The 72,089-nt window shown below is 40.8% G+C and overlaps 1 protein-coding gene and 1 long non-coding RNA gene across 2 annotated transcripts in view; both read right to left on the bottom strand.

Moving 5' to 3' along the window:
* Window positions 1-16,640: 16,640 nt before the first annotated feature.
* Window positions 16,641-49,273, bottom strand: LOC134163400 (uncharacterized). The gene is made up of 3 exons (XR_009964724.1): window positions 49,189-49,273; window positions 42,639-42,687; window positions 16,641-16,699 (listed from the first exon to the last, which is right to left on the bottom strand). It is a non-coding gene; the product is annotated as an uncharacterized LOC134163400 (long non-coding RNA).
* Window positions 49,274-71,862: 22,589 nt separating this feature from the next.
* Window positions 71,863-72,089, bottom strand: part of LOC134163487 (uncharacterized) — an 11,340-nt gene continuing 11,113 nt past the window's right edge. Inside the window, exon 11 of the mRNA XM_062618352.1 lies at window positions 71,863-72,089. This exon is cut by the window's right edge and continues 246 nt beyond it. The gene's annotated coding sequence lies outside the window, so the exon portion shown is untranslated.

Below are 72,089 nucleotides of genomic sequence, written 5' to 3'. Positions count from 1 at the left end.
TTTTGGGGGTACTGTCAGGTGAGGTGAGCTGGCATGGGGTAGGAGCACTACAACCACTGAAGAGAGGTGATAGGTCTACAAACTGCCCATGGCTGTCCTCCAGTGTTTTGGGTTTTGAGACACTGGCCTGAGCTGAGTTTCAGCCTCTGGAAACTGGTATCTGACTGAGCTCAGTCAACAGACCCAAGTTCCCAGATCTGCAAGGAAAAGTTGGCTGGATTCAAGCATGTTTAGGCCTGTATTCCATGTATTCCCATTGAAAATAACAACGGCACATTTGTGAAAAGCTGCCATAGTTATGTATAGCAATGCTGATGCCAGTGCAGTGACACCAGTGGGAAACCTGTGTGAGAGAGCCTTCCACAGGGATATTCCACTGACAAGCAGAGCTCACTCACAGCCTCTTGTTGGCTCTGTGAAGGATGATAAATGAGAGAAAATAAAAATAAGAAAACATTTAGCACTTACGTTACAGCCAATGAGATCATTTTCCCTAAGTCCAAGTTTTGTAGGTTCAAAACCAATGAGAGGAGTGGGACTTCCCTTCACTTAGACCCCTAATAAAGCAAAGTCCTGCAAACATATCCAGCTGATCCTGCTTCTGAACTGCTTTGGACTTTTCTTAAAGAAGGAGGGGGGCATCATTTTTTGCAGGCAATGTAAAAGCTCTTCACATTAGAAAGTCTGAGGGAAGCTTTGGCTTCAGTCTAAAAGCTTCGGTGCTTTATTCCAGAGATGACAACACCCAAATACAATGTGTTTGCAATAGCAACACTGCTGGTTAACGGGACAACTAAATTCTCTCTCTGGAGCTGACCTTTCTTCATTGATTTCACTGAGCTAAGAACATGGAACAACAAACGGATCTTTCTGAATGTCTCTTTCTTTAAAATGTACTTCTGAATAGGAAAAGCCTGGACTTGATCCAAAAACCTTGTAGATGTTTTTTAATGTGCCTTATGACTTTATGATCATTCAAATAAATTTCACCTGTAACCACTCACTGCCTGAGGCTGTGTTGGATGCTCCATTGTACACAGGGTTACGCTTTGTCTACTAAAGCGTCTAACTTGATCGGATGCTGAAATGTAACCTAGACACCACTAGTTTTCACAAAAGCATGGGTGCACTCATCTGATTTGATTTCTGCGTTTGTTATCATGCAGTGTGAATAATTATAGCTTTGACCTTTTGGGTAGGGGCCAAGCTATAAGTGTAAGAGGTGAACACAATAAATAAATACATGTAAAATACAATCCCCCTGCTCTGAAAACAGTAAGCGTTTTCTGCTTTTCCAAACTAGTTGTGAGAGAGTTAGCTAAACACTCATGCACTTCATAGAGGCACTGGTTTTAGTTACTAGAATAATAATGCAGGGACTGTAAATAGGGTTTATGACTTTTTATGAGAAAGCCATGTGATGCTTTTACAACTCTCACAAGTAATAAATGTCTACATCAATTTGATTGTTTTATGTGGGTTTTCTTCTTGCTTTACACCATGGAATGGGTTGAACTTCACTGGAAGTCCATTTGAAATTCTGACATTTTAAAATTTGATTTAGAGCCAAATCAGAAAAAAAAACCCAACCTTTTGAAAACCATATTTTCTTTTCAACCACATTAAAAAAAATATTTGGGATGAATTAAAATAGCCTATTCTGAAAAAACTAAATCAGAACAAAATTTCTTCTTTTTCAACATATATTATTCAAAGCATAAAATTAAACCACTTTTGTTATGAAAAGGCACTTAGGACAAAAAACTCAAGTAATTTCTCTCCAACAAGGTCCAAAGACAATACTTAAACCTAGTCAAAACAATATTTTTTTAAAAACTGGAACAACACTTCATTGACAACAACCTATTCTGATCGGAAGTCTTGATTTCAACTGGATGGCATTTTCCATTGAGAAATTGCCAGGGAAAGGTTTTTTTCCTGCTAGCTCTAATCTGATATTATCATGTAAACACCACTTGGAGTTAAATATTACAGCACACTTTGAGGTCTCCCAGAACATATTTTCTTCGGCTCCAGCAGCACTGCTGGGCTTTGCCAGCTGTGAGGTAGAGCACTAAGCAATGGAAACTATCTGTCAGCAGCCAAGGTGCTCTGACAGATGGCTAATTAATTGGTAAGCATCACAGAGCAGTGACATGAGGGTAGAAAGAAGCTTTCCAAGAGAGTCCATGCTTTGTTCCACAGGAGATAATCTGTGGATGCTCTCTTGAAACGCCCCTAATACGCAGCTCGCACTCCTTGCTGTCTTTTCCTGTGCTATGCCCCAGCAAACTCCCTGTAAATAAGTGGGAAATGGGAACACAGCCTCTGGAAAAACAGGGACACAGCTTCTCTCTTCCCTCCCACTTGGTGAAACCCACTGGATTTGCTAGCAATATGGCATTACGTGCACGGGATGATGACAGATCCTAGAAAAGGTTTACTATTCATTGCTAGAAACCATGCAATGGGCTTGCATCAGTGCTCTGCAGTTCTGAATAGGCTGACCATAAAGGGACTTCATCTTTAAATAGCAACTCATTAAAATTGGTGGGGAACATACAGTTATGCAGATAGGGACATGTACAGAAAAGTTACCAGGGTCTGTATAAAGAGATTTCATTATGGTTATATCAGGGCAAATGATATCAAAGTAGGGATTATATAGTGGACCAAGACCAGTAAGGTATTTGGTGGTCCTTAGCTCCTACAGACTTATAACACCATATCACTCATCACTAGATATATCTGTCTCTGTCTGGAAGGAAGGCACAGCTGTTTTTATAAGCAAACTGTTGTAATGCTGAAGACAAGTCCAGGAGTTTGCAATCCTCTGCATAACTCTGAGTACTTGCAGCAAGCACTCTTGGCAGCATTGCTGCAGAGGCAGGTCTCGTTTCGCACATTAGTCTGAGTCCACACGATGCCAGGTTTGAGACAGGAGTTTACTATCACAACTTTAAGCCTTTTTGTATAGAAATTAAACTCATTCATGCACACAAGGAGCTGGAGTCGTTCTCTGCCTTTTGAGATCAGTTTTCTGTGCTAAGGGTGCTAGATGAGGTGACCTGGCTGTGTGCTGGCATAGCTCCCCTGGTCTCATGGTGAATGATGCTCCATAACGTCCTTCAGACTGCTCAAAGGCACAAGGGTACTTGGAGACACCACAACTGCTCCAGGTCACTTGATGGAATAGCTATCCAGAAAACATCCTTGGAAGAATGTGGTAGCCCCAGGTGACCTGTAGGATCACATACTTTCATTAATATCCCAGCTACTGCTCAAATCAGAACTTTAAAGAAGGTATGAAAGGCAGCAAAGGATCACAGGGAAAGATGAGCATTGTAAGAGAGAAATAATCCCAACAAATGATAAAACCTGCCAAAACATTTGATGATAATTCAGCCAGGGTGGGAAGGATCAATTTACAGATAGTGTCTCTTTCTCTCCTCACTTTTCCTTACAAGAAAATAAACGATGAACTGAAAAGGCGAACAAGCAAGAGAGTAAGTTTTAGAGAGAGTAGCCAAGAGTTTTATTACAAGCCTGTTCCTCATTAAGGCCTTAGCAGCCTCACACACAAAAGCTAATTACTGTTTTTATGTCATGTTATTTTGATTCATATTTCCTGTCTGGAAAACAGACGGGAGTTTCAGGCAGCCAGCCAAGGCAAGGGCCACAGTATAGTGCAAGCGGGAACCTGCCCCGGCCGTGGAACAGAGGAGACAAGAGCCTTTTTTTTTGTTTTGTTTGATTTTTTTTTTTTTTTTTTGTTGTTTTGAGGAGGAAATGGGAACTTTCCGTGTAGGCGTCGTTTGCTCCCAAAAAACTGTTGTTCTCCAGGGGTAGTGGAAAGAAAGAGATGTCCCACCATTCGTTTCTGGTCAGGAAGTGCCCCTGCAGGCAGGGACGTGTGGCTTTTCAGTCCTGGTTACCAATGCTTGCATAAAAGGGAAAGTGATAGCTTCACAACCAGTGCAGGTTTTAGGAAATAAATAATTCTCTGAGGACTGAAATGCTATTCTTGTCCCTCTTATCGACACACAGATACCACGCGGTGCTCTCCACCAGCTCGCGCCTAAGTGCCGCGGCGGGGAAAAAACAAAACCAAATCAACACTGCTGATGCCCTGGGCTTCCATGAGGTGGCAGCAAGGAAAATAGAAAAGGCCCAGTGAATTACTTGCCCACAAGAAATTAATCCCAGGGAATTTTCTGCCTACATAAATAATTCACCCTTATTTATGCCATCATTTCAATCGCATCGAAGCAATTCAAAAGCAGACCCGAAGCCAACCTCTTTCTCTCTCTTCAGGGAGCAGAGTGGAGTTGATTTACAATCTGGGAGAGAAAGAACAGTTGAAGTGAATTGTCCAAGGCCACATAATTTTGTTTTCCACTTGATCAATAAAAAGATAATCTTGCTTCAGCATCAGTGCAGCTCTTCTTCTTCAATAAAGTATTCCAGACTCTCTGTAAATGCAAAGATATTGTGTGCATTTTTAGAGCTCCAAATTTTAGTTGAGAAATAGTGATGGCTAGGAAATTACGAGTCAGAGCTATTACAGGTATCTGCTATAAAAAGGTAATCATAAAAAAATCTTCTATGAAAAATTAAAAGACAATCTATAACCCATAATTAATCATTCAGTTTCTGAGTGTCACCTCCATTTCTGTTTGCTTATTTTCTGCATGCTTCTTGCTTATGCTAAATATTTAATTATTCTTTCTAAGTTAAAAAACAACAAAACAGTTTAAACATATTATTCAAAATTCATGGGGTTTTAACAGGACAAACAGATCACAGGACAGCTTTGATTTTTTCTGATGTGAGAAACAGAATTCTAATTCTATAACTTCTAGATTAAACTTTGCCTGTATGTATTCATCACTACCTATTGCCTTGCAAGATATATAGCCTGGAAAATCATCCCTTGAGCTGGTGGTGAAAACCAGGTGTATGATCAATTTCTAAGAGGATTCTCCTTTTAAAATGTAGTTATTATGGGAGTTTTTCACTGTTTTCTTTTTTTTTTTTTTTTGTCCCAGAAATAGTGGCTCATGGCATCCAGTCAGTTGTGTTGATGTCTTATTCTCATTGCATGGGTCAGTGGTGCTGCCACACTTCTGACCAACACATGCCAACAGGAAAAAAAAAGCATCTAGGAGGACTTTTTCTGTAATCTGTCTGATTTCTAGAGGAATTTACCCTTATTTTTTTGCATCCTTCACTGAAATGCTTCAGCTCTAGGGTGGAACACACCAGCTTTTTGAGCAATATTGGAAGAAGTGTCCAGCACAAACCAAGAGGCAAATATTTGATGGGCAAAATATCCTATTACCTATGCTGGCACATAGTCAAACATCAGGTGCCATATCCTCACTGTTGTCTTAAAACACATGGGGATATTGGTGCTTTGCAAGGAGACAGGATACGAGCTTTATTTCTGACTTGAGAAAAGGAGATGCAATCAGTGTGTCACCTCACCATGCTCACTTATTGGGAGTGAAATGTTATGACTCTGAAGCTCATCCTTCCTCTTGGACACTTACATTTCTGCCTGCTCCCTACCAGGCTCCTGCCAGCAGGGAGAGGTAACTGCCATGTGCAGAGGAGGCATCCCAATAAGATGCTGTGGACATCTTGGGGGTAAAAAGGAAGAAACAAAAGAAATATTACAAATATTAATGTTGCAAAGGTTACATTGCAAGGATTAATGTTTGACCCTTGTAGCTGTTTTCTGGAGTCTGAACCCTCACCCCCTTTGGAGACACCACACTCTCTTCCAGACCCCATCTCTGTGAAAGCCATGGGGATGCCATGAAGCTTAATATGAAAATTGGAATGGTTTACACCAGAGTACGAAAACAGCTTCTTTTTTCCCTTCTTTCTTTTTCTTCTCCATCTATTTCTATTGCTCATTCCTCCTTTCTGTTCTTGCTGTCTTCCATCCTGGTGATCCAGGTATGCTGCCTCACCTTTTCTAGCCTGAGCACGGCTGCTGCACTGGTTAAACAAGTGCTTTATGAGTGAACTCCAACACAGTGAAACATGGTCCTGCACAAAGAGAAAACTCTGGTTAACTTTAATTAAGTTTGCATTACTTTTCCCAGTAGGACCTCAAATTTAATGGTATTACGGTTTAAGCTGTTTGGCAAGTCTTGAGAAAACAGTTTAGTATATTTCGCTAATAAAAACAAAAGCTGTGTAATAAACCAGGCCTCTGCTGAACCAAAATAAGAAGACATTGATCCTTTTGAGAGTGCAGAAATTTCTTTTGAAAGATGACACTGTTGACTGTGTGCTGGGACTGAGGCTTCCTTCTCAGTTTGTCCTTATTTTGTCCTGACTCAAGCAAAATTGTCATCTGCTTCTCTGTGGACTTGACTTGAGAAACTGGGCAGGAATTTCATCAGCACCTTCCAGAGACTGTTTCTCCTAAAACTTTGTTTCCTTATTTGCAGCCTGCAAATTATTCCCTGCGTGGGATCATAAGAAGGGGACGAGTAAGGAAAGGTGTGTTTCTTGCAGCCTGCTCCCCTCCCTCCTGCTTACTGGGTCATGAAGCACAGAGCCCCGCATATACTGACTGGGATGAAGGAGCTCATTTAGAGGTCAGAAACACCAAATGCAACCACTGGATGACACCCCAGCTATCATCACTTGCCCTATACTGGGAACAGGAAATAGCTGGAGGCCTCAGATATCACTTCTGGTAAATGCTGACTTGTTAATGGTGAGTAAGAACCTGGTCCAAAGCCCACTGAAGTCAATAGAAAAGGTGTCTCCTGACTCCAGTGACCTTTGGATGAGTCTCTAGCACTCCTGTGTTGTGATTCTTACAACTCTGCTGGAAAGAGACGGGAGATACTCATTGGCAAGAACAGACTGCATCTCTGGCAGAGGTTAGGTGCAGAGATTTAATGACCTCATTAGCAGGTCGGAATGGCCTCAGCTGTTGAAAAGGATGGAAAATGAGATCTCAGAGCCTCAGTAATTATTCGAAACCAAGGCAGAGTAAGGTAAGATGAATAAAGATGGCTTAGCTTTTGCTCTTTGATGGCTTGTCCATGCTATGCAAATGCTTTCATGGTCCATGGGATGTAAGACCTCAGATAACACTGGGCTAAGGTTTTCTCCTGCAATGACCTTGGGTCCATCCTGTGAAATGAGATACGCAAAGCCATGCAGGGCCTGATCCAAAGCTCACTGAAATGAACAGGAATGTTTCCATTGGCTAGCCTGGGCACTCGATCTCTAAATATTTGGTAACTCAAGTCTAAAATGAAAGCTTTTTTTGAAGATTTAATTAAATTCCTGTGCTAATTCAGAAAAAGGATCATTTTGAGGTCAAGGACACTGCAATTATTTTGTCAAAATCTTGCTATGACTGTTTGTGGGGTTGACTCTTCTTTAAAAAAAAAAAAATATTGCAAAGATCCTTATTTAAACTATAAATTGAATTAAAACCTCACATTTAATATTTAGTTATGATGTGGTTAAAAATGTTATGTGCCAGGCAGTTGCTCTTTTATTTGCTTACAATGTTGTCTTTAATGAATGCCAAAACCATGCAGCTCAAATGAGGAAGTAGATGCCAAGTTATTAACAATTATTACCTTTTACAGTAATTTTTGGCAGCCTTTCACTTTTTTGGTGGTCTAATAATTTCAGAATAGGGGACTTTGAAATATTACACCAAAACCAAACAGCACCGTGGATTGGTTGACTTCCTCTTTTCTGACTTATTCCAACTTGTTTCCTATTGTGAAATATTTTTCCACCCAACATTTGCCCAGCATGGAGTGAGGTTTACCCCTGCAGCTAAAAGCCATCTTCCTGATGAAAAATAACAACTACAGAGGTCTACAAACCATGTCCAACTACTGTGTGTAGCATACAGAAAGGGCAGTCAAACGCACAGTACGGGACTCAAAGGGAGTCCTGATCTCACTCTCAAAGTAAACAAAGGTGCGTGAAATTAATGAATCCTCCCAAATCAGGATTAACTATGCTATGTCAAAGGCCAGATTCAGATAGCCCTGGGTGAGGCCCCTTTATTCTGCTAAAGCAAAGCAGAAAGTCCAAAGGGCAGCACCAGGGGTGTTGCTGAAATCCTGCGTGCTTTTCAGGAGAGATATATGGTTTAGAGCTAGGTTTAAGCTAATCAATGCTTACACATTGAGTATAGGAACACTAACATGTAGTACTCTGTCATCTGCAGAGGCTCGGAGGATGGCTTTTCCATTGTAGGTCTTCTAATGCTCTTTAAATGGTCTTCAGACCCACGTTTTGACCATATATTGGAGTGATGGCTGAAAGCAGAAGGCTAAGCCATGCTGCACTCACCTGTGACATGCATCTCATTTTCTACTGTGGACTTAAGTTGGTGTTACTTCCCCCCTCTGGTTCTCAGTTCCTCACTAGTAGCAATGTCTCCTGTTTTCTTGTCTTTTCAAGGGTTTTTCTTGGTTTGTTTGTGGTTCTTGGATTTTATTATGGAAACAACCATGAGTAACCTTAACACGTCTTCTGTTTACTTTCAAGTGTTGCATCTCCCTAAAGTAAACCTTTCACTCTTCATTTCTTCTTGGGGAAAAAAACCCAAACATGTTTAACTGTATTTATTAAATTACAGTCAAAACCCATTGGTAATTACACCATTTTATGAATAATATTATTGATAATATTCAAAACCTATGAAAAAGGTGGAAAAACCCTGGAAGGCTGTGCCAGTGCCAGGCTCACTGTGCGGCAGCTCACACATATGTATTTGTGTGGGCAGTGGTATTTAAACAACTGGCTTTTCCTTCCTTCCTCCCTCCAGTCCTAAATAGCAATTAGCATCCCCTTGTCTAGGGACCCATGCCCAGAAACCTTTCCTGTGAAGCTGCAACAGAATGGAAAGCAGGATCAAGTGCAACACTGAAAGTCACTCGTGAATGGGTGAGGAGCTTGTGCTTGCTTCTGAAGTACTCAAGAATCATTCAGGCTTGGTCTTAATGGGGGCACCTCCTGCTTTTCTTACATTTGAATTTGATCTGTACTGTTTACGAATCATGGGTATAAATCTACTTTGGATTTGCCAATCTTTTTGTTGTGATTTTCATTCCTATCAGTGCTGTGCCTTGGTTTCCACAGGGTGGTCAGTTTTCCATCAGCCTCAGGAGTCAGCACAAGTGCTTTTTTCTTCATGGTGAAGACCAAGGCTTTCCAGTAGCAAAGCCATTACTAGGAACACTTGTGGCAGCAGTCCTGGAAAGCAAAATGGGCTCCTCCAGAGCCCCAGAATTTATCAACTTATTGGCAGAAGTAGCTGTTCAATTTCTGAGCAATAGTCACCTGCTATGGGACGAACAGCAGACCACAGAAGATGACCACAGGAGAGTAATCACTGGGCTTTAAAGATTTCTATTTCTCCTCATCTTCAGGTCCTGGGCACTGATATTTACTGAAAGTCTCTTTCTGGGTGGGAGTCTTGTGTCACTGTTGAAATAACTTGATTTCTTTTTCTTCTTAATTCTTGGACTAGAAGAAGACTTCAAGGCAAAACAACTTTTGCAGCACTTCACTTTTTTAAGTTAATTTGTCAGTGTCATAGATACCAGATTTTTAGGACAAAAACCAGCTGCTGAATAAAATGAAAGTGAAATACTGACCCTTATTATCAGCTATCAAAGCTGCTTGTCTCCCTTTTGTGTGTATCGTATTTCATTTTGAAGAGAGGGTACATTTTATTTATTTATTACACTTTAACTTGAGTGGATTAAATTCTATTCCTCTAACCTAAACATTTGAAGGATGTTTCCTATTGCAAGATAATGTTGCATAACCAAAGCAAGATTTAAAAAGTCACTGGGGTAAAGTCTGTAAAATTTATGGTGTAATTTATTAAAGGGACACAGTCTGCCACTTTTTATTGTGGTGTGAGTATGTGCTGTGTGCAGGAGTAGCAGTACCCTGGTGAGCAGGTCTGGGTGGGTATTGAGAGTCAGTGAACAGTTAGCATTTACATATGGTAGCAGTTTATTAGGAAAGCAGTTTATTAGGGAAAGAGATTCAACTATTTAAAGTTCCACTGGGGGAACACCCCTTTCTCCTATTCAGAAGAGAATCAGGGCAGGAGCTCAGTCCCTGAGCTTTCCCATCCTACCTGGACCAGGTGTTTTCCATGCAAATCTTTTCTAACAGCATTCTTGCAGGCATCAGGACAAGCAGCCATGGCAGATTTGTTTTCTTCAAAACAAGCTGTGACCAGTGCGAAACTTTTAAGTGAAATCCCAGAAGAAAAGCAGAACTGGCAGCCACCACATTCATGATGCAGTGCTGGATATTCATGCTTTTTTGGTGCCTGTAACAGAAGCTGCACGACCCGAATTCCTGAGAAACTCCTTTCAAAGTGAAGCTCTTCTACTTAATAAACCCTAACTAACACTGTTATTTTGACTATATTCATCAATAATAATGCTTCCACACGTGATGCAATTAGTTTCTGTGTTACAGTATCACCTACTTAATCCAAGATTAAGGCCTTGTTGTGCAAAGTGTTGCACATACAAATAACAAAGAGGTCCCTTGTAACAATTCCATTGAAAACGTTTCCTGTTTCTATGCTGAACAGAAATGAGACCACACAAGATTTACAATGAGGGAAGAACTGATTACAGAGCTTAGCAGCCATTTTAATTTTTAGGTTTATTTTTATTGTTATTGTTATTATTAGTTCTAGGCTAAATCATTTGGGAAGAACATACTTCTCACCCAGACTTTCTAGCTCACAAAGAGCTTTTCATAGTACTGATACTTTGCAGAAGTTTAAGAACAAGCTACACACAATAAAATACCTACACTTCTTTCACAGTTGGTGTTTGCTCCCTACCCTGTGCCCACTGGAGGCTTACAAGAGGCCAGATTTGGTCTTGGGTAAATTCTTTAACTTTCATAATCATTTACAGCTCTGGAAGACACCAAGATTATAGCCTTGACAAGCCTAGAAAACACATTTTAGACATTTTTACTGAAATTGCTCTTTCTGTATTTCTGAGCCCTCTATACTTACAAAGTCATGAACTCCACTGCAAGCAACGAAGAAATTACCACTGACTTCATTAAGAGCAGTATTAAATCAAAGGTATTGGGGGTATTGTCTCAAAGTAGCTTTGCAGCAACCTTTAAGAATCTCCTTAGAAAGGTCTTGCCCTGCATGCTGAGGGCATGCGTTGTTTTGCTGTGGTGCAGGAGGGTTCTGTGCTTTTCACATCCCTCCATACCCTATGGATGGCTTCAGTGTCATAATATACCTTTCTGCATCCTTGCCCCAACAGCACGCCAAACCCACACCCTGGTATTGCTGCATCCTTCCAAATACCTGTGACAATACACCCTATGCCTGTAGGGATAGTTTTGAGATCCACATTATATGAATAATAAATAACTTATGCTGTTATCAAAACCATAGAATGTGAGTTTTTATTTTAAATTTCTAGATCCATGAAAATAGGTATTTCTCCTGTTCTCATCTTTGGGATCATTTCAGGCAGAGGAGTCCACCACGCAGCACGAGCTGGTCAAATTTTCTTGAAGATTTGAGATTTGAAATGTGTGTACTTGGAGAGAGGCACATTAAATTCCCTGCAACAGCACAGGGTGGGAGCAGGAGAATATCTAGTGTTACCTCTGTTACCACAGAGGTAAATAACGCAAGAAAATCATTATTAACTGCTTTATTTTTCATTCTCTTGCTTATTTTTGCCTATTTTTTGAGGGGAGGAGCTAGAGGGAGAAAAGGGCTTTTCTAGCCATGAAAGTATGTCACAGCATTACATTTAGAGGCAGAAAGGGAGGCAAAAAGACTGAGCCAATGCTTTCATACAGCTACTTGTAAGATGCAGAGTCAGCCTTCCAGGTTCATTGCACCATCTCTCTCCAGTGCTGGCAGCATGGAGGGGGGGAATGCTCCCTGTAAGGTTCATGTCTGCAGCCATGGAGAGGAGAGAGCAGTGAAAGGAAAGCCCTTGGGGGCATCTGTTAAAACAGATTGCTCTGGGACTGGGTGGTAAATATCTTATAATGTTATATGATGGTGGAAAATTGCTTGAGGGCCAGATGGAAGCATCCTACTGGCTGCATGCAAAGTAGTAGCTGCCAGATGGAAAAAGGCTGGCTGCAAATACACCAGCACGGTTAAAATGGAATAAGCATTCCATACAGGCAGTTATATCTGCAGAGGTTAAGCATGAAAACAGGAGTAAGATGTTCTGGTGTAAAATACGTGTAAAACAGCTCAGACATGGTGAACTTGCAAATGCAGCTCAGGGTTGGCAGAGGTTAGGGAGAGAAAGTGGAGATGCTGAAATGGTGTGATGTGAGCTGGAGACTGAACTGATGCTAATTGGGGGAATTAAAGTCACTCCTTTTCCCGTGTAAACTGGTCACAGCACATTAAGGCTGTAATATTTTTATAGCAGTATTGGTAAAAATTTGCACATCCATAACCAACAATATTGGCACAGAGACACAGATAACCCAGACTTTAAATGTTGAATTAATCCTTCTGTGTTGGGGATTCTGTCCTTCAAAGTGAAAAAGTAATAAAGAAAGAAAAGGTGTGCTAGTTCATTTAGAAATGAGAGCACAGAGCCAATAAATCATGCGGGTATCTGAAATCTGTATGCAGCAGTCATATTTTATAGTATTGCTTCCCTTTGCAAATGACTTATAAACGGCAAATAAATATTTAAGAGATTTTTATAAGAAAATTGCAAACATGACTAGAATGTGTCAAACATCAGCTACAACACATCAATCCGAGTTTTTATAGCTGGTTATAAACCAGGGTTATAAGCAAGCTTCTGGTCTCTATAAAAATGATTTGCCATTTATTAAAAAGGCTATTTCCTACAGATAAATAAACTTAACCTTTATTAACTATTTATAAGTGCATCATTAATAGACAGTGTTATTATAGTATACCAGAAACGATGAATTTCTGACTTGCTCCCTGCCAACACTCGTAACCTGTGAAGAAGGGCAAAGTGTATCCCTGTGCTCTAAGTGCAGCCTGACATCTTTCCACCAAGTGTGTAAATAATCCAGCCCCAGTGGAGGTTACAGGCTTGAAACCAAGGGACAAACATCTTTGGTGGGCATTTTGCCTAGAAATAAAACATTGACCAGCAGCAATCTGCTAAATGATCTGGTAATTCGTGTGTCACATTTTAGGACTCCAAAATTCGCAATGCAGGGGAATATAAGTATAGGGTATTCATCTTAGGTCAGAATTCCATCTAGTAAGGATTTATTCCCTCGGGTAACAGTGGCCAAATACCACCAGCTGCTGTGTTTTTGAGCAGATCTTGAGTGTTTTTGCCAACCTGCCTGGCTGTACATGCAGAGGAAGGGCTGTAGATAGGAGCTCACCCGTGTATTTCAGGGCATATCTTTTGCCTCTCCCTAACCCCCTCGTGATCTGGAAAGCAGCCCTAAGGGCACATACCATTGTTCTGAAGTCAAGCTTTATTATTTTTGTTAAGAACAGGCTACTTGAGACCTCGTTTTCTTTTGAACTAGGGAGAGCCCACTTGTGAAGTAAAAAGATCCTATATATCACCCTGCTAATAAGTTTTCCTCAGCAGTTGCTAAAGACAAGTGTTAGTCTTCAGCTGGAGTCTCATTAAGAAGAAATAAGATCAATAAATAGATACCACTGGCTAGAAGATGGAAAGTATCCTTTCAGCCACATTATAAACTTACCTCTTGCCCCAAGAAGAATTAATATTTCAATTCATGTACCAAAAGGATTTCAGGGCTGCATGCGCAGAGGAGAAAGGGTTTCTAGGGGAAATTGAGATCTTTTTAGCCACTGAGTAAAAATACCTTTTGTTGGTAATTCTACACAGCAAAACAATTAACACAATATTAATGCAATGGCTTCTCCTACAAATCTATCGTGAAATAACAGAGAGAAAACGTTTTTATGATGAGCAGCAGCTTCCAATTGAAGGGGGAATAGGAAGGTCATGAAAGAATATTTTCTTGAAGATGTTGACACATTAAATTTACAGGTTGGACACCGGTAAGAGGGAAGGATCGAAGCCTTTTTTCTTCAGAGGACCTTGCCACCATCTGATTTCTGATGTTAACACAAACACAGTTTTGATCTCTTTGATATCTTTTTTCTCTCCTCCATTTTCTTTGAGGGTAGTCCAAGTTTTTAGTGCTGGGCTGTGAATTAGGACTCTGTTGTTATGTGAACTGCAGGGAAACCTATGGAAAGGCTTAGTGAAGCCTCCAGGGTCATAAATCCCCCTTAAGCCCATCTTAAAAAGTCCTTATCTTAACATCTCGTGCTTCACGGGTTCCCAAGGCCCAGTCTGAACCCCCTGGAAGTGGAACACATCTCATCACACTCATTCAGCTACCTCTGTGATGATGTGCTTGAGCTGGCCACCCTTCCCAGCTTGCTGTCACCGGTGCAACTGAGAATTGAGGTTATTAACTTTTTTTCATACATTTCCACTACAGAGAACAGGAGAACTGAACTAATCTTGAAAAGCAGTTTGGAAAATGGGATTTTTATATAATATATTTTAATTCATACACATCCTCTGGAGAAAAGGACCATGGTTTCATCAGGAACTGAAGGTACTCAGAAATGCAGTTTTTATTAGGGATCAGAAACACTGTGTCCTTCAGCAGCATCTCATCAGGCAGATCTTCAGATGATCGTACACTGTGACATACATCCCATGCTGAGGACTCCCAGGCTGCTTATGCAGAGATTTTTGCAGACTAGGATTTTACTTCTAAGTGGCCATTTGGAGCTAATCATCCATGTTATCTCTGAGAAGAAATATGGAACATATTCCTTCCTGTGCCCTGTGTCTACAATGTCCTCCCCAGGCTGCTTTGTCTCATCTCTACCCTTCCTGTCACTGGACCTCCTTCAGGATAAACTATTGCCCATAAATTCAGGCTGGAAATTTCTAACCATCACAGCATGACCTGCATTTCAGTGGGATGCTTGTGTCTTGCTTCCCAGACGACCTCGGTATTAAGGATGGTGCTGTGTGGTGTAGGGAGGTTTCCTGAAGGTTTGGATTTGTTGACTCCAAAGAGCAGAAGATCCAGAGGGCTTGTCCATGGCTGAATTAGGACTTTAATTAAAACACCATCTCCTACGCAATACAGTCACATAATTACTGCTTATAGCCACATTTAGCCATGGTTCATGTCAAATGTATAACATGAACAAACCCCAGCAGTGACAGGAGGCATTTATAGTGGCTTGTTTGGCTTTGAAAGTGGAAGATGTTGGGTAAAGCCATCTCTTCCACCGCAAAGGGAACAAAGCAATAAATAATATGATGAAAGAGTGGAAAGCTTTCTGGTGGGATATGCCATCTGTCGGGCACTGGAACAGGATGGATGTTTTCCTGATGGGGGGCACTGAGCTTTCTGGACAAGCATTTGCATGAAAGGGGACTTGTTTGTGCAGGCAGCTTAGGGAAGGAACCTTCAGCTCAGCTTAACACAGGGTTTGCTGTCTGTTGCAAACAGGTTTCCAACCCATGTCTCCATCTGTCTCAGACAGTGCCCCAGGGGCCCGATCCACAGCTGGAACACCATTTCAGCTGGGGTGGATGTGACGTGTGATGTGTTAGAGCTCATCCTCAGTCTTCTCAGTGCCAGACTCAGGATGGGGAAGATGAAGGACTATGGTTTCTCCCTTTTAGGTGGCTACAGGGGGGAAGACCTTTCTTAGGGAAATAATATGTGTCTTTTTCTCATTAAACATCTAAGCTTCCTTACTGGTCTACTCTTATGGAGCTGCCTGTTCAGTGGTATCATTCCCCTTCTGGAGTACCCCAAATGGTCATGGGGTTGCACACACACCAATAAACTTCTTTTCTCACCTTTAATGCATATTTATTTGAGTAGGAACACAGCAATATAGGGACATAAAAAATACCGTCAGCTGTGCTGTGTAGAAGGCCACCTAGCTCTTTTGGCAGGCTCCTCTTGCTGTTGGCTGAACCCCGAGGTCCCTGTTAATAGGATAGCACTGTTTATTATCTCATAGAGATCATTATAAATAGATGCTGTTAAAGATAATGCCACATTGTAAATAAAGGAGCCATATGAAATCACAATATTTAACTAGTTGCTGTTGAGGTATTTCTTTTCAAGAGAAAAGAGTTCAACAGTCAACATTTTGCCGAGGCGAAACCATCCAAATTATCTTGGTGACAGATCCTTTGTAAAAATACTTTCATTTATACAAGAAATAGTTCCTTGTATGTGGTTTTTTTCATGTATTTCAGTGGATGTATTGGTTTGGGACCCCTAACTGACCCAAATGCTGTCATTTTAAAACCCTACAAAACCTTATAACAGAGGGTTTGTTCCTCAAACAGAAAAACTGAGACATGGGAGACATAAACAGGTCATGCTGGCACCAGTTTTTTTACCAGGTTGTGTATTCAGATTCAGATTTATTAGTCTGGAGACAAACGTCTCTGGGGAAATGGAAACCAAATGTCGCTGCTGGTATTTTAGGTATCACATTTGGCACAGAAAATACAAAGTTAGCAAAAGTAAAAGGAAATGTACCCCCAAAAAATTTGTTACCCCATTTACTCCAGAAGTGCCAGACTTCATCATAGTCCCAGCACACATCCCCACTCTTTCCCCCTGGTTCCTAAATGAGTGGAAATGAAAAATTACTTGCAAATTGCTCCTTCCCCAGGGTATGTTAGCATCCCCCTTAGTACACTCATTGGCCTGGCCCAGCTAGCAGCTTGGTCCCTTTGACTACCAACAGCATGAATGGGATGGTTCAGCATCACTGGGAGGCCATGCGGCTGAGATGTGGTGGGGATTCATCCTGTGTTGTGCAATTCCCCCTAAAGGGTCCACAGAGACATAACAGTATCTTCATGAGGAGGCTGGGGATAGGGAAGGTTAACTCTTGCACCACCTGAACCAGCCTTGGAAGCCTCTTTTGGGCTAAGAGAAGACAAAATCTTGTTTGCATTCAGAGTATTAATGTTTAACTTGAGCAGTGCTGGTGGCACAACCCTCTGTTTGCAATCATGTGCCATGTGCAACAGTACAACTCCCAAGAAAACACTGGATCTCGCACTTCTGGCCCACATTGTAGCTTTGGTGTACATTGCCTGGAGAACACAGCTGATCTGTACCTGCCTTCTATATCAAGACAATTTCTATGGCAAAGGAATAGAACCATGGAAAAGTGCTCTGTTGCTAAGTGAAGAGCTGTACATAGGTAGGACGTATCTCAAACTTCTATCATAGAATCATAGAATAACCTTGCCAAGTGACTCCCATATCAACATCTGCAGAGACCAAAATCTCCAGCTCACATTCTTTGAGCTGCCAAAGCAGCCCTCAGCATCAGGATGGAGTTATAATTATGCAGGATGAAGGGTTTCACTTAACAGACTCTAGAGGAAGCCTGACTCGGGCAGAAGCAGCAGTATGATAAGTCAACCAGGGCAAAAGGTCTGATTGCTATTTCCCTTCTAGAGAATGGGAATAGTCATCTGGGCAGGGAGAAGCACTTATTGTCCTGAGTCAGCCTGCAGTTTTTCCCTGTAAAATACCTATCCAACAAGAAAAGACAGATGTTTCATGTAAATCTGCCATGGGACAGAAATGCCCAGAAGGTCAGATGTACAGATAAGGATGGGGAGATGGAGGAAACTGCCTTTCCCCTGGAGGAGTACCAGGAAGGAGTTTTCATTAGTGCTTTGGATGCAGGAAATGCAAAGCCTGAGAACTATTAATAGATACGGCCTCATACATGGACGCTGGAGAAGAGCGGGCCTCCAGGAATGAGGAAATGACAAATCATAGATCTACAGAGGCTGTTTGACCCACTAGTGAAGCTGCAAGAAACTGCTATCCATGGCAGGGTGGCTGGAACTAGATGCTCTTAAGGTCCTTTCCAATACTAACTATTCTATGTTTCTATGTTTCTATGTCGTTCCACCAGGAGTAACAGACCAGGCTCCTGCCATTCAGTTAACTTTGTAAACTCTCCCACTGATTAATGTGTAGGAAAGAAAAAATAGATGCAATTTGGCTGTGGAAATGCCTATGACAGCATTTATCCAGAGTCCCTAAGGCTGATTAGGTTTCATGCAGACAGGCTTTTCAAGAAAGGTGGCTGTCTTTGGGGAGTGAAGAGAGTGTCCCTGGAGATGGGATGTGAATTTGGAAGGAATAAAGGATGGCTTTTCGGGAGTCTTATCATGTGTGGAACTAGATGATCTTAAGGCCCTTTCTAAGCCTAACTATTTTATGATTCTATGATTCTATAAGGTCTTGCTGACCCACATGCTTTCTACAGTGCTGGATGAATTTGCATGCTGACCATGAAAAGAATTTAATACAGGTTCTTGGAAACTGAATAAACCCCCTTGCTTTGTCATGAATACCCCTGTAATTGGTGTGTCTGTTGGGGAGAAGGACACTGACATGTTTCGTGGTAGCCAAGTAATCACTATGACCAATAATTCAGGTACTTGTATAAACTATATAGTCTCCTACTGCCTAGATTTCGCTTCACACAGAGATGTGAGAATAAATGCATCAAACATAGGTTGTCAATTGCACAGATTTGCAGAGGACAGAGGACTCCTCATGCATGGCCAGTATTATTCCTGTGAAGATCCTGAAGTGGGTTGATATGCCTGTGTCAGGTCAAAAAAAAGAAAAGCCAAGAGAGTGTTTTACCTTAAAAACTGCATAAGGAAGTAGAGCTTCCCTGGGGCTTGTGTTTTAGTCCCAGAGGGACTACTCTTTGCCTCCTCCAAGCTGCACTGTAGCACTAATGTTCTTTATGATCCCAGAGATTTACTCATCTCCTTACTTTCCTAGTCTGTGAAATGGAGATAATATTTAGCTACTGCACAAATTAATGTCAGGCTACTACAGATATGTAATACACTCTGCTAGTACTACATAATTACATTATTATGGTTTTATAATAACACAGGCAAACCTATTTCATTTAAGTGTTGGCAAGAGTAACATCTCACTGTATGCAAAAGTTCATTCAATTTCTTTCCAGTCTGCTAAAATGGCAAAATAATTCTACCTATTCCCTGTAGCAGTAGCATTTACAGTAGTTAAAAATAGCAAAGCAAAATCAGTTCAAAATAATGAAACCAGAGCATTACATTGTCATGCTGCCTACGCTGCTGTTACTGAATAGCTGGCATAGAGGATGAGAGGGGGGGAAAAATTGTTTAACTCTGCCAATAGAATGTAGATATTAAAGACCTTTTTTTGGGCAAAGTTTCAGTTTTCTGTTAGTCTGTGTACACCAGTTGTTTCGGACACCTCAGCTCATCTGATCAGGTTTCATGGTGTTCCCAGATATGTCACCATTTCCATTTGTCTCCTGCCTGTTGCCTCACGGACCTGAGTTCACCCAAGCTAAAACCACATGGGCGCCTACAGGAGGAGAAATGTAATGGAGATAGAGATGCCTGATCGCTCCCAGGGCTGGTTCAGCTTCCTGGTGGTAGATGGGCACCAGTCTGTCCCGACACCATCCTGACAACTCATCTTTGATTCATCCCAAGTCACATCTAAGATGGAAAAAAACTGTGTGAAGGGGAGAAATCTGTCAGATAGGTTTATTAAAGCTGATTAACAGAGGACACCTTTTGATCAATTGTATGAATTGACTGAAATTTATCAGCTTCTGTAGAAGCTCATGTGTAAGATCTAATCGAAAGCCTGCTGCAACCAAGGATCTTTCCACAGAAAATTACTTCAGGAAACCAAGAACTTTGGCATGGAGGCTGCGATATCCATGAGGGCCATCTGTGGAAATCCTTCCCAGGCCACTAAGGGATGATGAATCCTTTCTCCAGAGGTGTTTGTCACCTAAAATCTATGGTCCTCAAGCCAAAACAAGTCCCATTGAACTTCACTGTGGCTTTGCACAACATGAAACATACCTGCAAAATCTGAGCATCTTGTATACATGCTCAAGCTAGGGAGAAAGAAACAAAAAAAAAAAAGGAAAAAGGAGAGTGGAGAAATATGGTAGAATTTAGGAAAAATAGGCTGAGTAATTTTCCATCTTGGCCTGGCCCTGTTCGGAATGTGTGATTTTACTGGCCTATGCCAAAGGCTCATTTTTTGGGGGTTATTTTTGTTTATATAAAGGAATATATTTCACTGTCAACATTATAGCAGAGAAAAAAATCTTTTGGAAGAGATATATATGTGCTCAGTTGCTGGGCATTATATCCTCTTCTTTTCCTTGCTATTTCTCATCAAGCTTTGTGCTCTTTCAATACTTGGAGTCACAACAGTTCTCATGCCAACAACCGTCTTTCTTTTTCTCCTTCCGGAGGACCTTTCAACTTTTCTCTCCATGTCCAACAGCTCAATACCATTAGAGGAGAAAAAGGTCTTAAACTGCTTCCTCTGGTGGCATGATTGAAGGATGCTTCACTTGAAGAGGCATCAACAATCATGCTTCTTGGGTAGCTGACTGACAAGGGCATTGTCAGCTCCCAGCTGGCCCCAGATGGACAAGCACCTGATTTCACCTGCGATCGAGGAACATGCATCAATGCTTGACAGCCTGAGCCCCATTAGTGGAGGAAGGGTCATTAAAGAAGCAAACTGCTGGCTTGTTCTTGCCATGACCGTGTTTTGCATGGTCCAACTAAAACAAATGTCCGAACTGACATTCCAAGCATAATAAAGAGGTTTCCATATCCTTTACGCTTTCATTGCACAACACCCTTCAATAGAAGTCTTCAGCTAATGGAAAACCAAAATTGCTCAGAAAAAAACAAAAAAAAAAAAGGAAGAAAAAAATCATCCATTTTTTCAACATCCTCTTCCCCTTCAGATGAGAAAAGAAAGGGGGATGTAGAGAAGAATGCAAAGAGCAAACATCTTAAAATGCTTGCAAGAGCCTTTTGGAAGCTGATTAGAACCATTTGTGTGTGGTCAACAAAAAAAATTGGAGTTTGCAGAAAATGGAAGGGAGACAACCTCTGCTCTGTTCCGAGTCACAGAACAGATGCCAGCGTTCCTTCTGATTTTACAACTTTTTCTTGGCCATCCGGGTGAAAGACCGATTAAAAATGGGGGCTGAGAATGCTTGCTGAAAAACCTCCCAGATTGTAATCCTAGCACAAGGGCAAATGGAGACTTGCAGTAAATCGTTCCTGGCTGTCTGGATCACTTATCAAATACAGCAAGCAAAGACACCCAGTCACGGCCGTAGGAAATCACACATCCAGCGGCCAGCTCCTTGCGAAGGAGCTTTTGCCTTGTATGCAGTGGGAAATAGAGAGTGGAAACCAGACAATCTGAATTACAGTTGAAAGAAAAAAAGAAAAGAAAACCCCAAGATTTTCTGTAAAGAAACCGTAGACATGGATGGAAAGAGATTTATCTACTCCAAAACCATTTTTCCTTCACTCCTTCAGTGTCTTAGGTAAAATGACATAAACCAAGAAGATTGAATTTCACTGGGAGAATGACTGTGAGGTCTGCTGCGCAAGCCAGATTTTCCAACCATACATTTAAAAGTGGTTACTCAAGTTTGTGTAAAAAAAACCTAAACCCAACAACAACAACAAAAAAAACACCCAACCAAAAAAACCCCACTTACCCAATTTCCGAGCAGTCTGTGAATCGTGAGGTTCAGAGATGCAGAGAAACAGAGCACTTATTTACAACTTGCACAGAGATCTTTCTGAAGGACGACCATGTCAGGACTTTTCTTGCTGCCCTCTTGACCTCTCGGGGGGTTTGTGTTGAGCTGTGTTTTATTTTTCGCCATCGGGGGCTTTAGTGAACATAGAATTCCTTTCCCCATGAATGCTCCCAAGAAAAATGGGCAGCCAACACAAGCTGCCAAAGGTCTGCTAGGTGCAACAGCCACGAGCATTTTGAATTACTAGAGTGCCAGTTAATCAAAGGCAGCTCAAACTGGAAATATAGTGCTCATGGTAAATTTAACATCCATTATACCCACTAGTAAAACCAGCAGCAGCTGAAAACACTGGAGAGGGAAACAAACTCCAGAAATCAATGAATCTCATTCAAGGAGAGTGTCCTTTATAAATGCAAGAGGGTTAAAACCTGGAAAGGGTAAAACTGAGAGCTCAAGGAGCATTGATTTACAAGCTGAGAGGCCCATCAAGCACAGGTAAAGGAAGAGCTGTTTTTGTGGTGTTGATTTTTACAGAATTAAAGGAGATAATTAATTAAACCAAATTAATTAAACAAAAAAAAAAAAAAAGAAGAGAGGTTTGTCCTCCAAACTGATGATAATGAAGTGTCTGAGAATTAATATTGATCTAAGATTCAGACCTTACAAATTACCCATGAGATTCACTAAGTTTTTCCTCAGCAGTTGTTAGCAGTTCAGTCGCACTGGCTCAATGTTGAAACAAAGTGCAATGGTTAAATCCCTGATGGGGACTTCAAATTATGAGACCTTATTAACCCCCCAAAACGGGCTTCTATTTTTATTTGGCATAACAAATCTCTGTGTTAGCACCTGTGTCTCTATATAGACCAGTCAAAAAAATTGCATTCATTTTTCCTAGCAAACTGGTTCCTATATTTAACCTGACTTTTAGCAGCATCACCATAGATTTTGTTTTATGTACTGAATGTTTATAACTTTTTGGCATATCATAATCTCTTGGCACACCAAAATGCTTCTAAATTGAGCTAATATAAAACACTCCTTAGCCTTTTTAATTCAAAATGCTTTATGACTTGATCTGAAATAATACAGCCAAACTATCCAACAGTGTTGAAATGGTACAAAGCAGAGGAAGAAACCCCAAATTAAAGTAGGGAACAGTATTCCTCATCTTTTCTACATAGCTTTGCAGCTAATAGATATGAATCCATCAGTGGGGAGAAGAGAGCACATTCAAAACACTTATTTTATATTATTAATGTTACACATCATACACATATGTACGTATTATAGGTAGTATACATATTATATTTAATTGCACTGTAACAGAGAGCAAGATAGTACACGGTTCAGCTTTTACTGACAGAGAAAGGTACTACTTTTGGGATTTATGAGACTCATGGTAGCTCTGTTGTAGGAAAGGCTTTCTAAAAGTATGGCTAAGTTACATGGGACACTTATCTTCTAAGATCCATCATGTGACCAAAACCCTGCAATACTTGCACTTAATTCCTAAATTGCTTTAAAATAATCATAATATTTGAAATTCTCCCATGAGGAGAAATACAGCAGGAAGAAGTTATCAATTTAGCAAAATCTATTGCTAATTCCTCCCTAATTCCAACACCCCTTAAATCTTATCATCAGATTATCAGTGTGAGGCAGTGGATAAGCACATCAGCATCCTTATTTAACTAAGTGGCATAACTTTATAGGTTTATCTATCTTTTTTTCCTTTCCTTCTCTTGTTTTTCATTTCTACCATGGCAAAACATAATAACCCGGTCATTCTCCAGCACAATAACTTTATTTTTAACGAGGGCATGGTCAGAAACTTTTATTTGTGGAAGGGTTGCCCCTGTGTCAGTCTCACACCTGCATGTCCATTAGGTGGGAGAAAGGGGAGGACTGTCCATTACCAGCTGCATTAATGAATACAGGAAAAAGAAGAAGAAAACAGGGCTTTAACTTTTTGAGATCTCTCCATAACTTTCAGCTGCCTAAATCTTAACAAGGTTTTAATAGATTTGCTCAATTCCCTCCTTTGCAGCCTCTGCACAAACAAGCTGTGGTGAAGTCGTGCTCTCACAGGGTTACCTTATCTAATTCTGTGGGGTTTTACCTGAGACTGCCCTTAAGCTAGTGGTAGGTACCTTTTCCAGGCTTAGCTGATAAGTAGCTGTCAGGAAGCAGGTAACAGATCTACTCTCCTTTTCTTTCTTTCTGACAAAGGAAATTGCTTCTGTTTTCTCTCTCTGAGGAAGTAGCTTTATTTTTTATGGTCCTAGTGGGGAAAACTAAAACTTCAGAAACTTCATTTTTCTTATTTTAATTCTGTGGAGATATTTTGTCTTTCTTCCCAGCTTCAACAACGCTGGAGCAATACTCTTAACAACCAATAACCTCTTTAAAGTGGATTTTTTTCTTTTCAAGACCTTTTTAGCTGCTAGGGGAATGAGGAAAAAATTCAGCTGTGTCTCTTTATCTTCACTGTAGGGAAAGAAATCAGACAGATATATTACGATTCTTATCTTCCCTCTGTCTCACACATATGCTATTGGAAGGAAATTTCAGTTCAGAGAACATGCTAAAAGTTAAAGGAGGATAACTGTGCTCATGGGAGGAGATGGAGACTCTGTTGCTGAGAGTCTGGCTGCAGCAATACCAAGGCTACATCAGGGATAATTAAAGTTGCTGCTCTCCTAATATTGAAATGAAAGAGGGAGCTGCCACTTGCACTCTTTCATCTTTTCTAATTAAAAAGTTATTTGCTTTTTTTTTAATTCCTAACTTGCCAAGAGTGCAAAGTGGTGCCTCTCAGCAAACAAAATTACTGGAAACATTTATTTCCTCAGAAATACTGCTGATAGGCTCGCCTTTTGTAATGAACCCTGGCAACATCCTGTCCTGCTATTTTTTAGTCTTTGGCTATAAAATTTGGCTTCTATTAAATGGATGTGTGTGAAGCTTGCAGTGATATTGGAAAGCAAGTTTTGTTCACCATAGTAATTCTGCATCATAAAAACCATATTAAATTGAATATCTAAAATAAGCCCAATATCAAAAAAGGGAAATATTGGCATGCTTTAAGATTGTGGCTTTTATTCTGCCTGCCAGCTCAGAAACACCCTAATCTATAGCAATACCCTCCCAGACAGCAGCATGTATCCTATATACCAAGTCTGCTGAGTCTCCTGAGGACAGACATCTCTGTTGCTGTCTTCTTTGAAAAAGAAAAAAGAAGAAGCATTTTGCTAAGAGATATTAAAGTCAAGGCCCTGATGTTTTCTTACTGATTTGCTGAGACCTCAAGAAACCTTCTTACTGCTAGGGGGGAGTCACAGACATTAGCTGCAGAACTGTGCAGGTGTTAGAATAATTACAGATGGGGGTTCTAAATGCACCTCCTTTTTAATACTCTGCAGGGTACTTCCTATTCTTCATTTTGGATATTTCAGATAAATTCTTCTGGAGGTGAGAGAAAATGGGGTGAGGAAGTAGTAGAACCCCTTTTAGAAATGAAGACATCTTCAAGCCTGAAGAATTTTAATGTATCTGTCTATGTGAGAAAATGCATTTCACGGGAGTTCTCCTTTCTCCTTGAGTTCTATGCTGCAATGTAGAAATGTGGCAGAGAATTTGGAAAGTCTGTAATGAGGATGAACAGTTTTCAGAGATGAGTTCTGATGCTCAGTAACTGAGCCTGAAGGGAACTTGGTTGCTTCCTGCTGAGGCACCCACAGGGAGAAGTGAAGCTTCAGAAACCCAAAGGACAGGGTTGCCATCCCATGACCTTGCCATCTTATTAAAAGGTGGATATATATTCACCCCCCTGTTGAATAATTCATGTTGCAGCTTTCCATCCCTGTCAGCAACTGGCACTGGTGTCAGTCAGCTTTTGCATTGACAAAGATTTGAGCTGACACTGGCAGCAATACTTTCTCAATAAATCTGACACCAGACACCAGCAGTGTTTGCCGTGAGGCAAGACTCTTCTCCATCCTACAAATGCGGACGGATCTCTTCTAAACCCCTGTCAACTTAACTCACTGCAACCTCTTTTGCAATAATGATACTCTGCTACAAGGCAAAATCCAGCAAGTGAGATCTGATTGAGGAGTGCTATCAGCCTGCAATGGCACTCAGGAGAGTGTGTCAGCATTTCTTGTGTTTATAAGCCACCTGATGTAATGGCAATAAGATGCTAACACGAGAGTCCGACCCTGTAATCTGCCAGCTACTGGCAGCTCTACCCCTTTTTGATTCATGATTTCTAACAAGATATTTCTGGTTTGTAATCAAGGTAAACTTCCCACATAAAACCCTGTGGAAAGTCTTGATTCCTGAATAAAACATACAGTGCTTCACTTTCTGTCTAAGCATAATGTTGCCTTGCTTTAGCCATGGCTCTGTAAATGAAAGCAATTTCTAATCTTCTTTTGTCATCTAACATTCTTTAAAACAGGATGAAGCTGGCAGGTGAGATATCAAACAGAGACCGGCCAGCACAGCTGGAGTATCTTGGAACCAAAATCCATCTCACAGCCTTATCAACATGGGCAGCATCTTAGACCGAGCCCTGCTGGTAAACTTAAACCTCTTTCATTTACATTTCTCTAATGCCAGAAATCTGCAGCCTCAGTGGGTCAGAGGCATAGAAGTTATTCACTTGCATAAATACTTACAAATGAGACATTCAGTGTGTTCACAGATGACTTTTTTTGCATTGCTGCCACTGTCAATAAATGAACTAAATAAATATATAAATGAACTAAATTAAATATAATTAAAATTAAATATATATATTGGTTCTGCACTATATTTGAGCACAATTTATTACAGCAGTTTTGCATCATTTTACTGGGAGACTCACCAGGAGTGGTATATTTAATGGCATAGCCCAGCCTGAACTCTTGGTGCTCACAGATGTGCAAGGGTGAGATGTAAACAAGACACACCTGAAAATAAAGATCACAAATTCACCAGTGCTTTAGAAGTTAAATCAATGGCATGTCAAGAATACCAGCTTGACCTAAACCACAAGGCTATATTTGCCTTTGACTCCTGCAGGCTTTTGTGATGAGGATGGATAATCAACAGCATGTGCCTAAAAGGCTCAGCTGCCCACGGTGTGACACACTGTGGTTTCCACTGGGAATCAGGGTTGCTCCCTGTACCAGTGAAACCTCCAGAAATGATCAAGTTGATGCTGTGCTCTATGTTCCTCTTAGTCTTAAATGGTACTCATGCTACCCAGTCAGGATTCTGGGAAACAGGTTTGCATTTGTGCCTCCTCCAAGAGCTCATAGGAGTAATTATTCTCCCAGTTCAGAGGACAGAGGTATGGAAACCCTTCGAGGACTACCAGGGTCCCCAGCAGTGATGATTTCCCATCATGAGCTCTTGTAACACAAAACTGACTTCTGTCTCCTGGGTCCCAAGCAAAGCAACTCAACTTTGCAATGTTGTCCCCTGTCTTGACTTCAACCTAGGCCTCCCAGCTGCAAATTCAATAGAAAGTGCCTGTTTTCTATTGAAAGTTGCTTAATTGGCTGCTGTTCTTGCTCCTCCAGATGAATTTGCATTAAAGAAAGACCTGCGATCTTTGGCATTCCCGATGCAAAACTCCATATTTAGCGTATAGAGCTGGCAGTTCTCTTAACGCCCACATCTGTCTCTGCTCGCCGCAGCTGATTTATGTTTAATATCTCAAAGGCATGTGGTGCCAGTCCCACATTGAGCTCTGGATTGTGGTGGTCCGTCTGTATTTGTTGAAATTGGGCCCAAAGAAGCTGGCTTGGAGCAGAGACTGCAAGGAATGCGAGCCAGTGGCCGTCCAGACAGCTCTGTCAGCAAGCTCAGGAAACTGGCTGAAAAATACTGGGAAGAGGCCCAGATTTCAAACAACCTGTGGAGCTCTCATGAGAACACACTGTTTTAAAACAGAAAGTTGAATGATATTCTTAATTACAGATATTTTTTGAGGGAAAAAAAAAAAACACGTTAATGATGTCCCTTGCCTTTGCAGAATGCGAGGTATGTTCCCTAAATTGCGATCATCGAACAAGCAGCCTTCATCCTGTTGTATGGAGTTCTCATTTTCATGTGTTGCATTAAGCACTCTCAATTCACAGGCAGAGATAAAGATCAGGACACTCTTGGGGTTCCCTAGCTATGGGTTGGCTCAGGGGTTGGCATTTGTGGGCTTGTGCAGGCAGCTCGCCACCACTTCCCATCAGTTACCTCTGAGCTGATGGCTCGTTTTGCTTGTTAAAGCTGTCATCCCATAAACCAGAAAGCTTTCAGCCTAAGAGATTCGAGTCCAAAGGGTGGTTTTATCTCCTGAACTAATGAACTCCATGGTCTTATATCAGGGACAGGATACCCTGAGCATAGATATGACTTAACTAAGCACTTGCTTTAGGGCTCAATACTGGAGTAACAGGGTGAAATGCAAGAGTCTGGGTTTTTTGCTGGGTGATCTAATGGTCCCTGTTGGTCTTAAATTTTATGAATTTAGGCTCTGGATGGAATCTGGTGTATTGTGTCGGTCAGAGTCTAGGCTGAAAGAATGAATTACAGCTTTTAATCATGAAGAGGTACCTTGTACCCTGTCTGCACAGTTAAAATAGCACATAGATTCTTTCTCTTGAGAAATCCTTGTTGGGTTTTTGCTTTTTTATTTATTGGTCATGTGGTTGGGTCAGCGTATCTGGAGCTTGGGAAATTGTGCAGATTTAATATCAGACTGCAATTCATTATATCTGAGCATTTAAGTCTATGCATGTTGGGACAGTGTTTCATTGCTTTTTGAGGTCAGGAAGTGACTATCCTGTATCCTGACTTGCACAGAGCTTGCAATGAAAGATCAATTAAACCTGTATTCGTCAGATCTTATTCATAGTTCACCTGATTTTAAAAGATTTTATATCAATTTAAAAGTACTTAGAAGACGAATTTTGAAACACTGAAAGGGGCTGCTGATAAAATCTAAATTGGGAAAGCCCAAAAGCAAACTTGGTAAGAGTAAACTGTTTTATTTGAAAATATGAATGGAAAAAAAATTTTTCCTGTGTTTATAAACTGATCTTCTCTGTATTATTCCACATGTCAGTGCTCTACAAACTTTTTTGAATGTCAGTGATGACATTAGAAAGGGGAGAAAACAGTGAAAAACACAGTAAAAATAAGCTCTTGATCGATGACTCAAGGCTAAATAGGATAAAGCCTTCCTTGTAATATTTGTTATAGGCTAAAATTATGTGGCTCTGTAAAAACTGTAACTATCGCTGTCTCTCACAAAAATTATCCGTTAAATACATGCTTCTTTTGGTCAGCTGCTTGGTGGCAATGATTTATGCCAACTGGCCTAGAAACCATGAAAATGAGTTTATGGCTTAGTCCTGATTCTCTGTTAAAAGTGTTTGAAAAGTAGGGTTGTGAGGGAAGGAGAGGGTTTCAGGATTTTCAAGTGGAATGGAAACCCAGCGTAACAGAGCACAGGACTATTTAACACCTATATTTAGAACCTCCTGATCCCCGATGGCTGCTATATGGACAGGTATTAAATGCTGGCGTTGATGGAGAATTCTGCAGAATTTAATAAGCTCTGGACAAAGCCTCAAATCACTGGTTCAGAAATAAGGAACTGCAAAGAACTTCTGGGGTCTGTTTCCTCTTTTTGATTACTTTGCTCCTTACTCTGCTACTTCTGCAGGAAGTTTGTTCCAGAGCTTCTTGCTGCCAATTGAAATGACTTGGTTTGAAAAGACCACCAAATTCAGCAAACTAGGCATTTTCAGACCATTTATGTTCCCTCTCTACCCATAAATGCCTTTCTGGACAGTATGTGTTGTGTATGCCAATATTGTTCTTTATCCAGAGAGTTCTCCCTCCTCGCCAGCATGTTTCCCTGGATGCAGTCTCAGGGGCCAGCTGTGTTCCTGCTCTGTCTCTGCTTTGCAAGGCTAAAGAGAGCAAGGTCCCTATTCAACTGAACATCCTCATACCTTTCCCACTGATTCATTCAGGTTCAGATCAGAGAACTAAAAGCACACGGTATTCCAGGTGAGGACCAGTACCTTTCACCATCACAATATGTTCATTAGTGTTTCACCTGTCTTTCAAGATCAAGTCACACTAGCAGCTGGTAGTCTTACTGAGAATGAATATATATGTCAGGTCTGTCTTTTCCTCTATCTTTTCCCACAAGTAAGAACAGAATAGAACAGAACAGAATGGATTCTGATGTGCAGAAATTCTCACTCTCATTACTCAACTTCACACTTATGTCTTTTATATTACTCAACCTTCAGGGTCCTTCAGTTCTATGTAGGTACTATGCTGATCCTCTTTTGAAATTATTAGGTCTTCAGGCTCAGTTTTGCTTCTTTGACTAATCTTGTCTGAACTTCGGTACTATGGTACCTGAGAACATCACTTAAAGTTGGTCTCAAGATGGATCTTTGGGAACTGCCTATAACGTCCCACCATCCCACCATCACGGAAAATGTGATCAGTTCCTGTTTAGCAGGTTTCTTACTGGGTTACAATATGGCTCAAGCTCCTATCTTCTTCACTTTAACAAGAAACTTCCCCTGAAGCACTAAATGCTTTTTTTAGCTCTGCTTAGGGAATGCAAAAAAGATCAGGGAAAGACTCAATGTTAGAATCACCTCAGGTAAACTCACATCACGTTTTGTTTGTTATCTTTACCTTGATGTCTGTAATCACTCCCATTCTTGTCTTTCCTAAAGCTTTGTGGATTACAGAGGACAGCTGCAGGCATCTATAGTTGCTCCAGGTCACCCCAGTTGGTTATATCTATTTCTATCCTGGCTACAGGACTGAGTTTTTCCACAGTTCTTAGGGATTTTTTTTCCCTCTCTGTATACTGATTTCTACATCTTGAGTCCTCTGTGTTTTCTTTCTACCTCAGATGTGGTAACTTCTATTTCCCAGCCACTCATGAACCATCCATCCTTTATCCTGTATTTTATACACTTTCCTTACTGAAAACACATGCAATGCTTTCATTTAATTTTGGGAATTATACTCAGTTTCTTTTAATCTCAATGCTGTTCTTAGTGCATAGCAAACCCACGTCTTCGTTTCTGGTTCTCTTTTTATTCTTCTGGTTAAAGAACTTCTGTTGTTTATTTTAATATCCTTTGCAAGGTCTAACTCAGCTTGACTTTTGGCAATTCTCACTTTACCCCTATGCTTTCTGACCTCTAAAACTCAGCTTCCTTTGCAGATTCATCTCTTTTTCCATTCTTATCCCTAACAGACCCTATGAAGTGAGCCAGTTAGCTCTGGACCCTTCACATTTTTCCACTCCTATTCACAATGCGAGTCCCACATCAGTTTTCCAGTTCTGTTGTACAGAATATTCAAACACCCTGTGAGTACAAGTCAGCAAAAGCTTGGTTGGAGCAGACTGTCCTAATCAGAGCATTTAATAATCAGAGAACACTCTGACATAAAATCAAGCAAGCAGACAGACCTCCTAGCTGAGGCAGACCTCATTTTATTCCCTCTCTTTCTTTGAGTCAGTTCACAGTGGCTGAAGTTTTATTCTGATTCTTAATCTTCTCTTCCATAAAATCAACTTTAAGTGCCAAAAACGTGGCTTAAAATGTATTTACTTTTGTGGTTTTCTGCTAAAGGTGTCTACTGGGAATTACATCCCAGGATAACCAGGTCTTGCCATTAGTAGCAATGTTTGCCCTTTCGTGTGTATCTGGCAGTTAAAGCCTCACACATTGAAAAAATTCCTTGTAGTATTATACCATACAATAATATTTCAGATTTCTATTCAAACCCTGAAATGTGAACAATTTTATTAGAATTAGAAGATACAGAACTAATTTGAGATTGGTATCACATATGCAGTGATGATAGATGACATACCTTAGATAACGGACCAAATTACTACAAGGAAATGAACTGAGGTGTTATGAAATTAATAAGATAAAGCTATCTCTGCCTCAGGAGCTCACCGACAAACACTAACAATACTAGCACTGTATAGCTTTTACATGAAATGGATATTTACATCCACAGTAACTTAAATCCCTATGTGTAGAGAATAAGCAAAATTACTGTAAATATGTCACGCACATGTATTTAGCAAGACTAAGATCTATAGTTATTGACTTCAGAGGTGCTATTGCACTTACACGAAAGGCTGTCCCACTGACTGAAAGCAGGAACAACTTCCTTGCTTGAAACAAACTTCTATGATATTGTCTAAGGGTTTGATCTCAGTAAGGAAGTAAAGAAATGAAAGTTACTCATTACTTGGATTGCCTGAAAATATTTTTCCAAATCATTATTTAACCAGAAATTAGAGGTTTTAAGGTTTTAATTCAGTGACTTTTTCCAAAATGTGTCTGCTTTGGTTGCCTTCATTTCTGATTAGAAACTTGCACAGTTTCTGCAATCTTTCCAAAGAAAACTGAAATGTGGGCTTTCTTAGTAATTTTTCCATTTTCACACTTCAATTTTTGCATAATTTTGCTTTTGTGGTGAAGGTTTGTAAATGCATGAGTAATTTTTAGGAAAACAACTTTTTTTTCCCCCCTTTTTTTTTTTTTTTGACAAATATGCCCCTGGGATAATAATGTTCTGTTGTCCAAATTCTGTACTGAAACCACCTAGCTCACACAGTGCTGAACAAGATGCAGAGGAACGTGAAACTCCTGTCCAACAGAAATGCCAAACTGCAAATGAAACTGAGCAGCTGAAACTCCCACTGAGATACATGAGGGCTGAGGTTGCACAATCATGATTTAATCCTATGTTACTATTTGGTTTATGCTTGCAAAATCTGAACAAATATCCAGAGATCATATTTATTCAGCATCTCTGCCACAGAATGTCATGGATACCAAAAGAATGTATTCAGGAAAAGATTAGACAAATTAATGGGGTATAAATTCACTGGTGGCTACTAAACATGGGAGTCTTGATCCAGTATCTGGAAGGACAAACCAAGGAAAAGATCATTCTGTTCTGTTCTTTCTTTGGTTTTAATCTTTTCCCCTAACCATTAATTTTCTGCTACTAATAGAGCATTATTATTGTTATTATTAATTATTATATTACAACAAATTATCCATGTTTAAATTAAAATTCAAAATAACTCCATTGTGCTGCATCTTTAAATCTTATATTTTCTCATGCTTCAAGACTAGGATTTCATCAAGAAAAAATATCATTCTCAGCAGCACACTGAGTAGCCTCATAATCCCAGCTGAACACAAAATTTCTGTTCTCGTATCTTCATTAGAAATAAATCACTTTCATCATTGACTGAAATATTTCTGAAGCACAGAACAGTTTTTTGTTTATTGTGTTTTAAATGTACTCCTACCCATGTGGGTTTTCTCCCCTCACTAGTTAGAAAAGTATTGATCCCTGGACTACATTATACTGTGCTGCAACTCTGTCAACTAAACAGTAAAGACATGATCCAAACCCACTGGAACTGCACATCAATGCAAAAACAATGGCTGATACCAACTCACTTTGTAGTTTGGCTATTGAAACTGGATTAGAAAAGAAAGCAAAGAGGAAAGTTTCATTTCCAGCCAGCCCACATGATCCTATATCACACCAGTTTCATTCTTCCTACCCAAATATATAAATGTTTGCAGCACTTCACTCAGATTATTAAAACTGCTTTCTGAATGTATAATGAGTAAGTTGGTTTCTGGTTTACCAGATGAAAACAGAGCAGAGAGAAACCTCTTCTTTTTTAACTGGCTAACATTCAGCCAGACAAAACTGGATTGCTGGCCACAAAATACCATTATAATCAAATCTGATTTAAAAAGAGATTTTTTATATTTGCTGTATACTACTGCTCATTTTATGCCCGCTACCAGTTAAAAATTAACAGCAAGTATTGAATATGTCTTAAAATGTGTTTTTTTGTACTGGCTCATGGAATATCAGCTTGCAATGTCCTTGACTTTATTTGTTGTCCTGTTTTGTTTAATGACAATCTCTATGTCATGGCAGGGGGTTTGGAACTAAATGATCTTAAGGTCCTTTCTAACCCTAACTATTCTATGATTCTATAGATATTTGGCTTCATCAGACCCCAAGTTTGTTCAGAAATGTGGGAATTAGAACTTTGCTGCTCAGGTTTGACAGAACACATGGTATTTTTCAATGAAAAAGCATAACAAGGATATCTGAACCTTCAAACTGAAGGTCTGATTTCTATAATACCTCACAGATTGCTTTTCACAAATGTTTTTCCAGTATACTTCAGTTCTTATAGCCCCTTATAAACCAAAGTGCTCAAGGATTTATTTAGATGCTGAAATGTGTTGATGAACAGGAGATGGACTTACGAGCATGCTTAAAGTTAAGCACATAAGTAAATAGTTCGCTGAATTAGCCCAGAAGATTGGAAAGTGTGATCATCCCCCACCCCTATAAATTCAAATGAATGCTCAAGGAAATATTTTGCATTAATTTACATATGGTGTTTGGACAAGCAAGCATGGAGGCAGCACTGGCTACTATACCACAAGTAAATACTGCAAAGAAGGTTTCACCCTCTGGACCCATCCTTCACAGGGGCAGACCTTTGGGCAGTGGGGAGTCCAGCAGATTTTGGCACCAGGTAGGAGTAGCAGCCCTGAGGGAGCTGCCTAATTGCTAATTACCTGGCAGGTTCCAATTGAGGAACATAAGCTTGATCCAAAGAAGACACATGAAAAGATTTCTATTAATATGAAAACGCAAATTTAAAGACTCATTTAAAATAGTGAGCATAAATTTGCGTTTTTTAGATAACTTGCTTCTCTGGGAGCTAATTGAATAGCTAATTATCATATTTCCTAATGCTGCTATGATACAGTTTCCTGGACTAAGGCACAGGAGATGTGAAACTCTGCCCTTGCGGAAACAAATCCATTGGTGAACAAACTCAGTTCAGGCAGCAACCTCATGGCTATGGGCTCACTAATGTCATCCTTATTCAGGTTAGCTTTCTGCTAGCTCCAGAGAGCATTTTGCCTTAGTAGAATAATAATTAAGAGCTTCAGGATGAGGCCCGTGGCAATGCAGTGAGTCGCTATTAATTAGTTTGTCTGCTGTGCTTTCCCTGCACCATAAGTGTGCTTCGGAGCCCTGGAAAGAACGCAGGAGGAAGAACTTCTTTTCATAACACGAAGGATTTCTCTAATCTTTTTGGGGGTCTGTCATGCTCAAAGCACGACAGGTCAGCGTTCCGGTACTCCTGCCCCGATGAAAGGGCAATGGGCATTCATTGCTTTCCTTTATTAACTTGGAGACCTTGGTGGCCTGCTGGAAAAAATAAGATTGGGAAAGGGGTACCGGGGAGGGTAGTGCGAGCGCGTGAGAGAACCACATGTTAACGTTGCCTGTGTATGAACAGCAAGCTTTCTGGCTTGACATTTATTGAAAAAATAGATCTTACACTGTATCCACCCAACACCTGTTGAGAAACACTGACCCCATTACAGAGGTTGGATTTACACTGGCTCTGTATAACACCCTATAAAGGAGGCCACTGGTGCAAAAGATTAAAGAATGCTGTTAAGTAAGTTGTTTTATTTCTTTTGAGACTGAAAGAAAGCTGCAAAGTGAGAGAAAGCTTTCCTCGGTTATTTACTCTTCATTACTGGGGATCTTGAAGGGCCTTGTATAAACTGCTCTAGTCGGGTCATGACAACACTTTATAAGGTGCAAATGTTGAGGTGGAGCCAGTGCTATACTGCCGGGGAAGCAAATGGAAAGGTCCCTCCCGACTAAATGGAAAGTTAGTGCTAATAAAAGCTCATGACTTTGGCACTGCTTCCTAGGCACAAGGGGCCCATGAACACGGGTTTGCATTAGGACCACTGAGGCCCGAGCAAGTGCCCCGCACAGAGTCGATGGTGATACGCACTGCCCTTGGTGATGTTTCTCCACGTGAGCTTCGTAAAGTGCTTCTTGGACCTAAAAATCATATGTTTAAGGGCTGGGGTGGGAGGGGAAAAAAATCCCTTCTTTTTACTAGCTGCTGTATAATGAATAGCCCATTTCAAGGAATGTGTGAGTTCCTATTAGGGCTGAGTGAATGCTGCAAAACATTTTCAGTCAATGTGTGTCCCAGTTCTTAAACAAATGGCTTTCTGTGTAGTCGCTGCCCTCTGCTCTCTGCCTTCCCCCGTCATCTGTGGGATCTGGTTCTACCTGGGTAGAGGCGGATGGAGGCAGCTCGCCTGCGTGCAGCAGCAGTGGGGTAAGGCTGGGCCTTCCTCTCACCCCTTTTTTGTTCAATGAACTATTGCTTGTGATGGGAATGTTCATTTCGGGGGGGCCAAGCAGGCTGGAAGGTGAAGCAAAGCATGCAAGTGGTCATTGAGTTGTAACGTCCAAGTAAGGTAATGGACGATTGACCTTGACCCAACCCTAGACTTTTGGGGCTTGGTATTTTGCTTTGACACATCCCGAAATACCTGAGGCACCTACAAGGGGCTGCCAGGTTTGATACGGGACCTGTGGGAGACCCATTTCATTTGGGAGTAATTGTTGGGGCTGGAGAAAACCCTGAGTAGATCCCAAACAACATTAAACAACTACATGTGGGTTGATAACTTGAGCCCTTTAATCACCCTCTGCCTGAAGACTATCTGGTACGACAGAGACTAAGAAAATCCCAGCCAAAAAAAGATAAACTCAAAAAGAGATGTGTCCACTGCTCAAAGGAGGAAAATGCAAAGGCGACACAGAGGCAGGAGGTGTTTGCTTTCATCAGCAAAGATAAAGATTCCTTAAAGAGATGAGAACACTGGTAGGAAACTGTTTTGCCCAATCATCATTCAGCAGAAGCCTGAAGCTCTTCTGTACTGCCTCAGGATAAGCCCTTTGCTTCAGAGAAGGTACAATGCAAAACCTGATTTCCTCCTTCTGTTTTCCCATGTGTCTGAACAAATATTGAACCACAGCTACAAAAAGCTCTGGAGAAATGGGCAAAAGCAGCTCAGAAGCTTCTAGAGGTTCTCTGCTGGCTTCGGGATGTCTCCCGTATAAGTTGGGACATGTTGCATCAAAAAGACCACTCTAAGCAATGAGATCCTGCCCCTCCTCCTGTTGCTCCCATCACTAAGAACTCTCCCTGGTTATGGGCAGGGATGATGGACTCTGGGCAGCAGATGTCAGGGTGCGAGAAAACCTCCCTTTATTCAGCAAGTCTTTGAGGCAGGCTTCTTTCTCATCCCACCCTTTCCACAGCTCTGTTTGGACAGAAACACAATTTAATTATAGGAATAATTTCTTCATAGCCAGGAAATACACCCTCAATGAGACCTTCTTAAATAAATAAATAAATAAATAAATAAATAAATAGGGATTTTTTTAAGTCTGTCTGAGTTGGGAATAGTCCCTTATTTCCCATGTAGAGATGTAAGGCTGGCATGTGTTCTGCATTTGCAATAGGCAGAGCAGCTGTGTGGAGCTCGCAGAGTTGAGCTCCTTATGTGTTAGGAGAACTAAGCCCTGCAGGTTCAATTAATAGACTTTGGAATTGAACCAGTGCCTGACGATCCCCAAGCTTGTTTTAAGCGAAGGAAGGTGGCCGTCAGAGAAGAATTAGACCTGCCAGGGTCTTAAGGCAGCTGGGACACACAGTGAGAGACTGAAGAGCCAAGAGTCTGGAACCTGTGCCCCAATGCCTGCTGAGCCAAGAAGTCCCATTGCTGGGACAATAAACAAACAGGAACAGTCCGCGCAGATGAATGCTTCGTCTTTTAGTTTGCATGGACTGTAAAATCCATATGCTTCCCAAGTCACAAGCCCCAGCATTTAGCTCAGAGGTCTTTAATGAGAAGGATGAACAGAAAGTAGTTTCATAAAGTGGGAAAAGATTGGGATTTATATTTTTAAAAAAATAATAATAAAATCCAACAGTGCTTTTCAAACACTTACTGGCCCATTAAGTTAAAAAATCTTTCCATTACTAATTTCAGTTAATTACCATCTTCTTAAACAAATAAAGACCTTGGCTACCTGGATCAAAGCCTGGTGCTTCAAACTAAGGCAAATTCTCTTGAAGTCACAGATTTGGAAAAACGCCTAAACACATAGTGTGGAGCTGGTGGTACAGAAGGCATGGGAAGGTGAGCATCATGATTGCTGATGGGGAAGGCAGACCCGTCCCCATACACCCCTTCACCTTCACCTGGAATGTGGGCACACTCCCCTGTTGTTTCCACCATCCGGATCCAGAAGAAGTCATGGGCCTGTTTGCCGGCTGCTGGTCGTTTGGGTGTTACTGTTCCCATCCTTCTCGTTAAGCCTCTGCATTTTGGCTCTGGCAAAGCCCAAGGTCAGAATAAAACGTACTTGGTTGCTGATGACTGATGACTAATTTGGGGTGAAAAATCCTGCGTAAGGAGTTTTCCACCCAAGAACCTAAATTCTCTGCTTTGGCACTACTTATTTTAGAAGACGCACATTCCAAAACCAGATTTCAGGATGAATCAACCAAGCAAGAGGAAAGTGGCATGCTGGCTGAATATTTAATTGTTGTATTTGTGCAAGCAATAAAAGACTAGGAAGGGGGAGGCAAGAAGGGAGGAACAGAAATGCTCTGGAATGACTTGGAAATGCACAAGTTTTTATTTATCAACTCTGTTTACTTTAAAATACATCCAACTGGAACACTAGGTGCAGACATAAAAATTAAAATAGAAAACATCCTGGGCCAGCCTCTTAGAGGATGCAAATTGGCATGGGAGTTCCCATGGCTTCCAGCAAAGCCTGCTGCATTTGCACCAGCTGCACTTGGTTGCTTTCAGTTAAGTTAAATAAAGTCAACTCCGTGGCTGGAGCTGATTTTGCAAGGACAGAGACGGAGTGAGAAAGAGATGAGGTCTCTGAGGTACCTGTGAGCTAAACCGTTTGGGGCACAATGGGTCTGAATGAGACCAGAGATGAAGGGGAAGCCGATGCAGGTCAAGGAGCGCAGGTGTGCTCCAGATATGAGCAGTGCTACGGCTTGCTGCCGTCCTGGGTGGTCCAAAGGTGTAATCCCACCAAGGGCTCATTGCAGTAAACCAAGCCCTTGCTTCCTGGACTTGCCATGGACTTGAGGGAAGCAAGTTCAAGTGGGGTCACAAAAAAGAATACGACCATTGAGTGGTAACAATGCATACAAATTACCAACAGACCGTGAAATTCAGCCTCAGTCTGTTGAAAATGCTGTAAGTATGGAAAAAAAAGAGTACAGTTAAACTTCATCTGCACAAAAGGTGATGTTGAAGCCTTTCTTAGAGTCTGTGTGGTACTTGTGGCATGCTATTTATACAGCATTAATAGGGATAATGTTTTCTTACTGCATGGATTAATCCCTTGCTGAAGTGTCAGAATGGCTGGATGAGGCTGTGATGGAGCTCTGAAGAGCACCAAAAATGCCAACAGGTCCATGACAGCCCTGTCAAATTTGAATGACTACAGATGGCTAGATCTGAAACTGGAAATACGTTTTCTCTCTCTGCAAACAAGAATGAGTCTCTGAGGAAATTGGAGTTGCCAAAAACTTATTTTCTGTGGGAGCCTGGACTGTAAATCATGGTTTAGTCCCATCTGGGCATTTGCATCAATTAATAAATAATGTGTTCTTCTCTTAGCCAGGACTTCATGCTTGCTGTGGGGTGCTGGAGAGCTTTTTTACAGTGAACGTATGGACTTCTCTGAGATATTCACCATTACATAGGTGCTAATGGCTCTGAAGAATTGAGACAGTCACCCAAATTGTCCTTTCCTAAATGAAGCACCTCTAGTTTTTAGGTAGGGAAAGTAAAGCAGAACCGTTTAAATCTGAACAACAGATGTAAGAAATAGAATATCTACGTATTAAAAAAATCTCGCATGAAATTATGGTCAATGCACATTTGATCAGCTTTTCCTGCTCAACTCACCTTTATTAGCTGAAGATAAAAGCCAGCTGAAAGCACTTGCAATAATACCGTCACAGAAAAATGCCCCAGTGAACTCTCTCTGAGATAACATCTTCAATAATCTTTCCCATGTTAAATAAACAGCCAGAAAGGAAAACAAGAATGGATCCAAATGTTCATTTCTCCCTAGCAGTTGTGTTTTTGGGAGTGGAATGGTTCTGGATGGAGGATCCTACATATGGCTTAGTTAATGGATCATGATATGAGTGGAAACCTGCCTAAAGAGGAATTAAAAAATGAGGGCTCAAAGAAGAGCCTTTCGTGTAATAGTTTATGGGCTGAATTCTTGCTTAAGGAATGCAAATAATCCCTAGCAGATATGACTGCCATTGACATCTACAGGAGCAGGCACTGCAAAAAGGGGAGCTGGGTTCGGGCTGCTGAGGGAGATTAGAGAAATGTGGCAGCATGTGGTATTGCCTTTAAGGAAACTATTAGCTGAGGAAGCAAGTCACATTTCTCTAATTTTATTAGTATTGGCCAAATCTGGGAGTTCTCACCTAGATTTTAATTGGCCAAAATTTCTCTTGAAGTCAGTTGGAATTTGCCTGAGTAAGGGGCTCTGTAACAGCTGAAAAAGGTCTTCAGGACTAAAGCCCACTATCCTTTCTTGTACCAGATGGTCTGATTAAGTGTCAAGAAGTCCCCACAAGGCAGTTTATAGGTGAAGTATATGGGCTTGGAGCTGTTCAACCACTGTCGCGGACAGTGAGCAGTATTTTCCCTTACATCTGAACACTATTAGAGAGAGAAAAGAAGACAGAACCATACTTGAAAATGTGAAACATAAGTAGAAATTAAGACAGAGACATCTTTGGGTCTGCAAACACCGTTAACAGCACATATTTTGCTGTTTCATCTCAATTTCTACTCTTTTCCATAAAACAACATGTTAACTTACTCTGGCCCTCAGGGATGAAGGTAGAGAAATTACCTCCATGAAGATTAACCACTTGAGGAACAGGGGCAGTAATGCTTCCTTTTTTTAAATGGTCTTCCAGATTTTTAATCTCTGTGATGGAAAAATTATTTCTGCAAACAACACCCTCAAAGAAGAAAGGTCAGAGTGTATAGGGGAACTAAGCTATGCTCATGATGCTTTGGGTATCAAAGGTAGCTTATCTGCAGACGGAGTATCAATTGTTGCTTCTTGGACATAACTATAGAAGAGGACAGCACATGAAGTCTATGATATATTCAGTGTCTTCGAGGACTCCCTCTGAGCTGGATCTGAGTTAAGATTATAGACATTTATGATGGAGCTAAACTCTCAGCCATTTCTCTAGGCAAGATGCTGAAGACTGATATATGTTTGTAAATGAAGGCCCTAAGATCAAAGCATGCAGATAAATACCAGTTAAAAAAAATGAAGAAATCTAATCATAAAATGTCTACTAAAGAGAAATCTTGACAAAACCCAGAGAAAAGCTTGAATGAAAATTATCAAGCTTGTCTTCTTTTCTCGCTGGAAGTGACCGTAATTTGGTATCTCCTGGAAGCTACTCACATAGAGGTTGGAAGCCATGGAAAATGGTCAGCAATGCATCTAAATGAATGAAATTTGGAAGGAAAATGTTATGCATTCATTTGCGATGAAGTTGCATTGTTATGGATTCATACTTGCAGCGGAATTTTTTAGACCTTTAACGTAACGATGACTGCAGTTTCAATTCCATTCAACTGTGATACTTACACTTCTTTTATGCTTGACCTAAACAGCTCTTTAATAGCTTATATTTCAGCATGCTTTATCCACTCCATTTTTCTTAATTTCTCCACTGAATTTTGTTATAAAAATATCAGTGCATGTGTTTCAATTTAAATTGCTCAAATGCTGGTTAACATTGGTTATTTTAAATAGTTGCTTCTTGTTTAAATACTTGGAACTTTTCTTTTCTATGGAAAATCTTAGGAAATTAAGAAAATTTTCTTATCTTGGACTCTCTAAGCTTACTTATATTGACATTTGGGTGGTGGTCTTGTATGAGTGTGTAGGCACATACACATATATGCATGCATGTACGCATGTACGTGTGTGTGTGAATGAAGAAGAAGAACATTGAACATACTGGAAGTTTCCTAGCAGTAGAAGTGATAGGCCATTATTCTTGACACTTTTATTGGGATCTATTTTGGGGGGCTAAGGAGTGAAAATTGGCAGCTGTTTGCATTTTCTGACAGATGGCTGAAGATTGGCTAATTAGAAATCACGTCTGATTCCAAGTCAAATAATCTGAGGCCACTAAGTCTTCATAGGATGTTTGTCTGAACCATTTCAGTGAGCGCTAGTGTTTTCAGAAAGAACAATATTGTTAACCCATGTTCACAAGCGCAATATAGCGCTTGTTATAAAGCAAAACTGGTTTAAAACTTGCTTTATGTGAGTGATCAGTCTTCACGCTCCTTCCAGGCAGGAAATAGAGCCCAAACCATATGATATGTTTGTTATTTATGTAAATGATAACACCGATTTAAGTGCAGAAGCTGGCTTTTTGGCAAGGGTTTGATGGTTTATTCAGTTTCCCAGCTGGGGTGATTAAAGTCAAAGGATTTCCCAAAGGTCACAAAATTCAGTGATGCATCAGCCCCCCATTGAAGCCCCAGTCTTCCACCCCTCCTCTGCCGTCTAACAAACACCACACTGGTGAGGCTGAGGACAGAATTTTGGCCCTGTTTCCTCAACCTTATTAATTTCAAAGTGCTTTTCTACTAAATACACATCACAGGCTTCACAAATCCACATTCTGGCCCGAGGACCTGTTAGACAGTGATATAATTTTCCCCAAAGATGTGATGGAAGAGTCGCAACTCAAATCACGCAGAATTGGGTCTGACAAAGCATGGGTGAACACTCTAGTGTGAACAGAGTTACTTTGGCAGAAGGAATCAGAGTGGAGGACTTAACATGCAATATGCTCTTGTGCACCAGTACTCACCCTGTGGTCTGCAAACCACTGGTGGTCCATGAGGCATCAGAACATGGTCCTAGAGATGATAGAAATTTCTTTGTTGTGTTTATTTTTAATAAATAGGCACATTATGAAACAAAAATAAATGAAAGAGGATAAAATGTAAGCCCAAAGCACTTAAAATTTAGCCTCCTTTGTTTGTTTATAAAGGAAAGCCCTCACAGCAGCACCGCACAGAATGACCCTTGGATTTTACATCCATGGATCTGAGGATGCTGAAAAGCACTGATGCAGCAGATGAAGTCTGGGATGAAGGAAGGAAGCCTTCTGCTCCCATTCTGCACCGTGGCATTGAGAGTGATAGCAAGCTTTCCAAATGATTGGGTCATATCATTTTCCATTTTTGTGTCATATTAAGATTTTGATTATAATACTTTCTAGTACTATGTCCACTCTGGGAGTCAAGACTCCTGCTTTCTTCCTGACACATCTGCTTTTATTTGCCTTGCCACTGTACATGGTTTTTTTGTGTCTGTATTTGTTTGTAGTAAAATCAGGATTGTGTCAGAGAGGGTCACATCCTTTTACTGTTTTGAGGGCTGTCTAAACCATGCAAAGCATCTGCAAATGCCTGAGATGCTGTTGGAAGGCCTCCCAGTCATGCAGTCTGAATCTCTGGTCCATCACAGACCTTTAATATTATGAATTATGATGACTGAAAGCTTTGTGATGAAACTCTGGATTTGCTGGTCAAGGGATGGGTACTATGAAAAGTGGGATTATTGTGAAAAACAGCTTTGACAATTTGCATTTTCCACAAACAGACAAAATACTAATTTCATTAATTGTGATGTTACCTGGATTCACAGTCACAATACAGAGGAGATTATCCTAAAGTATTTTAAGGATGAGACAAGGCTTAGGGAGAAAGCAAAGAGGGCAATTCTTTGTGTCTGAAATCAGCTATTTTTATTCATTCCATGTTGAGCCTGAACCCCCACAGAAATATCCATTTTTCCCACTGTGAACAGTTAGCCAGAATAATGCCAAAAGAACGGGAGAGTCCCCCATCCTCTCCCATCAGAACTATTGGATTCCTTAGGCTTTGTACATCAGCATGATGCTAAAACGATACTAAAGTGTCTGTGATTTCATGGCCACCATGGAGCCATGCTGAGGTGCCCTCAGAGGCAATCTGCATTCCCGAGATGTGTGGTCTGTACCATACAGGCTTAAAAATGTTCTTTGTGGTGCAAAACTTAGCCTTTAGCCTGTTTTATTTATTCTGACCATTAAAACCACTATTTCCTTCTGAACATGGCCATTTTTCATAGATTGTGGAGATCATTATTTGTACAGCTAACTGCTCTCTCTTTCACTTTTAACTGTTTTTCTTATATACATATGAAGTACTTTGGATCCAGCAGAGTTCATAGAGTACAAAGACTTGTGCTGGAAAAAAATATTTGCATTTCGCTTGTATTCAAGAGAAAGGTCAATAAAATAAAGCAAGATGAGAAATCATGGGGTGAAATGCTGGCCCCACTGTAGTCAATGGAGGGTTGCCATTGACTTAAGCGGTGGCCAGAATTTCACCCGCGTTGCTTCAGATATGGTGAATGGCTCTTTTTTGTCCACATATTTTGAGCATTAGGAGGCAAATGGAATAGAAATAAATCAATATCCCATCAGAAATGCAGATTTCACCTTATCCTCTATGTTCTGAATCCATAAAACATAAATTATGGGCAAACTTTGATCTCTGTGTTTGACTTAGATTTTTGTTATTGCTTCAAATTTCAGGAAGAGTGACTATTACAGAGGTTGTCTGGATGGGCTCTATAGGTGGAACAACCTGAACGGCTTGAAATGCACAGCATTCTTAGAAGATGAAAGCATCCATCGTATAGATCCAGGACCGGACAGGCTGTCTGCTCCACACAGTAACAAAGACTGAAACCATATTGGCGTGGTGCCTGATACAACACTGAATGCTTCCCTGTGGCTTTCTACTCCCAGGGAGAAAGAGCAAAGGAATCAGCAGGGAGACCAGTGGAAGTCATGGTTTGACAACATCAAAGAGCAGCTTGGACCCTATCCTTATAGAGAGAAAAAGGTTGCCAGGATCCCATGAGTTGGCTGACTAATAAGTGAAGTGCTGCCAATGCTCCTATTCAGGATGACTTGGGGTGACCCAGTGAGTGATGGCCATTGCTGGTGGAAGAAGTTAACAGAAAATAAGCAGGGAGATAAAGAAAAATAACCAAGCAAATACAGGAATTGGGAATGCATAGGAGCACAGGGGGAGTCGCCTCTTGAATCAGAAACGTCTGTGTGAGTAGTAAGGTCAACAGTGACTTCTGAGAAGGCATTTGCAGCCTTCGTTCTTGCTTCCGTCCTCTGACAGAGACACATTGGTGTGTGGTGCTATTTGTCTTGTCCACACTGGTCAGGATAATAGACAGCACTGGGGGGGGAAGGAAGAAAATACACCATTTAAATGCAGGATGGCCAGATGTACGTTTGTACTGGGATCTCACATACTGCATGTGGGTCAGCTCCTGCTAGTTATTACAAATGACCTTGTGCTCCTTTACGAACACCAGGTCCCCGGTGAGAGCTGTGTGACTTGATTTGCTCGTTTGTGTGAGGGAAAGCAACTACAGCATGTGGCATTCCAAGGCGTGCTACTACGGCCAAGGGACAGACAGCTGCCTTTGGGCAATAAAAGGCTTAGTGACTATTGGGTAAAGGACTGCACATGATATATAGAAAAGGTTTTGTGGTTCTCCAGAGGCTGAAACATTGCAACCACAGGCAGTGCCAGGAGTCCTCAGCACCCACTAACTTGCCACGAGGATTAGCTTTCATCAAGAAGGATTGCAGACAAGCACTGCACCTTACAGGGCATTGCAAACCCAATGGTACCTCCTTTCTTTAACTGGATTCCCTTTTCTGCACAAAGAACTCAATAGGAAATAGAGACACAAAATACTGTCATATTTAAAGAGAAGAGGAAGGAATAGTTTAGAATCCTCAAGTCTTAGAGTACTTGTTGCTAAACTCTGATACCCTGCTGCTGTATATCTGATTAACAACTGCCTTCAAAAACTGAAATCAATCAATCTCCTCTTGGATTGAGGTGCTGCCTACAGAGTATCCAGCTCTGCCCCATCTTCTTCACTGCACGTCCAGAAGGAGCTGCTCTGTGACACTGAGGAGCATCTGCAGGGAAATGGGGAATCCTCACAGCTGCTGAGAGCTGAGTTCCCAAACGCTGTTTGGTCCGAGTTCATTAGTCTTCCTTGCTGAAAGACTCAAAGTTGGAGTTTGTCGTCTCAGCTGGTTCAGATTGCAGAGCACAAGAAGGGAGGACGGTTTTCCAGCTTTCAAGCCAGGATAATTTGTTTGCCTTTTTGTTTTTTTATAAATTATAAAAAAGTTTTAAAACCATCAAGTCACTCTTCAGAATTATAGAGCTGCAATAAATTCTAATCTATTTGGACTCAGTTTCCGATTAATTGTTTTGCCAAGCACCCTAATAAAAATGGATTAATTTAAAGCTATGTAGAGAAAATATATATAGAATTTTACAGCAGCCCTTTCTTTAGCTGGACATGGTATGCATGTTTGAATCATTATAATAGCAATAAAAAGAACTGGTAATTACATTGCCTGTAAAAAGTCATTAGTCAGGAGTGGAAATGTATAAAACCCTACAGTTAATGGTAGATGAGTACACACATGCACATATGTACTTGAAAAAATATTAATAAGAGGATAATTATAGGATATGGACAGGAGACTGTTCTGAGGTTTAAATGAGTTATCTTCTAGGTTTGTGGGATTCTAGCAGCCTCATACATTCCTTAAAAATGAAATTCATCCTGTACAACCACCAAACACATCCCTGCAGCAGATTCCTGGACAAAGAACAATGTGGCATGAAAGAAGGGCACCCCATTCAAGTGCAATAAGCATGCCACCCTGCGAAGCTTGCTGGATGGGAACACCCACATCCAGAGCGGATCCCGATTGCTGCATAGGCAGGTTAAAATGAAGAAAGACAGTGCAATATCGGTAGCAATCATAAAAGCAACCTGCTCTAAATTCTCAAATGAACTTTGCATAAAACTATGAACGGCAGTGCTTGACATTTATTGTCCCCAGTCTCGATCACTGTCTCAAATCAGAGGCAGCAAATAAACACCCCCTGTCTTGGAAGAATCATTTGTGTGCAGAGACCTGAGTAGTTCTCCCTGGAAGTGTTTGTGAACACCAGTGTGCTAGCTACTGCCTGGACAGGCAAAAATCATCATTGCACTTTGGATAATCTGGGAGCAAACACAGCCTGGTTCAGGCTTTTTTAGCCTAAAGGAAATGAAACATTCCCAGCCCACAGGAAACCATGGAAAAAGATGGGATCCCATCACCTGTGAGTAAAGCAGGGAGACTTCTGGGTTACACATCACATAGGTGGTCTGGGCCAGTCTTAATGAACATATGAGAAGCTAAAAGAAAAGGCCAGGAGAGGAAATCATCCCTCCTTCACTCAGCCATCACAGTACAAAAGGATTATTCTTAAACATATGTTTTAAAAGCATTGTTGAGTCCTTGAGGCCAAAGTCTTTAAAGAGCACCAGCAGATGCTCAGAAGTTGATCAGGGCGATTCATTTACATGCTTAATTCAAAGAAAGTTTAAAAGAAAAGAAAAAGAAATTTCAAGAAAAATAAGCTCAAACAAGTGAGATTTTTCTTGCCAAATTCATTGAAAGGATTTTTTCCCTCCTATCAGCTGCTTTTGCATCCAACGTCAATGTTCTTTTCCCCTTTTTGAAAAAGCTTTGGACTGACATTTGTTTATAATATCCTATTAGAATTTACTAAAATATTTTCAACATAGGACCCACGGCGTCAACTCATCTTTCCTCACTAAACCAACAAGCACACATTAAGGCACAACGTGTTGGGCTTCCTGTTTACATCCGCAGACGGCAAACTAATGCGTGCTCATTCCTCCAATGTATTAATCTCGCCTTTTCCCACATAATCCGTAAATGAAGCCCAGATGGAAAGAATTAGCTTGAAATCTCTCCATTCTCCTGCTCCTCTCCCTGCAAAATGCTGGGAGAGAGGTTTTGGTAGCACTGATTACACTGCAGAATTGTTTCCTGATTCCTTAAGTATTTCGCTATCTATCTCCCAACAGTAATATAGGATTATACTGCTGGTATAATACAGGTATAATGCAGGTATAATAATGCTGATAAATTAAGGTTCCTATGCTACTTCTCTGCTTTCAAGACAAGGGATATTAAAAAGAAACCATTGAAGATTTATGAAGCAAGTAGCTAGAAACCAACAGACACTAATCTGAGCTCAGTCAGTGGAGAGACTTCCAAGCAACAGACATGGGATTAAATTTTTCCAAGTCTTACAAAGCTAGACTTGGTATAGGTTCTAAGCTCTTACATTGTTTATATGTTTTTGACCGTGTTCTTGCTGGGTATAAGATTGTGTTCTATATTCCTTATTTTCCACTGGACATATCATGAGGTGCCTACAACGCTTCTTGTAGATAGTTGCTTCAAGAACTTTGGATGGCTGTTTCCCATGGTATCCTTGCCAAGTGACAGACTATCAAAGTAATATTATCAGTTGTGTTTTAATCACACTGACAATTCAAGTTGTTTCATGATGTATCTATCCTGTAGTTTACAGGTCTAAAAGCACAATTGCATAATGGATGCCTTCCCCACATAGATTGGAAGTGGAGGAATTACAATGTGAGCCTGTGCCTTAAGCAAATGGACTGCGAAGGGTCATGTCCAGCACCTTCTTCTCCATAAAAGATTTCCTGTGTCTGTTAGGACACACCTGCCTTATTAACAATATTCACCACTTTTCAGGCTCCAGAGGCATCCCTGGATCTCTTGACATTCTTTCCCCACCTACTGCGCTTGGCTATCTCCAGCTCCAGAGACGTTGCATTGATCAACCCTTTAAGGGTGGGGAATATCCCATATTATTCATTTTCTGCAACCACAGTTATGTCATGGGCAATTCCTGACCATCTGAACTTCAAGTGAGTCTGTGCTGACTTTAAAGGCTTTCCAAACTGACAGTGAAATTTACCTGGTTAGTGCATACCATGGGAAAAATTCATCAAAGGGAATTAAAGAACTGGTCTAGCTACACATTCATCTCACTCTAGCAAAAAACAAAACCACAGATAAATTATTTTAATCCTCAATTATTAAATTGCTTGAAGGGTTTTACTGTACTGGGGAACTCTGAAGCATTTTAGACACAATGCCAGCAATTTGTCTAAAGCCCTGCGTGCTGCCGCACGCACTGAACTGCCCGTGAACTCAGGGTGGCTTCAGCATTCCTAATACCCAGGTCATGCAGCAGCATCAGCTCAGACCACAGAGGAGTTTGAATCCCAAGTGGAAGAAATTGCTTTGTAGAGAGTGCAGGATCAGGCACAGCTCTGAAACCGTTTGCCATGGGCTGAACTGACAGTAATATAAGCCAAGGAGCCACCTCATTTTGGTTTTATACCACCACACTCACCTCAAGGCAGAGCACCTTCCTGCAGAAGTCAGTAAACTCGATGGAGAAAGGACTTCAGTAGGTAATGAATAGGAAAAGCTGAGAGATCAGAATTCATTGCCTTGAAAACTGTGACATTGTCTAAAAGTTTTTGTATATGGGTGATTCTGGAGTTCTTTGGATTTTTTAAATTTTATGAATATTGTAATAGTTGCAAATGTTATTGTTCTGTTTGAATGTGTTTTATTTCAAAACATTTCTTTTAACTTGAGAAACATCCCCCTCAGCGAGAAAACTGAGAAATCTGTGCAGGCAGTGAGGAAAACAGATCTGAACTGAAAGCCAAATGAAAAATGAGAATCAAAATGAGAAAATGAAAATTACCAAAAAAATATAGAAGCAAACCCAATTTAATAATGGTCAATGACCTTTTCTTCAACCCTCAGAAGGAAAAAATATCTAAAGAATCAAAGAGTTTTCAATAAAACTTGCAATAAAAATACTCATCTCTACTCCACTAAACATCAAGGTAGGATCCAGTGGAGTGTCCATTATTCCTCATCCAGGAATCCTCTGAAAATAAAAAGAATAAAAGAAAAGAGTTACACAACTTTAGTCTGAATAGTTAATTGTTCAAAGAAACAGAATTTCCTCCAAGGCTGATAAATGCCATAGGCTATTTCAAACAACAGAGTAGTAAATCAAAAAGCAGTGCTGTTACATTATACAATGAAATCAAAGTGATTTGCAGAACCCTAAATGTTTCTTCATTACCCTTAATCCTATACCATTAAAGTAACGAGGAACTCTGATAAGGTTTTCAGGCAGTGACAAGGGAACAGGAAAATTATGGGCATTTTTATTTAAAGCATTTTCTCTCAATGCTTTTGGTTGAAAAGATAATGAAATATTGTAAAATCTTTTATGAGGTTGTAATAAAACTACCCTGTAAATGAACCTAAAACTCTAAGCTTTGTCAAAAGTTGATAACAGGACCAAGACATGTTATTATCTTGGAATAAAAAAAAAAAAAGGGGGAAAAAAAAAAGACTATTTTATATCTTATTATGCTTTTTCCATGACAAAAAAACAGAATATTTAAACAAATGAAGCCATTACTGTTCAGGGGCACAGAAAACTTGTTTAAAATGTAGATAATTAAAACCTAGGTTTTTTTAACCAGTAAACCAGTATAGAGAAGACAAGCAAATAATGAGTTATTTGCTTCCTTAAATCACAGATGTCATGTAATTTTAACACAATATATGATACGAACATATGTTACACTAGATCTCTGTCATATATCATCATGTACAGAATGACTCGCAAAGACATGATATAGTTAATACATGTAGTGGATGTGCCAGGATAGAGATCCTACTTATTTTCATCTAAACTGATTGTGTATACAGTCACAGTGGAAATAAATATATATTTATAAAGGTGTAAGATGTCTTTATGCTACAGACTTAGAGACATCTGTACTGACTGGCTGTACACACACACATACAGGGACATGGAAAGAAATTCGGAGCATCAGGCATGACTCTACTTTCCTTTCCTCATGAAGCTGTGTTTGCTTCCACGACAGGGGAGGACACTGCCTACTCCTTGGAGATATTCCCAATACAGATGATATTCTCCATCAAATGCAAGTGGAGCTGCATGCATGATTAGGTCTGAGCATCTCTGTGTGCAGCGAGAGGGGACCACTGACAAACCCTTGTGGCTACTCACTGGCAGCAAACGGCTGCCTGAGCAGACCTTAATCTGGATAGTTTATAAAACACCACGCTCCCCAATGCAGGGAACACTGCTTTAATTCTTCTGAACTGGATTAAAAGAAACATATGCTAATAGAGGGGTTGCTGTTAGTGCAGCTGCTGTATACAACCCCGCGCAGCAGTGACAGAAAAGCCATAACTCACTGCTACTAGTGAGCTTTCTGCTATTTATTTATTGAGTTCAGCCAACAGACTTCTAAGTGATTTAGATGTTCCTCAAGATAAAAACAGTATAGTAGTCAGGATTTTTTACAAATCTACCATTGCATCAGCAACGGAAAGGGAGCGGGCGGGAGGGCAGAGAGGGGGAAATGACTTGGGTGTAAATGGGCATGGTTTAGTCTTTCTGCTGACCAGTATTAGCACAGACCAGGAGGTTTTAGTGCTCTACAGGCTTTATTTTGTTTGCTTTTAGTACAGAAAAAGAGACAATATATGTATGAAGAGACAGAGTAGCACACCAGTGAAATGACAGCAGCTCTCCAAGATGCCAAGTGAAAAAGAAAGTAATAAATGGCAAGAATCAAAACAAAAAAGGCTCTGGGGAAAGGAAAAATAAAAATAAAATTAAAAATAATAATAAAAAACCACAATTACAAAAGGGAATAAAAAGGTCGCTGTCAGAGGATGACAGGAATTCCTAATGAAAGGGATTTAGCAGTGAAGGACAGATCCCTTTTTTCTCTCTTTCTACTTAAAGGCACAATATATGTTAACCCTGGAGAGCATTTTTGAACTTTGAACTCTCTGACCTTTAAAGCCCCCAAAATAAAACCCAGCCAACTCTGAAGGAATGGCAACAAACAGCAGACTCTGTCCCTCGGGTGGCTTCAGCTGCACACCCACGGCATCGCTTGGCTGCATCCAGCACCACCGCGGTGGCAGCAGTTCCTGTGGACAGACACACAGATGGATAGTGGCCAAACTCAGCCCTCATGCCCCAGCCTCCAACTGGAGTCACCTGGTGGCTGTCCTGGCAATGCCCTACCGAGGACAGGATTGTGCTGGCATTACGGCAGCTGGTAAAGGAATTAGGCTGGGGACACAGAATGTTATTACCTCTGCTTTATAATGAATGCCAACTATTCTATGAGTCTATGGTTCTGTGATACTAGAAAAAGTCACATTTTGCCCCAGTTTGCACCTTTCCCCCTTCCTCTATTTAGCTCAAGCGAGGTTACAACACAGTATTAATCATGGAATAATTTATGCCAAGGTATAAAACACCCAGAGCCATTCTACATGAGAGACCTTTAAATCCTTCCCAGCTGGAAATAAAAAAGGCTGCTCTCAATCACTACATAAGCAACTCTGGGCCACAGAGGAATAAAAAAGCCACCCTTTTTAGCCCACTTGTACCAAGTTTTAGGGAGCAAATAAGACCATCCACAGGCATTTGCAGTGATTTAAGTATTTCTCCGTCAGGGTTAGCTAGAGATCTTTGATAAGCACACCAATGCATCTCTGCCTTCACACGGTAGTGGGTGTTTATCATCCCGAGAACCATAAATCACAGAGATCATCCTTAAGCCTTAACCTTTGCAGAAGGTTTGTTAAGGGAAAGCAGAGCAAACCCCTCACCTCTTCTGCACCCACCTCGGTGGTGCCTTTTTACACTGAGTGAGAAAGAGGAAATCCGTGTTTGTCTCTCCTGTGCTTTATCGCCCTGTCCCTACCTGCACTGTGTGTTCATAAAGTATAAAATAGTGCCATCTACTGACACTACGTTTTAAGAACTTCTGTGTACTCTAAGACCTTGAAGGATGATTTTTCTATCCCTTCATTGCTGTATTAAGTCTGCATGTTCCTCAGATGTTACTAAAGCAGTTGTAAACATACTGGAAGAAAATATACTAGCGCTAGCAGGCCTGTTACAAAGGATTAAATCTACTGGTGTCAATCTAGAGCCCCTAATGAAAAGGCAAAGCAGTTGTACAGGTCTGGATTTCCCTCTGAAAAACACAGAAAGGTGTAATGAGGAATTCAAGGATGGTTATCTGTCCTCAGCAGTGCCCAAAAAGCATGTTGTATGACGCTGTCATGGTTTAAAGGGATTTGCACATGAAATCCCTTGTCATGTTATTTAAGACAAGAGGGAACACCTGAAAGGAAGGACCAGAGACACTGTGATGCAGCTTGCAGCAGTAACATGAGCAGGACCGTTGGTGTCTTATAAAGGGGGGAAGCCTGCTTGAGAGCTGTACATCTGCAGAGAGGATGTGTCATCCCCTGCTATCCACTAAGCCACGTTCTCTAGAGCTACTTCACCAAGTTAACGTTTCCCAGATAGATTAAAAGAGAGGGGAAAGAGAACACGATTTCCTTGTTTTGGAGATCTGCGGTTAGAACTGGTCAGTGTTGATATGAATATTAGTTTCTGATAACAGCACAATCACAGGGTGCAGGTGAGATGAGCCCCAAAGGTAGAAATAATCCTCGTACTTTCCCATTGCTTATAGACAGTCTACACCCAACTGCCAAACACAAGAGCTAAACAGGGTGCTATGGGCACACCTAATACTGCTGAAGAGGATTTGTTTTGAGACATACATATAACCCAAGTTTCCAAAGCATATAAACTGCATGAAAATCATGTACACATGTCAAGACAACCTTGATTTGGGAATAATTTATAGCCTGCAGCACCTTCTGTAGCATGTCCCTGAGGCTGGTGTTCCAGTCCCCAGCAGAATTACTTAAAACTTGCTTCCTGCATCTCCCTGTGCTGGGTGAGGTGCACCCCATGCCTTCTGGCATCCCCATTACTGTTCCTCCATCCTCCCACCCATCTAATTGCAACAGGCTTTGGCTCCTTGTCCAGAAGTTCCCCAAGTGACAAATGAATCTGTGTAACTTTCCGTTTACCAGCCTCCTCAAAGAGGATATGCAAGTGCTTGATTACAGCATGTTATCAGATACCAGCACTGGGATTTTTCCCTCTCCTGTTGTTTTTACGATGACGATAAGTTGTTACAATCTTTACTTTACAAGACAGCACTCATTGCCCAGGCCGACTGAGCGGGGTCGCTGATTGCCATGACTTCCCTGCAGGTATAAAGGCTGGTGATTTATGGCAGGGGAAATCCATATTAACCATAAATATCTTAATAACTAGCCATCTGGGAGAGGGAGCAGGCTATGCATCCAACACAGGCTAATTGCTCTTTAATGGGCAGCATCTACAGCACTCTCTAAAACAATGCTTTTGGCTGCGGGTGTTGCTGAGGTTATAGAAAGGGCTTTTAATCTGCAAGAGGAAATATGCCACAGTGGTGCCGACTGCTGCTCTCGGCTCAGCCCTGCTAGTCTGTGTCCCACAGGAGCTGATTATCTTCTATTAAACAGAGGGATGCAGTCTCCCACCCCTGGCCAACAACTGGACCCGAAACACCCAGCCGAGTCTGTCATCAACTTGTCTGTGGCCACCCTGCAGCTCCCACATGCCAAAAAGTGACTTTGCATCCTCCAACCTCAAGATGAGGATTGTAAACCCAGCTAAAAGCTGGAGAATTTGGTAAAAATTTGGCATCTTCTTCATCCAGGAAGGCTTATAGATATTTTGGTGTAAATTTGGCGGAGGAGGTGGAAGGTGGGCACTGGGATGCTGTGCTTTTCTAAACTATCTTCCTGCACAGTAAGATGGGAGGTCTGGAGACATATCTTTGTTACCACCATGAGGGTCCTGTGTCCTAAGAAGCTGCTTCTTACCACCTCACCCATTGCTCTTTTGTTCTTAACCCAGGAGAGACCACCGTTTGGATCAACGTCTTTCCCCAGATATCAACCTCCCTCCTCCTCTCTTAATTCAGACTTCAAAGTAACCAAACCCCAGCAGCTCTTTCACTGCAGGGGGAGATAAATGAGTCCAAGAATAGTTCTCATTTTTTAACTTAAACCCCATTGCTTTCGGTTTACAGGGTCTCTTTCAACCCATAGGGAGGTTTCATCTGTATCACATCCTCCTCAGAGGTCTAAGCCAAAGGACCTCCTCAGCATTTACACCCAGCTAAGGTATTAGTGAAAATAAAATGACTGCAGTGCAGCCCATGGCTCTGCCTGGATGCAGGATCATTTACAGTTTCTTTGAGATTAGCTGAGGTCTGGCAGGAAACGCTGCTCATGTATTAAGTATGCCTCCTGCCTTTCTATTTGAGATCATTGTTATGAAGGGGTCCTGCACAGAAGTGAGTGATGAGGAGCCACAAAAGTAGTTCAGAGGTCTGGCTGTTTCCCTGCTTAGCCATGCTATTTGATGGAGTGTAGCTGAAAACATTGTTTAAGGACTCTACTGTTTCAGCAAAGCTCTTCAAAGTTTCCTGGACCAAGAAGAAAACAGCTTCCCACCAACCTCCCCTTTCCTCACTTCTGATAAATTTAAAAGCAAGAGCTTTGAAATACCTGTTATGTTTTTTTTACTTCAAAATTACTCTAAAGTTCTGGAAATGATGTACAAAAAGATTGTTTGGGTTACCTATGGTACGTGGACAGTAGACACTGAAATAATCAAATCCTGGGGTGACTAGAAAAGTCCCTATAAAGGAAAGAAGAAGAGGAAAGAGAACCAGTGTACCCCTGGAGAGCCGAACATGCCCATCGAGGCATCAGGTTTCTTTAAGCTGACAGTCAAAATGAGGTGTCACCGAGGAGTAAGGTAGTTGGTGAAACACTTGTGGAAGGTGACAAATGCTCCAGGGTGCTGTATTTATTTTCCAGCCCTGCAGCTAGTTTGTGTATGCTGCATGCAGCTATCCTGAAGCCAAGCAGGCTTCTGGAGAGCACGTCCGCAAACACACCAGAGCCATAAACGTGGGCTGCAGATGCTGCTTTCTGGGACATATGCTCAACAAATCCCTTCTGATAAGTACAGAAGGTGTGGAGATGTTACTCCTCCTCCATGCCTCATTTTACTACTTGTCACGTAGTTTTCACTCAACGCTTTTGCCTGGAGCATCAGTATTGACAGACCAGTGTGTTGGTTGAAGACTAAGTGTAACTGTTTAGGTGTTTAAATACCCTCATAGTCTCCCCAGAACCATCAGAAATGTTTAACATGTCAGAACCTGATAAGAAAATTGACATAATCAGATGCTGCCACACCTCAGCGCTGGTTTCCATGGACTAAAAAGCAGCTTTTTCAGATCTTCTGGAATCCGGATCTAATGCAAAACCTCATCGAGATCTGACTTCTCCAGGTGAAGTGACTTATCTATGTTGAAGGTGTCACCCACATGATCAACCCTCCTTCAAAGTCATCCTCCCCGCAAGTGAACACGTCACTTCCCACCACACAGAAACACGTTTACATTTAAACCATTGTGTGCTGGCACAGGCATTTAAGCCTCTTCTTGGTCTGTTTTGGTTTTAAGCACTGAGATAGTGCATTATCATGCTGTAAAGCCTGAAATGGAGATAGAGGAGCTAGGATTTCCGGAGAGAAGGAACTGATTTCATGCAACCAAGCAAGAAGAGGTGAGGTTCCAGATGTGCTGACTGTAAGTTCCACCCGGGAGATGGACCAAGTGCCACCATAGCTGAGTTTACTCCATGGAAACACTGAATTTTCTCATCTCCACTATGGTTTTGCAGTGGGAGCGCTGATATTTAACCCTGGGAAAACCAACAACAGCATCTTCCAAAGACAAAGACTGTTGTTAGATGTCCTCCCAAATCCATGTCTCAGCAGATGTGGAGGCTTCCTTTCGGCACATTGTCTGGAGTTACAGTGCACCCCAGATACCCCCCCCCAGCTTTGCTTCTGTTGTGCAATCCATGCACAGTGAATACGTGAGGCATTAACCTTCCTCTGAAACCTCACTACAATTTGAGCAATTTGTAGCCCACGCCTTGTTTTCTTCTTTGAAATAAATCTGACTTGAAGAATTGCTATGAAAAATGAACTAGTAGATTCATGGCATGGACGTTAATCACTAAAAGCACTGGAAAGAATACAGTTTGGCAGTAAAATGCCAGGCATTTGGTACATAAATTTCTCACAAGCATGAAGACAACTGGAAGGCAATGTCAAAGGCATTAACACCTACCATTGAGTATAATTATTCCAGTCTGTTACCAGTCCTGGGGTTGATATGCATTTCAAAAACTCAGTGAGAAATCAAAGCCTGGGAGGTCTGTGCAAACCATTTCAGGAGGCTGTAAATTTTATTTTAAAAGGAAGAATTTAGAATTGCATAAACAGTGAACCTCTTTCTACCAAAGAGTGGAACATTTTACAGCATCACTTTTAGTCAATAACCAAGTTGTCTTTTGTATTAAAAAATCTTTGAATTCAGAATTATATGTGCATTTCAGAGAAAAATACCTACAAACACAAACAGAAAGCCTCAATAATATGTCTATTCCCACATACATGTTTTTCCCTTTAAACTGAGTGTCTGGATTTTGATAGAATCCATTTATAGACGCAAATCATTCTTATTTCCAAGAAATATTACACTCAGATGCAGCCATTTCAGCTGCTTATGACCACCATGGACTTCACGAGCAGCCAGCTCATGAAAATATCTTCTTCCAACAGCAAGTATAATACTTAAACAGCAATGGCAACAGGAAAACCTCAGCTGATGGCTGTAAGGAGGGTTATCTGCACCGAATATCCATGATGCAGGGAAGAGCTACTCTACTGTCAGTGTTTTGTACTAGTGCTTTGCCCTTTGAGGTCACTATGTTATGGCTATAGGAAGCTCAGGGCAGACTTTGAAACTCCTCTGAGGTGTGGGGTGCATATTTTGGACACAGTCATGGCTGACTAAACCCTGGTCACATCCCAAGGACTTCTGTGACTGTGATCTAGAGGACTCATAGCAGCCTTCCAATATCTGAAGAGGGCTACAAGGATGTTGGGGAAGGACTCTTCATCAGGGACTGTAGAGACAGGACAAGCGGTGATGGGTTCATACTTAAAGAGGGGAATTTCAGGTTAGATACAAAGAAAAAGTTCTTTACTGTGAGGGTGGTGAGGCACTGGAATGGGTTGCCCAACGAAGTGGTGAATGCTCCATCCCTGGCAGTGTTCAGGGTCAGGTTGGACAGAGCCGTGGGAGACATGGTCTAGGGTGAGGTGTCCCTGTCCATGGCAGGGCATTTGGAACTGGATGATCTTAAGGTCCTTTCCAACCCAAACCCTTCTATGATTCCATGATCCATCTCTTGGAAAATCTAGTAGAAGTCCCATTTTTAACAAGATCTTCCCTCTCCTTACATTGATTTTTCTGCTATTTTGAGATTTTTAAAGACTGCAGATATTTTCTACCAGATAATAGTCAAACATATAAGAGCCTTCTGTCACTGCAGCGTGTGTGCAGGGAAGAAGGACTAGCTGCTCATTATTTAGGGAGCAATGTAAAACACTATTTTTTCCAGAAAAAAAGTGAAAATCGAAGACTCTAGTTTGCTGTGAAATATTCCTGTAGAAGCTTCCACTGAGAAGAGACACAAGTCTATTAGGGCCCTATTATTAATTCTGTTATTACTTTCCTTTTGTGATTTTGCACAGGAACCACTGACACCTTTGGTGTAAGACACATCACTCTTTCTCTCTGCTCTAACAACACTGTTTTTGTGTGCAAGAGGGAAAACCCATCAATTTTCTAGCAGCCTTCCTGCACTTTGTCCTCTTGGAGTGAGGAATCACAGAAAGGGAAAGGGGAAATCTTTGTCATTCTGCATGGTTCTTATCTCAGTTTCTCCATTTCACTTCTGACACATCTTTGCCCTTTGGTATCCGCAACCCCAGGGATGCCAGTTCAAGGCTGCAGCACCACCAGTTGCAAAAAGCTACATTTATTAGTCCCCATGTAACTCAATTTCTCAATGCCAAACACAATTTTACACAGTTCAGAGACCACTTCTCCAAATACCAGTTTCATTGCTTTTTCTTTTTTCTCCCCAGCCGAGGACAGCAATCTGGCTGCACTTAAAACACTTCACTTCCCTTTTTTTTATCCCTTGGAAGGGACTTGAGAGGTTTATTGCATACTGTGATCTTATCACCAGCTACTCCAGCACAGTCCTTGGCAGTAAATGGAGCCCGGAGTGTCCCATAGTGGTTGTGACTGCACCGTGGCATCCCTGCAAAGGATCCATTCCCATCATGAGCTTCTGCAAAGTACCTCTAAAAATGTATATGGACATATGCATACACTCCATCCTCTTCAAACAATGTTGGCAGTTTATTTCAGCACCAAATGGTCACTGGGAGATTTGGGTGGGATATTTATGAGGGCTTTAACCAATGTGGTCATAGTAATGGTGATGTTACACTGCATGTTGAAAGCCTTTCCAGTGAAAGGCTACTGGGCAGTACAGCAAAAAGGAATTAATCTCCTTTTTAGGTTATCTTATTATTTGTTGTTGGCATATCTCATTATTAACTGTTGGTATAGACAGTGGATTGGGTAGCCCTACTGTATCAGTCACCCATGAGAAAGGTTTAATGTCTGAGGAGTAAGGCTGAGAAAGGAAATGAAGCGATCTGAAACTTATCTTCTTCCAATATGTTCAGCACCCACCAGGATCTGTTTATGTGGGGGAGGACATAATTTCATATTTTCCAGCATACAAACTCACCAAGATTAAACACCATGAGCTAAAACCTTGTCTGATGGAAGCCAACTTCTGTGGGATAATGCTGATTTACACCTGCCCAAGAGCTAATCCTCTGAATCCAGCCAGAAAGCTCTCTCAGATCTTCAAGAAAAATAAAACCAACAACAGTGATTTGCTCTATTTTTAAAAAGGAAAAATAGATTAAATGATACATGGGAGGAGAAAGAACTCCCCCATCCAAAATCAAAGTTCAGGGCAATAGCCAAAAAGAAATGGTATCATTTAGGGGCAGATGAAAGAACATGTAAGTTCAGCATGATGTCATGGCTGTTTATGCAGTTAAATGGCTCTTTATCATACACCAGACACATAATGACTTTCTAAGGCTCCCACTGGACGGATGGTCCGTCTCTGTAATAAATGTTGACAAGTTTTATATAAAACTGTATATCATTTTCAATTCCCAATGTAGCCATTTGAACCTGTGATTAATAACCTCGCAAATCTTATCTGTTTGAAAATAAGAGGAGCTGGGTTTGTTTCCTTCAGATTAGGGTTCAGGGCTTAACAACAGGAAAATAGCCTGCTGAGATCACTCTGGTTTTCATGGCCCATAAAAGTAAGGACCAAGAAAATAGAATTCAAAAATACGCTAAACATTCATATCGCAAAGCAAATAAGATACTTCACAAGTCATGATAACATTGATTCATGAGGTCTGTAACCAAACAATTGTTTTATATCAGGCAGAATAACTGCGAACGGAGAGATAGGCACTTGTACATTTAAATTAAAACCCTAATTGGCTGATAAGATGTACCACAAAAAAATAATATTCAGACTCAAAGTTCTTGGTGGTTTGTCAGACTGAAACAAGAAAGCTTTAGGCAAAGATAGAGAGAAAAATGGGGCAAGAATCTGCGATTCCAGATCCGTGTTTGGCCTGGATACAGCTGATAGCCAGGACTGCAATAAAGGGTCAAAAAAAAAAAGAAAAAAATAATTAAAATCCCCATTACCACATTGCTCCAGTCTAGAAAATACTCATAATTTTACTGTGAGAATGTGCTTGTTTGGAGTCAGTACAAGGACAAGAATAAATCAAAAACTGGTGCTAAAAATTACACAGGTGTGGGAGCTGAAGAGAGAAACTGCTGAAGAGAAAGATTTACTCTCAAATCCACTTAAAAATCCACATAAAATCTGCTTAAAGCACAGTAAATAAAGCATTCCTAGCACAGCTTGGGAAATGGAGAGCCAGCTTTGAACCGCAACAGCTTTATCCCTTTCTTCCCAATTCCCATTAAAGCTTCACACCTACAACCAAAGCCACAAAGGATGATGAAAAAAATATTGCCAGTTCCTTTCCTTTCCCCTGCAGAAAAATAGCAGAAAAGAATTCAAAAGGAAGTGCCCAATCTGTGTTTTTCCCCTGCAAAAATCAAAGCGTGTTCAGCTGAAATATGTCCCGCTCGTGTGGTTTTTAGCTTTCTAGTACATCGAAATTTTCCTGTGAAATCAAGCTCTTCCTGCCAAGATTTTAATTTATTTTTGAAATGTAGCTTTCTGTCCAAAATTCTCAGCAGATTTTCTCTTAAAATAGCTTAGAGTTACTGCAGTATTAAAAAGAAAAATTACCTTGCCTTTGACTTCCACACAGTGGGCTGCTCACAGAGGCTGGAGATAAACACTGAGAACTGAGTGCACTCTAATTACACCTCCTTGGTATAAAACTTTTTGTCAGTATAAAGCTTTTTTTTTAATTTTTTTTTTTTTTTAAATTTTATGGCACTTTTGTGCAAAGCCAGGGTAGTGAAGAAAACAGCCATTCTTCCTCATGCTTTTCCTTAACTGAAAACACCAAGGGTCAACAATAATTCACCTAAGTGAGGAAAGGATGGAACTGGAAAATGAGGCGGATCATGGAAAAAGTCAAATAATCTCTGGAGAAAGAGCAATTTATCCCTGCACTGGCAGATGGGTATAGACATGTGGATTTTAGTATAACACTCCTCTCATGGGAGGCACCTCCTGGGGCTTGGACCAGGTTAACATTTTGCAGGGAAAACTGTTGAGCTTTCTTCATCAATAAATAGAAATGCAGCCTCTGATTTATTCCTTGTTTAAGACTGGTGGTTTTCAACCACTGAACACCTCCTGCCAGCCTAAGAAATGCTTAGGAGCCCCCAGATTTCTCTCTGGTTGAAGGAAATTTTCTGCTTGGTAACAGAGGAAAAATTGGCATTAAAAATGAGGAGGAAAATGTGAACAAAACTGATGGATCTCGGTAGGGTTTTAGGCTGAGAAAGAATACTACATTGCAAATAATTTATGGTCAACAATAAATACATAAGAATAAAATTTAGGTTTTTTTTTTTTTTTATTCTTCCTCCTGTAGCATCTTTTTTGTGCTGAAAGTTAAATTATTAGGAAAAACAAAACACCTTTTGGTGAAGAGCCGTAAGGCAGCTACATAGATATGAATGATTTCCACTGCCATCTACCACTTCAAACTCCAAAGATCCTAACATAAGAATAAATTGCAGAACAAGGCAATTGAGAAAGTAGATAAAAATTGTTCAAAAAGTGATTTGCTTCATCATCACCATGAGACCAGAATCAGACTTTGTGCATCATAGACAGCTAATAATTCCACACTGGGTTAAGGCTTGAGGAATAAATGCAATTTATCCTTAAGGCAAACATGTCACATAGAGGAAACAAATGTGTTTGTCCACGAGAGGTCTCTAGAGCCCTGTATAATCACAGGACACTTCCATGGATTCCTCTTCTGCTTTGAAATGAGACAGTATTTGGATGCTGGTGTCCCTTCACCAGCTCATAAGGACTCCCTTGTGCGTCCCCTCTGCGCCTGGCACATTTTGGCCTTCCTCAGCCAGGATGAGGAGGAGGATGAAAGTGGCATCTGAAGGAGGGCGAATGTCTCCAAAGGGGAGAAAGAAAGGGCAGCAAAGGGTTGCATTTGTGCTCTGCCTGGGAAGAGCAAACACATGTTGGCCGATGGCTTGTGAGAGCAGCTAAAGCAGAGAGTAAGTATTCCATAGATAAACAAGAGAAAAGGTGTTTTTCCTTGTGAAAGCAATTTATCTAGTACCAAAAACCTGACCAGGCATTGGTGGGATTCCTGGCATCGCAAAGGCAGGGAGGACAGGAAAAGTGTCCCTTTTTTTAGGAGTTTTAACTGGAGGGTATTTGCAAAAGATGCTATCTTAGCAAATGAGTAGTTACTTTAGCAATTTTTCTGATGAAATAATGGGAATTCCCTACAAGCTGTTGAACCTTTCCAGAATCTCAATATTTTCAAGGGCTTGCACATTTTACTACGGAAACATTAATATCAGTTTTTGACCTGCCAACAAATATTTTTCCTATTCATGTAGAATAGCTATAGAAAGTACATTTTTATTCAGAACATTCAGAAATCAAATGAAATTGCATTTTGGTTGCATAATTACCAACTATTTCTGTTTTAGTCAGTTACTGACCCGGAAGCAGAATAATTTCCAGATGTTTGCAACACATTTTTATATGTAAATCCCAATTGTAGGTAGACTTTGTAAACAAACATATTTTTAAAGCATTTATAGATGACAGTGGACACATCTGGAGAATCTATTCTCACAGTTTCAGAAGGAAAGATTATGCTTCTCTCTGTCTAAACAATAAGTTGAAAACTGTTGGCCAGTCCCATAATTTACGTCCTGTGGAATATTGCTTCTTCAATCTTAGTAACTGCACTTCTGTGTACAGGTAAGATTAAATCCAGTCTCTATGTATCATTCCCACAAGATATATCTCCTTGCTGAAGAGCTGGAGCATCCTGACAATTCTTCTTACTACCCTGTGACCAAAGACTTAAGTAGAAGACACAGAATCATAGAATCGTTAGGGTTGGAAAGGACCTTAAGATCATCCAGTTCCCTGAAAACCCCAGCAGCCATTTTTGGCTTGGCCAGCCTTGGTAACTGTTAACTCTCATCAAAGTATGTCACAAGGAAAGCAGAATTCAGCTCCAGGAGTTTTACACAGGAATAAAACAAGCTTTTACCTCTTCTAACACACATTTCACCAAATCCCTGTTGGCTGTCATAAGCAGGGCATAAATCTCCATAACTAATACCTTTGCATATTCTTCCTTGGAAATCTTTTCGCTTGTTTCCTTTACCAAAAATGGGAACGTATCCCTGAAAGATAAACAGTGTGTGCCTGAGAGCGGCACCCCCATCCAGCCCCGGGCAAGAGGGGTCTTGGAGTCGGATCTCAGCACAGACTTCCTCAGATCATGGCCCCATGGAGCCTTCATGAAGACGGCGGCCCCCAGAAGATCTGGGCTTTGAACAATGAATGCCTTAAGTGTGGGTTTCAATCTTTTTCCCTTTTTTTCCTCTTTCTGATTTGTGGACCATTAAAAATATTCCAGTGGGGATACAGGATACCCTTTAAAATATGGAGATTTCTGTGTAGCATATGTGAACTCTTCTTCCTTACTCCCCTTTCATGGAGCCCCAGGGAGCTGCTGGAAACGACGGCCCTGGGAGATCAAACACGCTTACACCCTGTGAATCAGACAAGGGAAACAAATTCAAGAGACAAGGTCCTCCCGGAAACACCCTCCGGAGTCATTCGAGAAGATGGATTGGAAGTGCAAGTCCCTGCAGAGTGAAAGGGAGAGACAGCAAAACCATCCCAAAATCGTGACAGGAGAAAGCAGCAACTTGAAGCGAGCAGAGGTGGCCAAGGTGATGCTTCCCTCTGCAACTGCACTGCTAATAGATGCAGTGGATCTTTCCACCAGGACTGTCTGTGATGTGCCAACAGAGCTCCAGCTTACATGGAGGGCAATGAATACGTGTGGGTGCTTTCCTGCTGCCAGCACCCTTCCATCCACACTGTTGCATGAAATTGCCTAGGGTTCTTGCTCCTCAATCACTGTAAACTGATATATATATAGCCTATATAGCCATAAGGTATATAGGCTATATAAACTGTATAAACTATATATTTCACATAAACTATATATATATTTATAAGATATATAAACTATGAAAAATTGTTAAATAATCGTTAAAAATATCATTTAAATCAGATGCCCTGTGTGAGTAAGGAAGGATTTAAGCAAAATAAATGCAGAAAAGAATCTCCATGGAATCCTTTGGTATTTTTTTCCCTTGAGACAGAGCCAGCCAAGTCCATGTAAAAGAAGGTGCAGAATCACAACTCATCAATGAAGCTGAGAAAGCCTGAGGGAGAGAGAGATGGCTATAAATGGGTCTTCATCATCTAGTCTATGCCAGCTACAGAAAAGCTTCAAACATCAGCAGCACTTCCTTGTGCTCCAGCACATCCCAAATGTTACATGAACCTCTGAAGGGCTTAGTGTTGGCCAAAGTCAGCAGAAACATACAGAATATGGTTATATCAGGAGTGGCTTGCCCATGTGAAAATATGGTGTTTTGGAGATCATAAGTGTGCATGCACATCCCGAGTCATCTGAGCATTGCTCCATGCCTGTTTGCTTGTGTGCGGAGCTGGACTTCTTTTGCATGCTTTGCCACTATGTCCCCTTCTGAGACAAATATAAAAACATGGAAATAACGTTTAAGGAACTCTTTAGTTCATTAAGGTGAGGAATAATTGAGCTAATAATCACTCATTTCAGTGCTTTTTCATCACTTCCAAGATACTAAATTATCCAGGAACAAGGTGCTCCACTAAATATCTATCTAATGCTAACTGTGCTGCTTGAGCTGATCCAGTCACGACTATGAAACCCCAAGACTCACAGTGATTTGAAGGAAAAACCTTGGTACTATCATCATGGTATATTCCTAACACATATCAAAACTGAGGATTCTTCATAGTCATGGGGCTCTTCAGAATCCAAAGCAATGATTTACAACTTATAACATGCACCACAAAGTCTGCAAAAATATTTTTCCATCACTATTTAAACTTTTTTAGTGGGAGCGACTGCACAGCATATACGCGATGCAATACACATTAGTTATACACTACATACACTAATGTGAATACACATTAGTTACCTATAGTGGGTGCTGCCTTGTTGCATGCATAGGTTTGACTGTGCTTTGTTTCTTATGCAGACTTTTCCCCCTTCTTCATCTTGCCTAGTCCTCCAAATGTGTAATGGCAGCTATAAGTGTGAGCAGAGCTCACAAGATGCTGTGAGGGCGTATAGGAAGCTGCGACAAATGTGAAGTAAACTCTGAGGTTAACATTTAAAGAATGCTGCTATAGAACTGGCCGGATAATTTCTTCCCCAGCGTTTTCCCATGGGTAAAAGACAGACTATAGCTCTTCCTTCCCATGAAAGGCACTTTGATCTCCCTTGATGACATGCTTTATGTGTTTTAGGAGTTTAGTGTAATTGGCTCTAGTGGCTGCTCTCCATCCCCAACAAGTCTCTATGTCAGTGTTTGCCCTGTAAGTCTCACACAACACACGGCTCTTCTAAGTGCACGGCAGATCAAAAAAGAGCGTATTTATGGATTTTGGAAAATCTTATTAGAAATCATTTAAAATACTCCTTCATTATAAAAAGTGTTTTGTGTGGCTGCTTTGTCTTAATGAGAGTCAAACCCCACGTTGTCAGAAAGCTGCCTGACATGTACAATTATGAATTGCTCAGCAGCGGCTGCAGAAGCACTCGGTCATGTCTGATGGGACTTATTCTTAGACACTTGGACTAAACATTATGTCACCCCTCCTGTCACAGCTGAGGGTTGCCAGCCCAGCCAAGCAGTGGTGCGATACCGGCTCCCATAAGAAGGCCACGTCAGGAGAGCAGAACATTTCTCATCAGCAGGGAGATGCTCAGATCCATCTTACATCAGCATTTAGGCTGGAGCAGCTCTTATTTTCTCACCTCTCTGTGAGTTATGACACTAAATCACAATTATTCTTTTGGTGTGGAAAGTATGGTAAACAGGGCTGTATCTGAAAAGTCACTTATTTTGTTAATCTAATAAAGGAAGGAAAACATTCCTGGCATTATGGTTTTATCAGCTTATAAACATGTGGTAGAAGCCTACATGCCTTAGAATAACAGCAGAAACAAGACTGGGAAAGGAAACATTGAGATCTGGATGCTTTAGTAAAGACAACCAGCAGCACAGCACATTGTGTAACCTCAGAGCTTTTCCCATTCCTGATCCCTGCAAATTCTATTAAATATTCTTAAGCTCTGGGGGCCTTGTAGTTAATTCTTTTTAATTCCTTATCAACTGATTAGCCAGCCCTTACTCAAAGGACATTTAGGATTGATAACAAAAGCAACAAACAGTGGAATTTCCTATACTTCATCCAAAAGGAGATTGAAAAAGCTAATCAAAAGCTGTAAGTATGCATAATCTGGATCATTTTGGAGAAGGAAAATGAGTTGCAGAAGTAAAAAAATCATTGTTTCCTTGCATGAATAGTTACTACCTTTGTGTCCTTAAGAGTAGAAGGAAAAACGTGCATAGCACTTCAGACCTGTCATCATAGTAACTTTTTCTCTGTTTATAGGTACATACACAACACTGGCTCATATCACCACAGAAGTGTGCTTGGTACCATGGCCTCAAACATGACACTGCTCTTTGCCCTGCCCTATCCCTCTGGCTCAATGGGCTTTCTGGGTCTTTTATCCTACTGGTGCTGAGCTGCACAGCCCTGTCTGGTTGTGCTGTATCCTCTTCCCCTTGCCATGGGACCTGACCAAACTTGTCCTCAAGAAACTTAGATTTTATGGTAGAATTCCTTCTGAAAGTGATAATCACCATTTTCACCTGCATCTGGGTAGGAGTGTATGTAGTCACCCACAGTGGCACTTTTTCTGCACTGGATACAATAGTCAGAATGCAGATCTGTCCCTTCAAGGTACAAACAGGATGAGACCAAAGGCTTTTCATCCTTTTCCCACTGTTTTAATCTTCTCATCCAAAAGCTTTCATGCCTCCTGACACATAAAAAAGTGTTGGGTTAAGCGAACTAACTCAAATGACAGTCAAATGAGGGTTGAAACCAAGGCAGCATCTGCACTGAGGTTTATTTGCTTTTGAAAATCTCCATTTCTAATGGTTAAAGGCAATGTCTTAAGGCTATTGTAATTATTTAGTGCTGTTTTCTCCTTGTGTGGGTCTTTACTTCACCAATGGTGTTCGTGCTTTGGCAGAGACTAGCTAAGAGCGCCTTTCTGCCCTGTTTTGAAAATTCAGACTTTAAAGGGGTATGGACAGTTATTTATCCTTGCAATTGAAAACATCTAAAACATCTAATTAGCATTTTATAAAGCCATTTTTACAGGGTGAGTTCTCTACATGCTGCAGAAGGTTACTGCATAATCGTAACACCAGAAAGGCTACAAATTTACAACATATTTTAGAAGAATAAAAGACAAAGAGATGACAATTAAAAAACTCCCCAAACTCAATAAGATGCTTCAAGCAAATGCAATGGGTGGGAAAACCTTTCAAGCTGAAGGGAAAAATGAGGCCATATTGTTAGTTGAGGTGGTGGGGCCCAGATGTGCCAGAAATGTCCCTGAATGAAGAAACCAAAGTCACTTGGTCACATTTCCTTGCTCAAATGGCATCTGATGGACTTCCTTCTATAAATCACATTTCTAACAGAGATAGCAACCAAAAGTCCCCCTCCAGTCTCAGAGGATGTGACAAGGCTCAGCCATGAACCATTCCCAGGTTTATTGTGCACAGGGACATTTCTAAGTTACTTTGACCAAAAGATTTGGGGTCAGCACTTAAGACATGCTGTCTGATGAGCAGCTACTAAGCTGTGTAGGAGGATACTTCAGGAGAGCATGGCACTCCTACTTTCCCCTCTCTTATCTTTCCTGGAAAACACGATAAATACATGACTGAACCTGCTGGGACATGTCAAATATGCATCTCCACCTCCCCGCTGTGGATTAAGAAGAAAAAGTCATTCACCACTCAGCATACTTGGAAAGTCTCTTGTGAATACAGCAGACACCTCCAGACGTCTCCATCGGTGACGTTATTTATAAGTGGACCAAACAGCTTGTTAGGCTAATTGCTCCTGGAGGGATTTAACTGTATTGAGAAAGCTTGAACAGGGCTCAGCTGTTCCAGAGAATTAGCTGCCACTCCTGCCTTTGATTTACATCCCTCATAAAATTTTATGGCCAGATTAGAATGAACTTCACTTGCACTGTGTTCTTAGTAAAGTTTTTTTATGCTGCATAAAAGCAAAAAAAGAATCAATGCTGTAACTAATTATAGCCTTAACCAGGAAAGGAAAATACCTCAAAATGGGGGGAATGACCCCAAAAGCTCCCCAGAACAGATCCCTATGGATCTGCCTCAGACACCTCAGCTTTGAGTCTGAGTGTGTTGAGAGAGCAGCAACAGCTAAAATAGCCATAGTTTAAGGAAGAGCACTTTTGAATGGAAAAAGACTGATGTGGCTTTTTATGGTAACCAAGAGGGAGTGTGAAGCAGTCAGGGTTCCAGTAAATGGGAGAAGGGAGTGGGTGCTTATCAGTCACTTTGTCTGGAACGTCTTTGAGTCATTTGTCTGCTGAGTTTGTTCGTATGGAGGGAAAAGTCTACTTTTGAAATAATTGGTTGCTTGCAGAGATAATTTGTCTATATAGTGGTTTTCCTTCTGTTGTTGATAAATTACGGAAATCCCTGGGCTACACTTTGCTTCACCAACTGTAAAGCTAGGACATAAATCCAAACAGAAAAAAGACTTTTTTTCTTCCTTTCTTTCTGCCAGTGAAATAAAATGTCACTGAAAGTGGCCTTTATATCTATCCTACGAATCCATGAAAGATTGCAGAAAGGAAGGAGAATAAATAAGCCTAGTAAAATATTTACTATTCTAGACATCAGTAGCCAAGGCCAGATTGATGGGAAATGCTTAGTTTGGGGCTGACAGCCTTTAAATGACCTCTTTACAAGTGCCTGAATCTTGAATTCAACATGCATGTGAGCTCCATTGGGACGCATGAGTATTTTGTGCAAGTACTTTGCCGTGTCAGGCGCTGGCCCATTGACAGCAGCAGGAATTACAGGTGTTCAGTTCCTCCCAGATGTGCAAAATGCAGATGCTGGAAAGCAGCTCATCCCGACAAAACTCCAGCTGCCTCCCTCCAGGCCGGACGAGAGCAGATCATATGCTACATTTCACTTCTGGTCAGGACTTACCTCCATTTACTGCTTTTTTTGCTCAAAATTAATGCTTTTGGGCTGCAGAAGCACTTCCCAAGATGGATTTTTCCACCGAGGAAGGAGCCGCAAGAGAAGGACCACTTCATACGGTCAAAGCATGGGGCTTGGTAGATTTATTTTAAATTAAATAAGTTATTCCATGTGTTCTGGACACAAGCTCACTATAAACTAATTTAAAATCCAGGGAGAAAACCCCTGACAGTCAATTTTTTCAGTCCTTCAAGCTGAAATACCGTACCAGTAGTTCATCACCTGGCAAATAAACCTGCCAGCTCAAACCTTTATATTAATCATCTTCTGTACCCTGCTTGAACTTTTCAAAACTGAACTCAGGAGTGCTCTAATTCTCAATCCACTGGTACCAAAAGAAACAAGCAGAGGACAAAAGGCAAGTAATGAGTAGCCATCCTCCTCTGCCTCCTCACTGCAGGAACATGAACTTCACAGACCACGATTTAGGGGAGGTACCTGCTATTTGCCCCACAGCATCTCAAGCTGTAGCCCAGTTTCTGTGAGTCAGAAACAGCCAGACCAATATGTTCCTTGATGGGATGGATTTTTAATTTCTGGCCTGGACAGAGATTTTTTTAATAGTAATTTCTCAAACTGTCATTCCACAGTAATAATTAACATTTTTTTCTCATTATCTACATTGACACCTACAAAGACCTTGCTTGATTATGTGCCTGTATTCCTTCTTCTAATATTTTAGTCTTCAAGAAAAAAGAAAAGGAAAGAAATGACAAAAACTCCACAGAATAAAGGAACATATGTTCCTGAGATCATAGCCAAACAAGCCACTTACTTAGTGGGAACAAACTGTGATGTATAACGTATTTACTTTTCTAACCTTTCTAAAATTACCAATTTGACTGATTTCTTATGTGTAAAAAGAGGCATAAGGCCTTCCCTTCTGTCAAAGTACTATTGTCTCGAGTAATTTAGAAATTCCCTGTTTCAGTGCATTGAGACTACCAGCACAGAGACAGATTTAAGGCATCTTTAAATATTGGCAAGAGTCACAAGAATGTGTTTCTTAATACCACTGTAACTAGAGAATATTTATAGGAGAAGTATTTATAGGGGAAGTCCAGCTAAAATCCGAAGCTCTGAATCAATGACTATCCCACAAGAAGTGCAGCCATAAGCCTGCTTCACATTTACAGCTAATGGTTTGGGGTGCAAGGACTCACACAGCACTTCCACCACAGGTCTGTGCCTTCACTGGGGTTCAGCTCACAGGCACAAACGAAGAACAATGTCGTAAATTAGGGACTAGGAATCTATCTACTACACAGCTGTAGAAGAGACTGCTGACAAATCAACCTCTTCCATCATATCAGGCTGTTGCTTGTATCATCCTAGCCTTGTTCAGTAATATATCCCAAATTTGAACATGCAGTCATTGCTATGATATATATAGGCTGAATAATTTTATGTTCATGCACCTACTCTGTACATAATGCTCTTATAGTAGTAAGAACTATCTTAGAAAGAAGAAAGTCTTCTTTTAAGTCTATTAAATTCTCCTCCAGTGTCAGCCTAAGATTATAAATATATATAGATGAACCCAGATTTCACTACTTTCTTAAATGGAGTAGAGGTAGTATTATGACATAATGCTCCCAGCAAATGCATAGCATTACTGCCTGGTATAGAGAACAAGCTTCTCCTCTTAACTCCTGTCCAGATCTTCCACTTAACTAATTCTTCTTGACATATTGTTAGAATGTTTAATTTTCAGTACTTGATGGCAAGACATATCTAGGTAGGGTATATGCTTTAGGCTACCTTGGGCCAGCAGCTATTGGTGACTAACATGGATGATGTGATTAATATGGCATCTAAGTTCAAGCGAAGTATGAGAAATTCAGATCATCTTTTAAATTGGACTACCAGACCTATTTCCTTCAGACAAGGGAAAAATGTGCTCGTACCATTTATTTCGTTGGCCATTAATGCTATTCCTAGAAGACACCTCATTTAAGTGTACTTTGTCTTACTTCTTCCGGTTCAGCTCTCATACAGTCACAAGCAAGACTATCAAATCAGTGTAGTTTTCTGTAATAGTTTTCCCCCACATTTTAAAGACTACAACAACCAGAGAGTTCAGAAAGATATTGATTTTATTTCAAAAATAAGTCTGAAAGAACAGAGGGACTGCTAAATTGGGTCTGAGATCCTTGTAGCCCAATGTCCTGGTCCTCACAGAGCAGAGCAGCTGGCAGAAAAGACAGAGCATAGAGTGATGCCTCCCAATGCACTCTAAATTGCCTCTAGGCCACCATAGTTAGCCACCACTAAGCGCTGCACAACTAAAAATGCATCTCATTTC

Source organism: Pezoporus occidentalis, unplaced genomic scaffold, assembly GCF_034315485.1.
Source record: "Pezoporus occidentalis ecotype Australia unplaced genomic scaffold, CSIRO_AGI_Poc_V1 ctg20, whole genome shotgun sequence".
Taxonomy (NCBI): Eukaryota; Metazoa; Chordata; class Aves; order Psittaciformes; family Psittacidae; genus Pezoporus; species Pezoporus occidentalis.
The sequence above is the reverse complement of the archived record's forward strand: the minus strand, read 5'-3'. Positions and strand labels throughout refer to the sequence as shown.